The 72,089-nt window shown below is 41.6% G+C and overlaps 2 protein-coding genes and 1 pseudogene across 3 annotated transcripts; 1 reads left to right on the plus strand and 2 right to left on the minus strand.

The window, feature by feature from the left end:
* Positions 1 to 13,577: 13,577 nt before the first annotated feature.
* On the minus strand, positions 13,578 to 15,457 carry ARMCX1 (armadillo repeat containing X-linked 1). The gene has a single exon (XM_056124175.1). The coding sequence runs from the start codon at positions 15,342 to 15,344 to the stop codon at positions 13,974 to 13,976; it is 1,371 nt and encodes a 456-aa protein (XP_055980150.1). The 5' UTR covers positions 15,345 to 15,457; the 3' UTR covers positions 13,578 to 13,973.
* Positions 15,458 to 26,258: 10,801 nt separating this feature from the next.
* On the plus strand, positions 26,259 to 26,388 carry LOC130032703 (uncharacterized; annotated as a pseudogene).
* A 12,329-nt stretch (positions 26,389 to 38,717) lies between these two features.
* ARMCX4 (armadillo repeat containing X-linked 4) lies at positions 38,718 to 47,010 on the minus strand. 2 transcript variants are annotated; one of them, XM_056124174.1, is made up of 2 exons: positions 42,551 to 46,932; positions 38,718 to 42,226 (listed from the first exon to the last, which is right to left on the minus strand). In XM_056124174.1, exons 1-2 carry the CDS (start codon positions 46,907 to 46,909, stop codon positions 39,062 to 39,064), a joined length of 7,524 nt encoding a protein of 2,507 aa, XP_055980149.1. In that variant the 5' UTR covers positions 46,910 to 46,932; the 3' UTR covers positions 38,718 to 39,061. The 2 variants fall into 2 exon arrangements, with proteins under 2 accessions (XP_055980149.1, XP_055980148.1); XM_056124173.1 differs by having other exon boundaries at positions 38,718 to 47,010.
* Positions 47,011 to 72,089: the final 25,079 nt, after the last annotated feature.

Genomic DNA, 72,089 nt, shown 5'->3' on the forward strand with positions numbered 1-72,089 from the left:
CTGCAAGCAATTTCCAGCGATACTACAGTTAGGGCTGTGCAAGCACTACAACTAACTAGTGAGATCCCTGACAAATACTACCACTGAAAAAGATGTATGAGCCCCATGGACAGGTAGTGGACCTCTGGTGAGCACATGTGTAAGCACCACAAAAACCCCTGGTGAGCATTGTAACAATTTGTAACTTTGGTGAATGTGTGTAAAGCAATCCGACCTGACCTTCAGTCAGCATCACAGCTAAATGTGCGAGCACCATAGCTAGGCATGTGTGTAGACACTAGTCATTACAACAGCAGCATCAAGGACAAAGAATGCAGGAGGGAAGGAAATGTTTAAAATAGTATGCATTTTCTTTTTGCTGTTGTATTACAAAAGAGACAATACTAGATTCCCTAAAGTCCTGACAACCTCCTTTCTCTTCCCATACTGTTCCCATCAGGGTCCTACAATTTTGTTATCAGTCCTCACTGCTTTATTTTTGTTTAGTCTGTTCTCCCGTTGTTCATCGATTTGTTCAAGCGGGCCCAGTAACATCTCCATCGTGAGACTCGTTGTTACTGTGTTTGGCATACACAATACATCACGGGTAGCTTGCCAGGCTTTGCATGCGGGCGAGATACTCTCGGTAGCTTGTCGGGCTCTCCAAGAGGGACAGAGGAATCGAACTCAGGTTGACCGCGTGGGCCGCGTGCAAGGCAAACACCCTACGCACTGTGCTATCACTCCAGCCCCAAAGTAATATACACAGTTTTAAAAGATAGTTTCAGCAAAACTTTATTTAGTCTATTCATCAATATTATTTTCTTATATTGCACGAATAAGTGAATTAATTAAATATTTATCTTTCACTGTATGATTTATTTTGACTCAAATAATCCCCTTCAATTTCTTCGATTTTTAGTGAAAATGACAAAATTCCATCTATTTTTGCGATTTTGGAATTATACCTGGCTCTGCTCAGGGATTACTCCTGGCTCTCTACTCAGGAATTACTCCTAGAGATGCTCAGGGAACCTTATGGGGTACTGCGGGTGCAACCTTGGTCAGCCTCATGCAAGGCAAGCATACTATCTGTTATACTATCACTCCAACCCCCAACTTCCATCTTTTTATATCTGAATACTATTCCGTTGTATGTGTATACCACATATTTATCCACTAATCTGTTATTGGACACTTTGGTTGTTTCCATAATTTAGGTATTGTAAATAATGATGCAGTAAACATTGGAATAAATATAAATTTTCAAGTTGATGTTTTCAGTGTCTTTGGACAGTTAGCCAAAAGTAGGATTTTTGCATCCTACAGTAGTTCTGTTTTTATTTTTGCGGAGCCATATCTGAAAGTGCTTGGGGACATGTGTTGATGGGGATCAAACTCAGGGCCTCACACATGTAAGGTCTTCCACTGAGTCACATTCTTGGCCAGGTAGTTCTGTTTTTAGCTTCTTGAGGAAATGCGTTACTGTGTTCCAAAATAGTTGCATAATTTTTTTCTTTCTCACAACAATGTGCAAGAGTTACTTTTACTCCTCACCAGTACTTCTTATTATTGTTCATTTTTACAAAGTCCTCTCACACGTGTGAGGTAATATATTGTGGTTTTGATTTGTGTTATCCTAAAAGCAAGCAATTGTGAGCATATTTTCATGTGTCTGTGGGCTATCTATATGTCTTCTTTGGGAAATTTTATCTATTCAGATTTTCTTTTATTTCCTTTTTATTTTGCAAAATAGTTTTATTGAAATTCATAGATTTTTTTGAGGATAGAAAGAAAGAAAAACCCTCTATTTATATTTTCTGCTTATTTTTTTCAGCTTGGCTGTTTGTTTTTCTGGTTGTTGAGGTTCATAACATTTTTAATACACCTTGAATATTAAGCCCTTATCTTATGTATGATGAATGAATATCTTTTCTTAGCTAGCTCTCTTTTTGTTCTATTTATACTTTGTTTTGCTTAATAATAACCTTTTAATATTGTGTATTCCATACCTTTATTTTCATTTTCCTTGACATTGGAAGAGTCCTCAAAGATATTACTAACACCAATGACATGAAACATTTCCCCAAAGTAATATCCTATATATTTTATAATTTCAGATCTTACATTGAGATATTTAATCTATTTTTAATTGGGCCACACTTAGTTGTGCTCAGATGTACTCCTGGATTTGTGCTCAGATTTCATTCCTGTCAGTACCCAGGGAACGAAATGAGGTACTAGAGGTAAAACTGAGGTTAGATGTATGAACTCAAGTGCCTTAACTCCTGTACTACCTCTCTGGCCCTATTTCAAATTTATTTCTATGTATAAAGAATAATTCAGTTTCATTATCTTTTTCTTCATTTTTATTGAGTCATTGTGAGATACAAATTACAAAGTTGTTCATGAATGGGTTTTAGTCATACAATGTTCCAACACCCAGCCTTTTATCAGTGTACACTTCCTTCCATTAAAGTCCGCAGTTTCCCTCCCACCCCCTAGTTACATTCTTTTACGTGTGCCTATCCAGTAACATGATGTATTTCTTTTTATTATTTCTCACAATTAATTTAGTTACTCATGGTATCAGTCCTCACTGCTTGGGGCTGGAGCTATAGCACAGTGGTAGGGCGTTTGCCTTGCACGCAGCCAACATGGCCAACCCGAGTTCGATTCCTCCACCCCTCTCGGAGAGCCCGGCAAGCTCCCAAGAGTATCTCGCCCACACAGCAGAGCCTGGCAAGCTACCCATGATGTATTCGATATGCCAAACAGTAACAACAAAAAAAGTTTTCAATGGAGATGTTACTGGGCCCGCTGGAGCAAATCAATGAACAACGGGAGGACAGTGACAGTGACTCATTGTATCTTATGATTTCATATAAACTTTAGTAATTTTTGTTCTATTTCCATTTTATACTGGAGTGATAGCACAGTGGGTAGGGCATTTGCCTTTCACACGGCTGACCCAGGTTCGATTCCTCTGTCCCTCTCAGAGAGCACGGCAAGTTACCGAGAGTATCCCACCCATACGGCAGAGCTGGCAAGCTACCATGGTGTATTCAATATGCCAAAAACAGTAACAACAAGTCTCACAATGGAGATGTTGCTGGAGCCCGCTCGAGCAAATCAATGAACAACAGAAGGACATTGCTACAGTATTCCTTTTTAAAGTACCATTGGTACTTTTATTATGGTTGCCTTAAATCTACAAATTGGTTCATGGCTCTTCATGGTCTCCTGAACAGTTCCAGGAGCAAGCCCTAGGTGTGGCCCAAACCAAAAATAAATCTATAAATTGTGCTTTATAAACAGAAGTTTTTAACAATACCCCTTCATGAAAAGGAAATATCTTTTCATATCTTGTTCTAAACCTTTAACAGTACCTTTGTTGGATGGGTCTTTCACTTAAATTTATAACTAGGTATTTTATTCTTTTAAATGCAATTTCAAATAAGTTTCTTTTATATATTTATTTTTCATTGTATATTAAAATGGATATATTTTCTCTATGATTTTAAATAAATTTTATTGGATCACTTTGAGATACAGTTACAAACTTTCATGATTATGATTCAGTCATAAAATACTCAAACACCCATCCCTCCACCAGTGCACATTTTTCCACCACCATTTTTCCCAGTTTCTCTCCCACCATCCCCAACCATCCCACTCCTTTCCCCTTTGATAGGTACAATCATTCTTACTCTCTCTCTAATTTTGTGCTTTATGATTTGCAATACAGATACAGATACTAAGAGGCCATCATGTTCTGTCCTTGGTCTATTTTAAGCACATATCTCCCATCATTCTATATGATATTATGCCCTATCACTTTATGGGATGGACACGTAGTGCGATTTGAAGATGACGACTGGACTGAGCTATTACCGACTGGGTTCCACATGACGTCTAAAGAACACATGGCCACCCACCTACAAGACGATCAGACTACTTTGTCAAGACCCTGAACAAATGGTTTGAGGCTCTTCATGCTCCTGTAGCAAGCAGACACCATTAGGCTACACTAGCACGCGACAGGGACAAATGGAGACATTACTGGGGCCCACTCAAGCAAACTGATGAGTAAGGGGATATAAAGTGATCAAGTGATCACTTTATTCATGTGTGTCTCTAATACCGATTTTAGTGGAGATATTGGATTTTTCTATGTATGTTGTTTATTCTTCAAAAAAAACTGATAGTTTTACTTCTAATCCGGCCTCCTTTCATTAATTTTCTTGCTAAGACCCCTAATATTAATGTTAATACAATTTTAAAGAATAAACTGCACAATGGCACTGTAGCACTGTCCTCACATTGTTTATTGATTTGCTCTAGCTGGCACCAGTAACGTCTCACAACAAATTGTGAAACTTGTTGTTACTGGTTTTGGCATACTGAATACCTCACGGGTAGCTTTCCAGGCTTTGCCATGTGGGTGAGATACTCTGGGTAGCTTGCCGGGCTCTCCAAGAGGGGCAGAGGAATCGAACGCGGGTCAGCCATGTTGGCCGCGTGCAAGGCAAACGCCTTACCTGCTGTGATATTGCTCCAGTCCTTAACTTATTCTTGATTCTAAAGAAAGAAAATCCTTCAGGGGCCAGAGAGATAATGAGTTAGAGTGTATCCTTCACATACGGGAAGCTTGGGTTCAATCCTTGGCACCACGTGTTCTCCCAAGCCCCACCAAGAACAACCCCTGACAACCAGAGAGTAGCCTCTGATCACCTCTCGTTGTGACCCAATATTTTTTTAATTTTCAGTTTCCATTCCAGCATTGATTATGATATTGGTTGATGCATGTTACTTCTATTCCCATTTTGTTAAGAAATTTTTATCATAAGTAGGCATTGATTTTCATAAAATGCTTTCTCTGCATGTATTGATGTGATACTATTTTTGCACTCCCTTTTACTGATTTCGTGTATTATAGTACTTGATAAGATCCATCATAAATCCAAAGAAACTAAATTGTGGGGTGAGTGGAACTTTAATCTTATGATCAATTAATACTGTAGTGCTATTTAAAGTTTGACAATACTTAACATAAACACAAAAGTTTGCAGGGGACATTTGAATATACAAAAAACAATTTTTAATTAATTTTTATTAGTGAAACACCATGAGGTACAGTTGTAGACTTACAAATTTTTGTGCTTGGGTTTCGATTATACAATGATCAAATAACCATTCCCTCCACCAGTGCCCATTTCCCACCACCATGGATCCCAGTATCCCTCCCATCCCTATCCCCCCATCCCACCCTACCTCTGTGGCAGGGCATTCCCTTTTGTTCTCTCTCTCCTTTTGGGTGTTGTGGTCTGCAAAAGAGGAATTGAGTGGCAATCCTGTTCGGTCCATAGTCTACTTTCAACATGCATCTCCCATCCTGGGAGGATCCTCCCAACACCCTTTATTTGGTGCTCCCTTCTCTATCTGAGCTGCCCTTTCCCCTAGAATGCCCGGCTGGCCTCTAAGCCATGGAGTAATCCTCCTGGTACTGACTCGGCTATTCTTGGGTATTAATCTCCTATACAAAACACAATTCTAATGAATTCTTTTAATTAAAATAGAACACATAGAGCCAGTGATATAATACAGTAGATAAGGGAGGCTAGAGCAATAGTACAGCAGGTAGAGTGTTTGCCTTGCACACAGTTAATCCAGATTCTATTGCCAACACTCCATATTGTCCCCTAAGCACTGCCAGGAATGACCTTTGTGTGCAAAGGCAGGAGTAAGCCCTGCAAACCAATTATTATTATTATTATTATTATTATTATTATTATTATTATTATTATTGTTAGTCAGTAGGTAAGAAGCTTGCCTTGCAAGTCACTTATCTGGCTTCAACCCTGGCACCACATATACTCAATCCCTGGAGTCCTACCAGGAATGATTTTGAGGCACAAATCCAGCTGGGTATGGATCCAAAATAACAAATAGAACAGAAATATTTAAAAATAAATTGTAAAACTCTGAAATACATACTATCTATCATCCCCAGTATTTTATAGCAAAGCTATGGTAACATCATCCAGACATCAAAAACGATGTAGTTGATGGCCTCTCAGTATCTGTTTTGTAAACTGTAATGCCCCAAAGTAGAGAGAAAGAAGGAAATTGCCTGCCATAGAGGCAAGGGGTGGGATGGAAAGGGGGTGACAGGAGGGTTTCTGGGGACACTGGTGGGGGGAAAGCTACACTGGTGGAAGGATGGGTGTTCGATCATTGGATCATTTTATGACTGAAACTCAGTCATGAAAGCTTTGTAGCTTTTCAACTATATCTTAAGGTGATTCAATTTTTAAAAAGAAAATAGAAGTTAAGACAAAGGGATAAAAGGAGATAGAAGAAAATGATATACAAATAGAGATTGCATAGAAGAAGCATTTCAGTTTTTAGAAGGGAGTGAAGATGCTATTCCTTGGAGGAATGAATTTAACCATATATTAAATGTCACTAAACCAATACATGCACTAGAAAGTGCTGAGTATCAATAATTATCAGGGAAGTTCAAAACAAAGCCACAATAAGATGTTACCTCCACCTGTTCAGATAGCTTTCATCAAAGACAGACAATGACAAGTGTCTCTGAAGACACTGAGAAAAAGGAACTCATGTTTTATGCAAACTGTCTAACCACTATGAAAAATATGAATATTAAAAAAGTGAAAATAGAGCTACTATTACTAAATTTATTAGCACAGCGGGTAGGGCGTTTGCCTTGCACGCAGCCAACATGGCCAACCCGAGTTCGATTCCTCTGCCCCTCTCGGAGAGCCTGGCAAGCTACCGAGAGTATCTCGCCTGCACGGCAGAGCCTGGCAAGCTCCCCGTGACGTATTCGATATGCCAGACACAGTAACAACAAAGTCTCCAAAGGAGACGTTACTGGGCCCGCTCGAGCAAATCGACGAACAATGGGAGGGCGTTTTACCTTTTACCTTACTAAGTATACAGTATATACTTCTGGGTATATATTCAAAGGAAATGAAAATGGTATTCTTTTTTGCTTTTTATGTTTGGGATCAGGGCTTACTCCTAGCACTGCACTCAGAGATCACTCTTTGCAGGCTTAGGAGACCATATGTGGTGCAGGATCAAACCAGGGTCGGCAGCTTGCAATATAAGTGCCCTGCCCACCGTACTATCTCTATGGCCCTGAAAATGGTATTCTTAAGACGATCTACACTCCCATGTTTATCGCTGAATTATTTATAATAGTCAAGACATGGAGAAATGAATAAAGATTTTATACACACATACACCCACACACACAAAATATTTAGACCTAACAAGGAAATCCTGCTGTTTGCAACAACATGAATGAAAGTTGAAGCATTGTGCTAAGTGAAAAATGTCAGCAAAATACAAATTCTGTTTAATGGTCACTCTCGTGGTGAAATTGTTGGAACATTGAAAGCCCATAACAACTGTATTCAATGTACAACTTGGTAAACCACAGTGTTTAAATTTTAAATATTTAAACATTTTGAAAAGTCACAGATATGTGGTTACCAGAAGTTAAGTGTATGGAAAATGGAGAGATATTTGTCAAAGTATATAAACTTCCAGTTATAAAATTAACAAGTTCTGTAATTCTAATATACAGCATTATAATTATAGTAATTAAAAACTGTGTTGTGGGGATGGAGTGATAGCACAGTGGGTAGGATGATTTCCTTGCACGCGGCCAACCTGGGTTCTATTCCCAGCATCCCATATGGTCCCCCAAGCACCGCCAGGAGTAATTCCTGAGTGCAGAGCCAGGTATAACCCCTGAACATCACAGGGTGTGACCAAAAAGCAAAAAAAAACCTGTTGTGTACTTGAAAGCTGCTAAAAGAGTAAATCTCAAATATTCTCATCACCAAAAAAGCAATTATTTATGTGACCATGTGAAGGCATTCGTTGATGCTATGATGGTTATCATTTTTCAAATTAGAAATATCATAATCATTTGGTAAATTATAACTGCATAAAATCAACATTTCTTCACCTTAAACTTGCCCAAAATTAGACATCAAATAAATCTCAAAAAATATGGAAAATATAAAAAAAGTTCTTCATCACTAGTCATCAGGGAGATGCAGATCAAAACAACAATGAGATATCATCTCACACCACAGAGACTGACCCACATCCAAAAGGAAAAAAGCAACCAGTGTTGGCGTGGATGTGAGGAGAAAGGGACTCTCCTTCACTGCTGGTGGGAATGCTGACTGGTTCAGCCCTTTTGGAAAACAGTATGGATGTTACTCAAAAAATTAGAAATTGAGCTCCCATTTGACTCAGCAATATCACTTCTGGTAATATATCCTGGAGATGCAAAAAGCATAGTAGAAATGACATCTGCACTTGTATGTTCATTGCAGCACTGTTTACAACAGCCAAGATCTGGAAAAAACCCTAGTGCCCGAGAACAGATGACTGGTTAAAGAAACTTTGGTACATCTACACAGTGGAATACTATGCAACTGTTAGAAAAAATGAAGTCATGAAATTTGCATATAAGTGGATCAACATGGAGAGTATCATGCTAATTGAAATGAGTCAGAAAGAGAGACAGACATAGAAGGATTGCACTCATTTGTGCAATATAAAGTAACAGAATGGGAGACTAATACCCAAGGATAGTAGAGATAAGCACCAGGAGGATTGCTCCATGGCTTGGAAGCCAGCCTCACATGCTGGGGAAAAAGGTAACTCAGATAGAGAAGGGAACACCAAGTAAAGGGTGCTTGGAGGGCCTGCTCAGGATGGGAAATGCGTGCTGAATGTAGACTATAGACGGAACGTGATGGCCACTTAATACCTACATTGCAAACCACAACACCCTAAAGGAGAGAGAGAGTAAAAGGGAATGTGCCTGCCACAGAGGCGGGATTGGGGGTGGGAGAAGGGTGGTGGATGGGATACTGGGAACATTGGTGGTGGAGAATGGGTACTGGTGGTGGGATGGATATTCTATCATTGTATGACTTACAGAAAGTTTGTAAGTCTGTAACTGTGTCTCATGAGGATTCATTAAAAATAAATAAATAGTAAACAAAATTATCTCACATATTTTTAGAATAAAATTTTTTATAATAAAAAATAAAGATGAAAAATACCATCGGTGTACAGCAGAATGACACCTGAAAAAATAGTGAAAACAAATATAATTCAGGCTCATAAATAATCAGCAGTATTTTCAACGAAAGTTTTTTTTGTTTGGGGGCCACACCCAATGATGCTCAGAGCTTACTCCTGGCTCTGCACTCAGGAATCACTCCTAACAATGCTTCAGGAACCATATGAAGTGCCAGGGATTGAATCTGGGGCAGCTATGTGCAAGGCAAATACTCTACCCTCTGAATTATCACTTTGGCCCCTACTAAATGCAACGTTTGATTAATTGCTGTTCCAGAGCCATTTTAGCACTTTACATTCATTACCTCATTTAGTCACATTTCATCAAGACCATATCCTCACAACTTATTTATCATGAACACATCTTGTTCCAAATATTTTCCCAGGGTTAGATCTATAATAGTATTGCAGGTAGGGCATTTTCCTTGCATGTGGTTCTGCCAAGGCTCAATCCCCAGCACCCTATATGGTTCCCTGAGCCCTGTGAGAGTGAACCCTGAGCTCAGAGCCAGCAGTAAGCCCTGAGTACCACTAAGTGTGACCCAAAAACACAAATATTTTTCCCACTCAGCGTGTATTCCCAACTTAGCCTATCAACCCCAACCATTCTCCCATTTCATCTTTCATTGCCAACTTACTCTGTATCAAAAACTTTTTTTTATTTTTAATGTTTATTAGTGAAACACCATGAGATACAGTTGTAGACTTACAAATTTTTGTGCTTGGGTTTCAGTTATACAATGATCAAGTACCCATCCCTCCACCAGTGCCCATTTTCTACCACCACGGGTCCCAGTATCCCTCCCACCCCAAACTTTTTTTCTAATTATTAAACAAAAAATTAGTAAAAATATGGATGAGATAGCACGTTAGAATATTAATTTGTGCATTATCCTATTACTCATAACCAATCTCTTTTTGTTACATAATTTTCAGATGTTTAGATCCATATAAAATTTTCTACTTATCAAAAATGGGATTATATTATACCACAATATAACTGGCTTTTTCACTTAAGATTATGTGCTGGAACTGGAGACATAGCTCAGCGGACTGAGAACAAACTTAGCATGCAGGAAGTCTAGGTTAAATATTCAGCACTGAATGTTGGCCCAGTACAGAACTGAGGGTAGTGTCAAGCGCTGTTGAGTATTACACAAAAACCACATACAAAAATTTGCATGTTGAGGGTTCCAGATAGTACAACAGGTAGGGCACTTGTCTTGCATGCAGCTAAGCTTGTTTGAACCCTAGTATCACATATGGTCCCCTGAACACTGCCAGAAGTGATTCCTGAGGCAGAGGCAGGAGTAACTCATGAGAATTGCTAGATGTGACCCCAAAACAAAATACTTCTTACAAGTTTCTAAAATATGTGTCCAAGTGACTTCACACTATTATAATCTCCCACTACAATCATTTAAGAGTGTTTCCCCTCTTCAGCCACAACCATACTATGGGAAAGAGGTGGATCTTCTACATTAAGGATGTCAACAATATTCAGTATGTGTCCACCAAGGCCCTAAGTTAACCAAACTTACAATGTTTTTATATTTTCTCATTATTTTAAGAGTACCTAGCATATTGATTTACATGGACACCAGAGCTGGTCAAAAAAAGGTTTTTTCCTAAGACCCTAAAACAAAGTTGTCCCTCTGTTTATACCCAAGACAGCACTTCCCCAAAAGGATTTCTCACGTCCTTCCTCCCATTATGCCTCCTATGTAGCCACCAGTGAAATGTCACCCCTATATTACGTGCTGCCTAGACTGTGGATAATTTCCTAATTGATTTTCCCATCTCCAGAGATCTCTCTTATCTCCACCCCAACTCCAACTTGTCCTGTACAGAGACCACCATTTCCTCTTTATCCTGTTGTTCCTCAACAGACTTTGGTGCCTTCTGTGGATAGATGGAACAATATTTGGACACTACAGTTTAGCAATTGAGGTTTTTCCACAAATAGGATTCGTGCCCAATGCCAGACTATATATCCCATTACTCTTTTCCAGAGTTTGCATTCCAGTCAGGCCAACTTCCACTCTTTTTTTTTCTTTTTTTTTAATGTAGGAGTACTGCTATTTATTCAACCACTGATTAGCTGATTGAATTGAGCATGAACTCCACCTTACTTTTTTCAGTTTTATATATTTTTATTCTTATATTTATTTATTGGATCACTGTGGGAAAAGTTACTAAGCTTTCAGGTTTCAGTTTCGGTCATATAATGATCAAACACCTTTCCCTTCACCAGTACTCATTTTTCACCACCGAGAACCCCAATATACCTCCCTCCCACCCCTCCCAATGCCTGTGAGGCAGATGATTTCTACTTAAATCTTCTCTACATTGATTACACTCATTATTTCGGCAGGAGCGATAGCACAGCGGTAGGGTGCTGTGCTTGCCTTACAAGTGGCCAACATGGCCGACCCAAGTTCGATTCCTCTGCCCCTCTTGGAGAGCCTGGCAAGCTACCGAGAGTATCTCGCCCCCACGGCAGAGCCTGGCAAGCTATCCGTGACGTATTTGATATGCCAAACACAGTAACAACAAGTCTCATGATGGAGACGTTACTGGGCCCTCTCGAGCAAATCGATGAACAACGGGAGGACCGTGACCGTGACATACATTATTTTGGCAAAAGATGCACCATTATTGTTTAGAATTTCCGCCCCCCAAAAATCAGAATTGCTGAAAAGGCATTGTGAAATACTTTGTCTTCTATAGCTGGTTATGAGAATCATAAGTCACGTGGCTGCTATTGCGGCCGCGTGGATTTTGGATTTCTGCAAAGAGCGAAATAATTACGAGACTGGTTTCTGTGCATCTGGTGTTATGGCTGTGCCGGATAGCCACATGTGGTGGGCAACTCGTGACCTCGGTAGGGTGTGAAGGATGAGCCAGTACCGCTCCCCTTCCCATGAGACTGCCATTGCTCCGTCACCGCTAGCTCATACCTGGCTTTCCTATAAGCTCTGAGGCAGCGGCCACCTTGCTGACGGAGGGGAAAAAGGCGGAACGGAGCAACACCCTTTCCCTCCTGGGGAGGCATGACGCCATAGTTTAACGCATGGTCCATTCACTTTTCTGCCACAAGCTGCCGGGCTCTGTACTAAGTCCTTTTGCCTCTGGAGCCATGGCTGTGCCAGAGAGCTGCTAGTGGGAGGCAACTCATTATCTCAGTAGGGCGTGAAGGACGAGCCGATACCGTCCCCCTTCCCACGAGACTGCAGTTGCCCTGTCACCGCTGGCTTCTACCTGGCTTTCCAACAAGCTCTGAGGTGGCGGCCACCTTGCTGCCGGGGTGGGAAAAGGTGGAAGGGAGCAAAACCCTTTTCCTCCCGAGGAGGCATGGCACCGTAGTTTAACGCATGGTCCATTCACTTTTCTGCCACAAGCTGCCGGACTCTGGACTAAGTCCTTTTGCCTCTGGAGCCATGGCCGTGCCGGAGAGTCACTCGTGGGGGGCAACTCTTTACGTCGGTAGGGCGTGAGGACGAGCCAGTACCGCCCCCCTTCCCATGAGACTGCAGTTGCCCCATCACAGCGGGCTCATATCTGGCTTTCCAATAAGTTCTGAGGCGGTGGCCACCTTGTATGCAGTCCAGATGCATTTCTACCAAAAGTCACTAGGTTTCGAGGTTTGTTTCTGAGTCTCTGGGATCATGGCTGTTAATCAGCTTGATCAGGAGCCAGAGAGGCCATTTGTAGGTGGCGACTTGGGGTCTCGCTGGGATGGGGAGGAAAGGGCTGGTTCCACCCCCATCTAGTGAGGCCCAACGTGTCTTGTCACTGCAGGCCCGAACCTGACTGTCCAGTGGCCTCTGGAGGATTGTGGTCACCGGACCTTCAAGGGGAACAGGCCAAGGCAAAAAACCTATTCCCACCTGGAGTGACCCAGCTCAAGTAACCTACTGTAGGAACAGGACACATTTCTACCAAAAGCCTTTGGGTTCCAAGATTTGTTTCTGAGTCTCTGGGATCATAGGCCAACTTCCACTCTTAAGCAAGATATCAACATCCATGCCCTCCTCCCACCACTCCTCCTCTTCCAATGCCCTCCCACCCCATTTTTTATCTACCCTTCATGCCCAATTCAGCTCTTTGCCCACCTCTTCCATGAAAACCTTTTCTTATTTTTGTTTTTTCATTACACCCAGCGGTGCTCAGGGATTATTTCTGGCTCTGTGTTCAGGAATCTATGCTGGCCATGCGCAGGGGACTTTCCAGGGTGTCAGGGATTGAACTCAGGTCTGCCATTCACAAGGCAAGCATCTTGCCCGCTGTACTATCTCTCTGGCATGCACTGTGAAACCTTTTCTGAGCACTGTACCAACAGCAGTTTCTGCAGTGATGTGAAGTGGCCATGATCAGAGGCTCCTCATTTCTGTTGGCATTTTCTTTGTTTACATAGATCCTGACTTTCCAAATAGATCATAAACTTAAGGACATGATAAAATTTCCTTTTCTGTGTTAAAACACAAATTTATTGGTGAAACACAAGTCTTAGTTTAACATATGTAAAACATTACAGAAGTACAGCATATTCACAATTAGCTCTATCAATTTAGGTAGAGGAAAGAGCAGGAACATCTCAATCTAGATTAATATGACAACATTAATAAATGCTTTCGTGTATAAACTAATATTTATTTGGCATCTTTAAAACAGTCTACTTTAAAGCAAGCATAACAACTAGCATCACTGTTGATCTGATATCTATTATTCAAAAATAGCAGCTAAAATTATCTCTGCCATATAAGCACAGTGAGTAACAAAAAATTATCAAATGCATTGTTCCCAGGTGTAAACTAAAAAATGTCTTAATATTGTTTAGAAAAGATCCCTATTTAGAGTTTGGTCAATACTTTGAGGACTTTTACTTTTACCACCAGATCACTGTGATTTGCTAATGCCTTGATTTTCTTAACACACACTCCAGATTCTTTAAATAAGAAAAAAAGGGAACTTCTGCTGAACTCCTTTCGGGATGTTGCAAGTCCTTCACTTTTTATGTTGTCATTTATATTCTCAAATAGGGTGAGAATATTAAGAAGAATCTCCCTGTCCCATTCTTTATTAAAGAGGGAAACCAGATCTGATGGCACTTTACAGGCAACCAGCTCTCTTGTCATGGCTGGATTTTCTGTAAAGTTTATAATTAGTTTCATAGTCTGAATCTTGGTAAAGTAATTTCCCAGAAATAACAAAGCAAAAAAGTCTGGAAAAGAATAAGACAGCAAATGTTGGTAATGATTGGTCACAGTCATGTTGGTTAACAGTCTTAGTCCAGCCATCTGCACAGGTGAGTCCACACGACAGATCATAGTATCATCACACACTTGGCTGATGTATGCCTTAATCTTACCCTGGTTTTCAGCATTCACACTCAAGTTATTTAGGGCATTGTAAGCCTTTTCCCTAATAATAGGGTCTCTTGTTTTTATCATTTTTGCAATGATTGGGAGACCACCCAGTTCACGAATGGCATTTTGGTTAAATGAATATGCTGCATTGTTACCCAAAGTGACCAAAGATACTTCTTGAATAAAGGGATCATTTGTTCTTTCCAGGATGTTAAGAACTTTTTGAAGGTCAGTAGCACCCAGTATATCATCAATTTTATAGGGAAAGTTGAATTTACCTCTGCGAACAGGCCAGGATGTAGGTAAAGTCTTTGTGCTTTTACTTTTGGACTTTCCCTTAGGTTTTCCACTTGACCTGCTCCCTGACTTGGTCCCATTCTTGGTGGGGTGGCAGCTTCCACCTCTGCCTGCTGGGAAGGGTAAACTTGGTGCAAGGGTCCTAGTCCCAGAGATGTTACCCAGCCTGGTCCCTCTGCCAGCCTTTGCACTTGCCTGTTCTTTTAGAGTGTTGAAAAGGGCCTTGGCCTTGGCCTCTAGGCCACCTCCACTCTGGACCTTCAAATTGGCTTCCACTTTTACATCCGGACTGGATTCAGATTGCACACCCACCTCCCTGCCCTTTGAGACACTCTGAAGTCTAGCTCCAGCCCCCACCCCTGCATTAGTTGCTCTCCCAGTTTCAACCCCAGGCTCTGAAATATCACTAGACTCTTCCTCATCTTCTTCATCTTCATCATCATCCCAGATTTTCTCATTCTCATCTCTTCCCCAGGTCAGTTTGTACACGCAGTAGCAGGCACCAGCCCCTATCACCACACCAGCAGCCACACAGCCAGCTTCCCTTGTACGGCCCATGCTGGGGACAAATGCTGAACCCCAGGCAGAAGAGTTTGTTCTGACCAGAAGTAGTGTGGTCCTCAGCTACAACTGGTAGATTCCGCTGCTGCTGCTGCTGCTGCTGATATAGCACGACCTGGTAATGGAGGAAAAGTAAGAGATCTCAGTCTCCTCTCTTTCTACTGTTGCGTGCAGACAGACCTCTGAGTGGGAAGGTATATAGAAAACTAATAGTCTTATCTCTGAGTGTTAATTTTGAAAATTGTTCCCACCTTCAGATTCTGCAACCTTGAGTTCAATCACCCCACCCCTGTATGTTAAATGTAAGACATCTAATAGTTGCATCTCTCACCTGACCTTTTAGAGGTCCTGGGTGCAGGAGCACCTCGAGGGCACCTTCAGTGGTCAAGCAGTTTCTTCCTTTTCTTTCTAGTCCTGTAGGGTACTTCTGTCCTGCAAGTCTGTGGTACAAAAGAGTGGGAAGGGTATGCTGAACACTCATGGGTTAGAAAGCAATGAATCTCCCAACTCCTCTTGAATCCCAGGCCCTCATCCCGTAGAATCCCAAATATCCCACCGAGATTATGCAGCTCCCTTCACAGAACTATAGATTTAAAATACATTTCGTCCTCCTGGCCTTTTTTGGCTCCCCTACAACCCTCCACCCCACCCCCGCCCTCCTTAAACTCTTCCTCTCAAAGTGACACCATACCCCCTGAACGGACAGAGAGATCTAGAAGCCAGACCTAGAAGCCAGATAGGTAAAATTACTAAGTCCCCAACCCACTCTAGGTTCCACTACCCCCATCGTCTCAGAGGTACCAGGAAGCTTCTCGCTCCCACCCAGGCTATTATACCAACTTCCACAGTTCCGGAGTAGTTTCCTTCCTCCCCCGTATCAGTTTCTGCGTCCAATAAATCTAAGGAGTGACAGCTGTGCTTTGTGGCCAGAACCCGAAGGACATTGTACACTAAAGAATAAACTGGGCCAAGGTATTCCCCACTTCCACCCCACGATTCTTGTCATACCCTCCCCCTCCCCAGCCAAGGTACTAGTCCTTGGCTAGTACCTACAAAAGCACTTGGGGGCGAGGGTTCAAAACGGTGTTGAGGGGAGGAGGTGATTAGAACGAGGTCCTTGCGCTAATCTGAGTTTGCAGTTTCCAACCTTCTCCACCCTCATGGACCCCCAAGCCGTACCACTTCCCTCACTCTGACCTACTTGTTTCTGGGCAAGTTCCCGCTTCTTCCTATATCTGGAGAGTCTCCACAGATGCAGACGGGGACCACCACGAAGATGACGAAGCGGAGGAGTACTTCGGAGAATCCCAGCACCAGCTCTTCCGAATTCAGGGTGCTGGTCGTCAAAAGGATTTCACCTTTTGATTGCTCACTCCACCCTCCTTTTCTCGGGACTCCGCTGACGTCAGCCGTCTTCCTGCAGAGCGTCCTCCCAGCCGGGCCCCCTAGCTACCCCCGCGCTCCGCCATTTTCCCAGCAAAAACCACACCCCTCCAGACCCACTAGCGAAGGGAGAGGCGGGGCGAGGAAGTAGAGAAAACCTGAAAAGCGCCAAGATCTAAGATCGAGCGATCTCGTCCATCCCCCTCCCCAAAGCATCTCCGCCGCAATGCCGAGCTGCTTCTCCCTGCCCCCACCCCATCCCTCCACGTGCCGTCCTAAAACTGCAGGGAGGTAGCAGCAAGCAGGAAGGGACTGCAGCCACCCGGGCCCTCCGAGCACCACGAAGGGCAACCTCACCTTTACCCCGAGCTGTGGGAAGGCTGGGCCAGAGTCTTTATTTCTTTATTCCTTTGCTCAATGTACCGCGGCGCCTACGGAAAGGCGGGAGAGAATGTCAAACGCACAGCCCAGATACTCTGGTTTGGCAGATAGCGGCACACCCGGCACAAAACCTCAGAATGCCCGTCCTCCCGGCTTTCAGGCTCCGAACGCCAAACGTTCCCCGCCCCCACCCCCCTCCCTCCGTCCCCGTCTGCTCCGGAGCGTCCCGGGAATCGGCCGTCGCCTCCCATCCCCCTGCCACCGAAGTCCACCATTTTTGTTCTTGGAAGGGCCGGAGAAAGTGCAAGGCGGTCGGAAGGCCAGCCGGGTCCCTTTCGGGCTCCCTCCGTCTGCTCCCCGCAGCGCGGGGAATCCCCCGCCAGCACCCATTCCCGCACTGACCTGCCAGAGTCGGGTCGGCTGCTCGGCCGCCCTCGAGGCACCGCGGAGAGGCAGCCGGATTGGAACAGCAGGATTAAAAAGAAGTCTGCACACGTCTGCTCCTGCTCACGTGAGGGCCACGTCACCCGTGAGCTCAGGACCCCAATTACCACTCCTACTACCAGAGAGCCAGCGGCTGGTCCTCCCGTTTTCTCCGCGCTACATCAGGTCCTGTCACTCATTTTCCTCTCTGCCTATCCTGGAGACCGAAAGTAGCCTCTCCTTTTAACTGGAATTTGCGTTTCTTTCCTTGGCTGGGAGAGACTGCATCTGCTCCCAAGTCACGTTGGTCTTTTTTTTAATTCCTTCTTTTCCTTAGAGAATTTTTTCCAGTTCTTTACTCCCTATAACCTCCTACCCCACTCCCACTCCCAAGCGGAAGTCGCAACATCCACTCCTTGCTCTACAAAATGGAATGCAGGGACTCAGAAAAGGAGTGGGAGTGCCATACTTTTACAAACTTTTCTGTTGGTTTTTAAATCATCAGTGCATTATTCTGATATTGATGAAATATCTTCATTTGGATAGAGAATTTAAGTGGAAAGGAAAACCCCCCAAAGTCTCATTAATTTCACTATTATTTATTTATAACAATAAAATTGTTATAGACTACCGCTGCAGTCAAAGAGCTTTCAGAGAATATTCAACTTTTTTATATTGAAAACTGGATTTTTAAAACATGATCTCTATGAATTCGTTCACAAAGAAATGACTATTCATGTAACAATGGTTATTCATGTAATAATAGATGCAAATGATTTTTTTCTATTTCTGGACCAACTTGCAATTTGATGAAAGAAAAACAACACTCATCTGTCTTGTTTGGTTAAAGAAAGGCATATATTCAATATCCAAAAGTTTTGATTGACTGTTCTGTGTGCCTCATATTATTTGGTGAATTTTAGAAACACCTGTCCTTGGATTACATTCCAGTCTTCTGAGACTGAAGCAGCTGAGTGTGTTGGGGATGCGTAAACAGTCTGTTCCATCCGGCTTTATCAAGAAGTAAGGGTGGAAAAAGCTGCTGCCTTCCCTCTGTGCCGACATACCAGAGCTTCTCACCCGCTGCGTTCAGACACCTGACTCTGTTGCTCACTGCAAATTAAATTGTGAACAAGTGTCCAAGGTTGTAAATGCTGTTACTCAGGTGGTGAATCTAAGTTAAGAGCCTTTGGCTTCTTCTTTTCTTCCCCAAATTTTCAAGAGGCAACTGAGGGATGCAAAGAAGGAATTACTATTCCCACACCATCCCCTGTTTCTTTCATGAAAACAGTCTTCCCCAGACACCTAGAGAAGTAACTGTTAAAGGCTTTGTTTTCTCTCCGCCTGCATTCACAATTCCTGAATGTACCTTTTTTCCTAATACTAACGATGCCTGCTATCACTTGGCCAGACATGCAACGTCTGGTTCTCTCAACTCTGGACTCCTAAGACAGAGTACCAACTATGCTATCTCTCTTGCCCCACTTCACACTACTGTGAGTGTGAATTTGTCATCGCTTTCACTACCAAACTTCTACTGCCATCCCACCACCAGAAGGACATCTCTCCTCATTTCTACACTTGATTTTAGCCAAAAAGGCCGAGAAGCATTCTCTCCTCATTTCCTGCACCTCTGACTTTCTCTTTTGTAACCACTATAGCTGTCACTAACATACTTTTTAATAAAAAGTTAAAAACATGCAAGTGGGAGCCAGACTGTTTATGCATCCCCAACACACTCAGCTGCTTCAGTCTCAGAAGACTGGAATGTAATCCAAGGACAGGTGTTTCTAAAATTCACCAAATCATATGAGGCACATAGAACAGTCAATCAAAACTTTTGGATATTGAATATATGCCTTTCAGAAGAGACCTTGGGACAATGATGAAAGGGTTTTGACATTGTTGGGGTGGGACATGTGGCAACACTACAAGTATAAAGCAATTGTAAAGGCATGTTTAAAGTCATGTTCCAAACTGAACGATATGAACAGAATAAAACAGCTGGCTGGTAGTGGTATTAATTGTAATAAATCTTCATTTTGAGAACTAATACAGTTATAAATTGAATCTCTCTCTGCATTTCAACTCATGATATTTAAGAAATTTTGAATTTGGAGAAAAAATCATATTTCTTGCTCATTAATATTATTCCCATTTTGTTGCTTGTGCTTTGTGAATGACTTATGCTTTATGATTATATTTTAATCATGTTGTTGCCAAAGAAAAAGTAATTATGTTATATTATTTTAGCAATCTTTCTTAATATTTATTTATAATAGTTTTGCAGTTAATACATTTTCTGCTGTGAAAATACCATCTTTATCTCTGTATCCAATTTTTATGCTTTGAAATTATACTGGATTAATATTTTATGCTTTTTTATACAATATGAATTGTACTGTTGACGTACACTTAAAGAATATTTGAAGACATTTTGTTTTGGTTTGCTTTTGGTTTTCCTTTGGACCACATTTGGCTGTGTCCAGTACTTAGGGCACCATATGTGGTGTTGACCTAGCCAAACCTAGGTCACATACAAGACAAGCATCTTACCCAATGTACTCTCTCTGGACACATTTGGTATTTTAAAAATGTCATGCAGGAGAATTTGGTTCATTACACTATCTGATTCAACTGTCAATGGAAATTACAAAGTCATAATAATGCAATTAATTTAATCAAAATATGAGTACAACAGCTAGAGGTTGTGGTCTAGAAACTGTAGGGTCCAAACCAGAGACATAGTGTAGGAGTTAAGGTGCTTGCATTTCATGTGGCTTACTAAAGGTTCAATCCCTCCATATATGGTGCCCTGAGCACTGGGAGAAATTTCCCCTGAGCATAGAACCAGGAGTAAGCTCTAAGCATCGTCAGGTGTGGCCCAAAATAACAACAAGAAACAATGGTGGTACATGATCAGAGTAGGTAGGAGTAGTTATAAAGAAAGCTCTCCCGTGTCCCAATGAATGAAGTTAGTATCTTAAATTCAAAACTTGAGAAATAACTATATAATTGTGTTATTTAGAGATAGATAATTAATGCCAAATTGAATTCATTATAAAAGTTGAAAGTGCACCAGAGAGATAGTATAGGAGGTAAGGCGCATGCCTTCAATGCAGCTGACCCTGATTAAGTTCCCGACACCACATACAATTGCCTGAGTACTACCAGGAGTGATACTTGAGTGTAGAGCCAGGAGTAAGCTCGGAGGACAGCCAGATGTGGCCCAACCCCCACTCCAAGTTAACAGTAACTGCTACTAGAGAGAGTGATAGAAGTAAGATACAGGGATGCTGTTGTTTTTCCATAGGAATCTATTTGTTAGTGACTTAATTATGTGCCCACAAAATTCATATGTTGAAGAAAAGGACATTTTACTGAATGTCGGAAAATGTTCACACACCATACATCAGACAAAGGCTGATATCCAAGTATATAAATAACTCATAAAATTCAACAATGAAAAACAAATCGCCCCATCAAAAATGTGGAGAACTGGCTCTGCCACAGAGGCAGAGTGGGATGGGGGGGACAGGGGGTGGGAGAGATACTGGAATCCGTGGTGGTGGGAAATGGGCACTGGTGGAGGGATGGGTATTTGATCATTGTATAATTGAAACCCAAGCACAAAAATTTGTAAGTTTACAAGTGTACCTCATGGTGTCTCACTAATAAAAATTAAAACATTTTTTAAAAATGTGGAGAACTGAATAGACAAGTCACCAAAGAAGACTTATACATAGCCAATAAGTAAATGAAAAAATACTTATTATCATTTATCACTGAAATTCAAATAAAATTACAATGAGATACCATTTCACACCACTGAGACTGGCTTATATCAAAAAGATCAGAAACAATCAGTGCTGGTGGGGCGAAAATCAGCCCTCATTTACTGTTGGTTTGAGTGTAAACTAGTTTAGCTAAAGCTGAATGGGTAATCAGTTTGAAAATTGAAGACAGAAATACCATGTGATCCAGGAAAGCTACTCTTATGTATCATTCAAAATAATAAAATCACTAAAAAGATATTCACACCTATGTTCATTGCAGTACTATTCATACTAGCCAAGATCTGGAAACACCCCAAGTACCCCATGAAAGATGAGTATATAAAAACAATGTGGCATAGGAGATGGAAAGATAGCTCAAAAGACTGGAGCACATGCCTTGGCATCAGGAGGCCAAGAGCTTGATCTCTGATCACCTCTGGTCTTCAGGACCATACCACTGATGGAGTATTGCCAAAAGTGGCCCCAGAGTCTATCTCCTTAACTGTCAGAGAAGGAAAAAAGAGAAATGTGGGGCCAGAGCAATAATGCAGTTGGAAGGGAGCTTGCCTTGCACACAGCCAACCTGGGTTCCATCCGTGGTATCCCATATGATTCCAGAGCATTGCAAGGAGTAATTCCTGAGGGCAGAGTCAGGAATAACCCCTGAGCATTGTCTGATGTATCCCAAAAACAAAACAAGGAGAAATATGAAATATACATATATGTACGTATGTATGTGTGTATATATATATTCATACATGCACATATAAAAAATTAAATAGTACCCAGCTGTAAGAAGAGCTGAAGTCCTGAAGTTTGTTAGCAGATGGACAGGATGGGAGGAAGTCATATTAAACAAAATAAGGCAGAAGGATAAAGACAAATACTGAATAATCTCATATGTAGGATATAAAGAAATAAAGCAAGGGAAGGTACAATATCTAAGGAAAACCAACCATTATGTTCTGACCACATAATTGAGATTACCAAGAGGAAGGGGAGTGGGCTAAGAGGGGTTCCATGGACAGTGGTGAAGGTATGTTGTCACTTTAATTGTGGAAATTGTTTAGTAAAATTATGTCCCAATATTTACTCCTTTGTAAACCAGTGTTACCTCAATAAAAAATAAATTACAAAAATTTACATCTTTTTGAAGTTCTAACTCCAAATGTGACTGCTTTTGTAGATAAGGCTTTTGGGGAGATAATTAAGATTAAATTGGATCATTAGAGTAGATAACTAATCTGGTGGATCTGAAGTCCTTACAAGAGAAAGAAAGAACAGATCATTTATCTTCTCTCTATGTTTCTTTCTATGTCTGTCTCTCTCTCTCTCTTTCTTTGTTAGTGCACAAAGAAGAGAAGTCATGTGTAGACAGTACAAAAAGATAACCATTTACAATCAAAGAGAGACCTCACCATAACCTAACTTTCATGGATTAGTGTCAGATTGCTAAACTTCAAGAATGGTGGTAAAATAAATTTTTGTTTTTCATTACAGGCTGTAGGATTTTGTTACAGCAGTCTGAGCAGACTAATATACAAGACTTGTATAAATTATTTACTTTTAAAACTATGTAAATATGATTTTTATTTTAAAAGTAAAAAATTGGGGGTTAGTATTTGGGTCATATGTCCCCCAAGCTGTACTCTGGGTTTACTCCTGGCTCTGCACTCTGGGATCACTCCTGGTGGACTCGAGGAACTATATGGGGTGCTGGGGATCGAGGTTGGGGCAGCTGCATGCAAGACAAGGACCGTACCTGCAGTACTATTTCTCTGATCCTGAGTTTAGAAAATAATTTAATTCTGACTGAACCCATACTTCAATAATTATCAATCACGTGTTAAGGACAGAAAATATGTATTTTCAGATATGCATGATCTCAAAGTAACTCATCCGGTTTATCCTTTCTCAGAAACTAAGATGTAATCCATGAAAATAAAATTGCAAACCAAGATAGAGGGAGGCAAGGGAATCAGTAAAAATAAGATCCAAGACAAAAGACAGATATTTCACTATGATAACAAGAAAATCCTTAAGCTAATATCCATACATTAAGCCTGGATAAAATCTCATGGGATGAATTAGGATACAGAAACTGATAGATTTCTACTGTGTTTGACTACTGGAAGAAAGTGTTTGCTTCCTAGGGCTGGAGCAATAGAACAGCGCATAGGGAGTTTGCTTTGCATGCAGCTGACCCAGGTTCGGTTCCCAGCATCCCATATGGTCCCCCGAGCACCGCCAGGAGTAACTCCTGAGCACCGCTGGGTGTGATCCAAAAATAAAAAAAGGAAAGTATATGCTTCCATTAGTATGTTTATTATTGGTTTATTTATGAATGCAAAAAAGCTAAGCAAATTAAAAATAAGTCAATAATGAATTCCAGATATATATGTTAGATAGTATGTGTATTAAATTCTACTGATTACTTGTAGGATAACAACTGTTACTCTTTTATTCCTATAAAATAAGTATTATTATAATTACTCATATGGAATATGGGTATGTGAGGCAGAAAGATGAAGAGATTTGCCCCAAATCATACAGTTAGTAAATGACAAAACCAATATTTGAAATCAAGTCTTCTATTTGCAGTGCTAATGCTATACCTTCTCATGACTTAATTGTGAATAATATTTACATAAACATAATATATGCACCGAGCATTGATTTAATGAAATACGGTGAACAGCAACAATTATTGCAAGATTATAAGTAACAATTTGGGGATAATTATGATTGCTTTCAGAGTGGGAGATAAATGACAGCAGAATTCTTTATTATAAAAAGACATAACTGATATGTAGCCATTAAGAATCAAAAAATAAAAATATATGCTAACACTGGTAGAGGGAATTTGATACTAGTGGTGAGTGAGATAAGTGTTGAAATATTATATACCTAAATCTTAACTATCAATAACTTTGCAAATCAAGGTTCTTTACTAAAATTTTTAAAGAAATAAAGGTATAAACAGAAAAATAAATGTCATATGAGAAGAAATAGTTTAAAAGTGATTGCCTCTACCACTCCTGGGAATATATCCCAGAGAGGCAAAAAAGTATAGTCGAAGTGACATCTGCACTTGTTTGTTCATTGCAGCACTGTTTACAGTAGCTAGAATCTGGAAAAAACCTGAATGCCCAAGAACAGATGACTGGTTAAAGAAACTTTGGTACATCTACACAATGGAGTACTGTGTAGCTGTTAGAAAAGATGAAGTCATGAAATTTACATAGAAGTGGTAATACATGGAAAGTATCATGCTAAGTGAAAAGAGTCAGAAAGAGAGGGGCAGACATAGAAAGATTGCATTCATCTGGGGAACATAAGGTAAGAAAATAGGAGGCTAATACCCAAGAATAGTAGCCGAGATAAGTACCAGGAGGTTTACTCCATGGCTTGGAGGCCAGCCGCACACACTAGGGGAAAAGGCAGCTCAGATAGAGAAGGGAAGCCCAAATAAAGGGTGTTGGGAGGATCCTTCCAGGATGGGAGATGCGTGCTGAGAGTAGACTATAGACCAAACGTGATTGCCACTCAATGCCTCTTTTGCAAACCACAGCACCCAAAAGGAGAGACAGAGAACAAAGGGGAATGCCCTGCCATAGAGGCAAGGTGGGATGGGGGGGACGGGGATGGGAGGGATATTGGGATCAGTGGTGGTGGAGAATGGGCACTGGTGGAGGGATGGGTATTCGATCATTGTATAACTGTAACTGAAACTGGAGCACAAAAATTTGTAAATCTACAACTGTACCTCATGGTGCTCACTACTAAAAATCTAAAAAAAAAATAAAAGTGATCGCCTCTACAGAGAAGTTCTGAGGTGGGTAAGGATGAAGCAAAGCTCGGATATATATATATATATATATATATATATATATATATATATATCAGATATAGAATACAAAATTATATATTTTATTGCATACATTCATATAAAGTTTTATATAGCACTGTAGCACTGTCCTCTCGTGATTCATTGATTTTCTCGAGTGGACACCAGTCAGGTCTCCATTGTGAGACTTGTTGTTACTGTTTTTGTCATATAGAATATGTCACGGGTAGCTTGCCAGGCTTTGCCCTGTGGGCGGAATACTCTCGGAAACCTACCAGGTTCTCCGAGAGGGGCGGAAAAATTGAACCCAAGTCGGCCGCATGCAAGGCAAACACCCTATCTGCTATGCTATCGCTCCAGCCCAAAGTTTTACATAGTTTATATATATATATAAGTTCTGATATATATCACTATATATGTATCTATGTATACCTATAGGTAAATGTATACCTATATATCTGTATCTATATCTATATCTATATACTCTCGGAAAGCTACCAAAAGTATGCCACCCACACAGGCAGAGCCTGGCAAGCTCCCCGTGGCATATTCAATAGGCCAAAAACAGTAACGATTACAGGTCTCATTCCTCTGACCCTGAAAGAGCTTCCAATCCTTGGTAAAGATGAGTAAGGAGAGGCTGCTAAAATCTCAGGGCTGGAGGTGTAGAGACATTACTGGCGCCCGTTGGAGTAAATCAACAAACAACGGGATTACAGTGATACATTGACATATATAGAGAGAGCCCGGCAAGGTACCGAGAGTATCTCGCCCACACAGCAGAGCCTGGCAAGTTACCCGTGATGTATTCAATATGCCAAACACAGTAACAACAAAGTCTCCAATGGAGACATTACTGGGCCCGCTCGAGCAAATTGATATATTTTTTTTTCCATAGCCAATGCAGTGGTGTTCAGGGGACACTTCTGGCTCTGCACTCAGGAATCACTCCTTGTTTGGGGAAACATATGGGATGCTGGGGATTGAACCTGGGCTAGGTGAGTGCAAAGCAAGTGTCTTACCCACAGTTCTATCTCTTCAGCACCTCTGCTATATTGCTATTGATGATATAAGCCTTATGGAACTTTATAGCTGTGAAAACTACATTTTTACAACTGGATTTTACCTCGTGGGGCCCAATGTGCAATTGCTACAGATAGCAAGCAGCCTCCTCAGTAGTGTTCACAGCCTGTCGCTTGTAGGAGTGTTCTCATAAACCTTGAAGACAGTCCTTTGTGGTAGACATTCCTATCTTCTTTCATGCTGGTTCCAGCTTCAGGCTCCAAACAACTATGTTGGGGGATTTAGAAAGTCCCAGATCAAAGTGACCAGGGTTCACATTGATCAATTCATAATGTTCATTCACCCAAATCTGCAGAACAAAAGGAACATGTGATTGAGGTTCTGCACTGGGCCAAGTTTAAGTTCCCCAGCTGCCAGATCTATATCTCCAAGAGGCGGGACTTCACCAAGTTTAATGCAGATGAGTTTGAAGACATGGCGGCTGAAAAGCAGCTCATCCCACATGGCTCTGGAGTCAAATACATCCTGAATTGTGTTCCTCTAGACAAGTGGAGACATCGCACTTCTGAGAGCCTTGGAGCTGCACCCTGCCCTCGAGTCCCCACACCCCATCCAGTCCTCATCACCCCATACCACCCATCTCAATAAACTCTACTTCTAAACTAAAATAAATAAAACAAATTTTATAATTGACCATATAATGGGACTCCAAATCTGTTGAAAAATGCACAGAAAACTTGAAAACTGATATGGATGAATATGTCAATCCTCCCTTAACCACAATTCTTTTTTTAATAAAAATTTAAAAAATTAAACAACTATGATTTACAAAATTATTGATAGTTGAGTTTTTGACATATAAAATTCTAGCATCAATTCCACCATGAGGGTGAACTTCCCTCCACCAGTTTTGTCAAGTTCCCTTCCACCGACACCCACTCCGCCCCCGCCCCCAACCTGCCACCTTGATAGGCATATTTTAAACTTTGTGGTAGTAGTTTGGATCTCCAATTTTTTTCTTTTTCTTTTTTACTGAATCACTGTGAGACAGACTCTTACAAAGCTGTTCAAGACTAGGTTTCAGTCATACACTGCCCCAACACCTATCCCTCCACCAGTGTACATTTCCTCCACCAGTGTCCCCAGTTTCCCTCCCATCACTCCTCACTCACTCACTCACTCACTCACTCACTCACTCACTCACTCATGCTCTCTCACTCCTTTTGGGCATTGTGGTTTGCAATACTGGTATTGAAAGGTTGTCAGGAATATCCCTTTACCTACTTTTAATACTCAGTTCTTGTCCAGACTGATCATTTCCAACTATAATTTTCATATTTGTCCCTTCTCTATCTTATCTACTTCTGCCCCCCCACACACTTGTGGTTAGTTCCAACCATTGACCAGTCCTCATAGCCCTTGTTTTCCTTGGTCTTGAATTATATTGGTCTTCTAATATATATTTTATATACCACAAATGAACTGCAGTCATTCTATATATCTTCCTCTCCTTTTGCCTCATTTCACTCAGCATAATACTCCCCATGTCCATCCATTTATAAGCAAAATTTATGACTTCATTTTTCCTAACTACTGCTAGTATTCTGTTGCATAGATGCACCATAGTTTCCTTATCCAGTTGTCTGTTCTCAAGTACTCAGATTGTTTCCAGAGTCTGGCTATCGTGAATACTGCTGTAATGAATATAGAAGTGCAGATGGTGTTTCTGCTGTATGTATGTTTTTTGGCCCCCAGAGTTTATTATCAAAGGTGGTATTTCTGGGTCAAATAGGAGCTCAATTTCTAGTTTAACTAACTCAATACTTATAATGAAGTCCTAGCTTCTAGTATTGTTCTGTTCACATATGGGATCTTTAAAGAAGTAATAAGGTTAGTTGAGGTCATATAGATGGATCCCTAACCCAATAACAACAGTGTCCTCTTAATAACAGACATTAGAGAGCTCAATCACTCTCGAGACACAACAGAAAAAAACGTCACATGTGGACACAGATATAAGCAGGGCTATCTGCAAGAGAATAAGAGAACTCTCACAGAAACCAAAACTTCCAGTATCTAACCTTGGACTTTCTAGCCATATCTGTGATAAAACATATTTTTATTGCTTAACCCACCCAGTCTATAGTATTTTTTCTATCAGCCTAACCTGACTTATTACAAAGACATTAATGTAAGTGAAATGAGCCAGTCACAAGAGGACAAATACTCCATTATTCCACTTATATGAGTAGTCAAATTTACAGAGACAGAAAATAGATGGAGTTTCCCGGGACTGAAGAGAGGAGGAAATGAGGAGTCAGTTTGATGAGTACATGATTTCACTTGGTAAAGATTAAAGGATTTCTAGAGATTGATAGTTGTAATAGCTACAAAGTAATCTGAATATACTTAAAATCAACAAACATTGCCCTTAAGATGAAAAAGAAGGTAAATGTTTTGTGAATTTTCCCACAATATTAAGAGGGAAAATATACAGAGATAATGTGTTGTAGTACTTTGGAGAGGCTGGATCCGTGTCATTTCTACAACCTTCCCTGGCTTCCTTGAGGCTCTGTTTTGAGTTACTCTATCTCACTTGGACCAATCTGTACACCCTAGGTCGTTTACAACACTAGAATAAGAATCTGGGGATTGGAGTCACAGTCAGATCCAGAACTGTTTCTGAAAAATCAATGAATTAATGAATTCTCTCTAACATCAAAATCTCTTCAACAAATGGTTCTGGGAAAACTGGATAGGCACATGTTTAAACAATGAAATTGGAATCATACCTCATACCATTGACAAAAGTAAACTCAAAGTGGATTTCAAGTCTTGAAATTAGACCAGATTCCATGAAATATTTTGAAGAAAACATTTGCAGAATTCTCCAAACTGACTGCAGAGGTGTTTTAAATTATATGACCACAGTGGCAAAGACAAAAGAAAAAATTAAGAAATGGTACTACATCAAATTAAAACAAAAACCTTCTGCAAAAGGGACAGAGTGATAGTATGGTAGGTAGGCATGAGCTAACCCGGGTTAAATTCACAGCACCACATTTGGTCATCTGAGCACTGGCAGGAGTGAGTTCTGAGCGCAGAGTCTGAGTAAGCCCTGAATATTGCTAGGTGTGGTCCAAAACCAAAAAGTAAATGAACAAGCTAACACAATAAAGAGAAAATCTTCTGCATAACAAAAAATCAAGTTATAATAAAAAGACATTATACCCTACTGAATGAGAGAAAATATTTGCACACAATGCATCAGGTAAAGGGTTGATATCCAAGATCTATAAATCACTCATAAAAGTCAACAACAAATATCAAACTATTCCATCCACAAATGGGGAAGGAGATGAATAGACACTTCCCCAAGGAAGACATATCGATGGCCAATAGGCATATAAAAAAAGTGCTCATCCTCATTCATTAGTAAAATACAAACTAAAACAAAATTGATATATCATCTTACATCATTGAGAATAGCACATATTATAAAGTTTAGAAACAGCATTGGACAGGTTGTGGTGAGACGAGAACCCTCATCTACTGTTGGTGGGAATTTCATTGGTACAGCCTCTATAGAAAGCAATATGGTGATCTCTCAAAATAACTCCCATATGATACCACTTTTTTGGCACCTAACTCCAAAACACAAAAACATTAATTTGAAAGGACAGTTGCACACCTATGTTCATCATCACATTTATTTCAATAGCCAAGGTATGGGAACAACCCAAATGTCCAAGAATGGATAAATGGATCAAGGAGTTATGGTATATATGCACAATGGAATCGTTCTAATAAAGAACAAAGTCATTCAATTTGCATCGAAATGGATGGAACTAGAATATATCATGCTGAGTGAAGTCAGTCAGAAGAAAAGGGATAGATAAGGAATGATCTTTCTCATATGTGGCACTTAAAGATACATAGCAAGGTAGCAGCAACAAATGGCCAAATGCAACAGAAAGGGAGAACTGTGCCACACAACGGATTTTATGATGGGGATGGTGTTGAAAGGTAGGGACATTGGGTCCTTGGGAGAGGGAGGTGGGTACAGTGATTGTGGGTATGGTGTTGGAATTATGTGCATGAGAAATCATTATTAACAGTATTGTAAATCACAGAATCTCAATCAATGAAAAAGTCTCTCCCTAACATCTAAAAATGTTCACTATTTCCATTAGAAATGACCACAAGGTCCCTCCACCAACTCTACAGTTTGAAGAATCCTACAACTCTTGCTCTTTGATCATATGTATTATCTTTCTTGCACTTGCACTTGCATGCACACACTTATTAAAGAACAAAAGGTGCCAAACTCACATGGAATCACATCATAATTCTTTGCACAGTGCAACTAGTAATTCTGAAGATCTGCACTTTCACTAAAGTTTTCAAGCTTTTCAGACTCCAGGAAAACACTCCTCCACTAGTTTCCCTGTCTCTCTAAACAAAAGGCCTTAAATAAATAAATATTACCTTAAATAAGAGATGGATATTATTTCAGGTTCGAGGGAAAATTTGAGAAGTGAATGTACTTATGGAAAAAAGCAAGCTAACTTGTCAAAGTTTTCTTTTCAGTTACATGAACACAATAGACCTAAGTTATCCTTTCTCAGTAATATCCATTCTCTTGTTCTATTTTTCAGATTGCGGTCAAGGCAGCAATAAAATTATTGTAGCATTTGCAACAAATGTGTATAAATACTTAAAAAATTGAAAAATAACAACTAATTAGTTCTGATATTAGGGTGGCTCTTGAATACACAGTTGATACACATACATAGAGATGTACCATGTATAAAGAGTTATCACAGATCGGATACCCTGGGAAGCAGATTCTAAGACAATTATTTAAGTATTGGAGGTTTTTAGGGAGTTCTCCTAGAATCATCAATACTTATGTAGGGGAAGGGAAGAAAGAAACAGGAATTAAAGAGGAAAAAATTAAATTTTAATTCATTAGCAATGGAATGCCTCACCATAGTCTATAGGGAATTCTGGAAATAGGATGAAACTTTTAAGCTATCTCCAATTGGGTCTAAAGAGTGATGCCTATTTATGTAGCATCAATAAGTTTAATATAAACTGCCTCAAAATGAACCAAGACATGATGAATAAGACACTTGTCTTCAGTGGATAGAATCCCCACTGGGGTTGACAACTAAGGGCTCTTGGAATGCAATATTGGTAAACACTGAATTAATTGCTAAAAGGAGCATAGGGAGGATAAGGCAGTGCCCACCATGGCCCGTCCCTTGTGTCTCTCAGAACTTCCTAAAAGTTCAGGGATCAGCTTTTTTCCAGGACTTTGGTGGACCTCTCTTCTTGTGGGGATATCTGGGATAAACTATAGCCCCCAACACTATAATTGTTAATTTACTTCTTCAAGTATCAATTATAGAGCACTATCACACTTAGAGTCTTAGTAGTTACCCAGTGCTATAGTACGTGCCCTCATTTCTGCTTACCATGGCTTTCTCAGACTGGAGTTGTTTCTCATTGTGATACTCACATACTTGGCCCGCCAATTTATGAGTAATGCTTGTGTTTTCTTTTCAGTTAGCATGTCAAAATATATCTGTTATGGGGCCAGGACTGTTACTTAAGTAGTAGGGTTCATACATGTGCAAGGTCCTGAGTTTGACACCCAGCATAACCCCCTGAGCACTTCCTGGTTACCCTGAGAGTCAATGGAAGTGCCCTATTCAGAAAAGGAGATTACCCCAATAAGGGCACAAGTGTATTATGAGGACAAGATACTGTGAAACAGTAGTGAAGGTCATGGATGATGTGTTACGACTATATAGGTACCTGTGCCCTTTAGTCTGGCTTGTGCTTGATCTTATGTAAAAAAAACTTCCATATTGTTTCTGGGCGTTTCCACTATATCTTCCTGTATCTGAAACAATATAGCTCATCATGGGTCAGTCTGGTTGCATAATCACTTTATGTCCTATGGTCAAGAATGTCACCTCTATCAAAATTATGTTTTTAAGTGCTATATAATTCTCTGTTGCATGTGGTATGCTTTCAACAACACAAATACTTCTAATAGCAAGTAGTTGGTTTATTATTTTTGTTCTGTTTTGTGTTTTTTTGAGGACCACATCTATCTCAAGAGTACTTCTGGCTCCACAGTGCCAGGGACCAAACTTAAGCCTTCCACGAGCAAAGCCTAATGAGCAATCGCTCCAGCCCATAAGCATCTTTCAATTCTGTAGGTCAGTGGCATGAGTGCTTGGAACTACACAGGGTCTGATATAGGGCTTACCTTATTTAAGCCTCTCTCAAAACTCAGATTTTGTGTCACGCAGTATATGGGTTGAAACTGATTTTATGTGTGAAATGTGTTGCTTGTACAACCCAAAGAAGTCTTCCAGGCATTGAGCTTACCTCCTCTTAGGGACTGTAAAATGTGCAACAATTTGTTCTTTATTTTGAAGGTGATTTCCTGGCATTACCTAATCTTTTCAACACCTAGCAGTTATACTTAATGCATCCAGAACAAAGATCTTTGTATGGCTAATCCCCTATCCTCTGTCTTGCACTTATTCAGTATAGTCCAATTAGAATGATATAATCACATGTTGGACTAATATTACATTCAGATTATCTAGATCTCTTCAGAATGTATTATTACAGCATACAAAGATGATAGTACAATCTCTAGAAAAACCTATAGATGTGTACTGTTAACCAATACATATATATATATGAATACAAACTTGTTCTAATGTTTCATTCTGTGGGGATGGAAAAACTCCACTGTCTAAACAAATCCAGTAAACTGGATACCTAACGCCATGTCATTCTGCTTTGGTAAAGATGTCGTATCTATGAAAGCAGCTTTACAGTGTTGCTCCTTGGTTGAGATCTCAATAATCTACTTTCACATGCCAGGCTCTATCCATGTTTTCAGGGATTTAAACTGATGAGTTAAATGGAGATCTGATGGGAACTATACCTTGACATTCTTGAGGTTTTCAAAGGTGGTACTAACTTCTGCCATGCCCCTTGGTTAGAATAGGTTTTTATTTGTTATCCTAACTGAGGAAGGGAAGGATATGTACAGAAGCTTCCAGCTGGCCCTCTTATTTTTAAATAGCTTTGATTCCACATAGGGACCAACATATAGCTTGTGCCAACTATCAAAATTTTCCAATCATGCATTCAGGGACCAAGACAGTAACCACTAGATGGGTTTGTTGACCCATTAGAGTCTCTGTGAACCTAATCTTAGTTGAGATCCGATCTATCTATCTATCTATCTATCTATCTATCTATCTATCTATCTATTGGTTTTGGGTTATTCTTGGCTCTGGTTATACCCCTCGATGCTCAGGGGTTATTCTTGGCTTTGTGCTCAGGAATTACTCCTGGCAGTGCTAGGGTACCATATGGATTTCCAGTGATTGAGTCTAGGTCACCTGTGTGTAACATAAACACCCTACCAGCTGTACTCCAGCACCTCCAGATACCATTTAATACTGAGTTCCTATCTGCCCATATTTTCACAAGGAACCGTGGTGACACTTAGGTCTCTGGATATTAAAATCAACTCAGAACCAAAGTCCATCAATCCTCATGATATGTTCATTTATCTTTCTCCAGTTCTCTGAGAAAAAGAAAGAACCAAAGGAATCACCATTATGCCTGTGTTCCTTGGACACTCATTCTCTACTTCCACCAGTATATACCAAAAACTGACCTTAAACAAGAAGATAGAGAAAAATGTGACTTTTTGTTGTGTTTGGACCACACTGATTGGTGCTCAGAGCTTACTGCTTGTTCTCTATTTAAGAATCATTCCTGGCAGTAGTTAGGGAACAAAATGGGAGGCAGGTAACAAAATCCAGATTGGCTGTGTGCAAGGCAAGTGCCCTACCTGCTGTACCTGCTCTGGCCCCACAAGTTGTTAGTTTTTATTGAGGTAAGTTCCTTTGAACTCCCAATCATCTTTGATTACTTTTGGTTAATCAAATTGAATACAGATTATTGGCTACTTATTTTTCCCGGAGCACTGTGTTATTGACCACCCATATTCCAGTAATTCCTTTTTAACTATATATTCACCAGGGACTCAGTGTTCTATGTAACATCTACATAGCTATCTGAAGGGCAGGTCTTCCTACTGCCACTTTAATCCACTCATGTTGATATTTACATCCACCTGATTTCTGACAGTTAAATGCTATCATACCACTTTGTTACTTCAGAACCATCATCACTTTTATCAGTGATTCTTATTCTGTAATATCCTCTACTGCTGTGATCCCTGATTAATAGTAATAAGTTTCCACAAAACTTCTTAGTGATGCCAGTACCCTTCTCATTTATGCATACCATATAGCTTTGGCAAATGATATTTCCTTTTGCCTTTCTTCATTTAGTCCACATGAGGGTTTTCTGTCCTTACATAATATATTTATCCCAACACTATAACTTCCCTGAGATTTTAGTCACTTCTTCCACCATTTGTCACAACTCTGGCATTTCATACATCATTTAATATGGACCATTGTCTTTTCCTATACTCTGAGGATCCATAACGTTTGCAAGTTTGCCTGATCAACTAGGGTCTTTGCCAAGATAAAGATTAATTCTGTATCAGTTAATTCTCCTATATTCAATTTTAAATTCCAGCTCCCATGATCAAATCCATGAGAGTTGAGTCTCAAACTTACTTCCTCAACACTACTTATTACTCACTAAGTCCTCCCACAACTTTCTGAGCAATTTCCTTTCCTTCATAGTATTCCCAGCACATCCCCTAGAAGTTTATGGTGTGACGTAACCCAACGTATAGGTCCAGTGATCAGGACTGGAAGTGAGGGCATATTTGGAGAAAAACACATATTAATTTTACAAGGGTGAAGGGTAAAGGTTCTGCATATTAAAGTAAGATGAAGTTCCAGCCATTAATAGGGAAAAGTGGGACGCTTATAAGTACCCAAGTGTTCTGGGAAATTAAGGATGTAACAAGATTTGGTGGGGGGCTCTCAACTAATGCTCAGAGTACTCAGAGACCACTTCCGATGATATTTAACCAACTGGGCCTACAGTTCATCATTAAGGCCCTAGGATGCAGTGCTGCTCAGGCACTGCAGTGCTACGGACTATCAGGGCCATCCCAGTGGTGCTCGGGGGTCTCCTGGTCTACACCTACTGATGCTTAGGGGGAAGTGTGCTAACAGGAATCAAACCCAGATCAGTTGTCTTCATGGTATACTCTACTATCTCCCTGGAACCAGAAGATGGAACAAGATTTATAGGGGTCACCATTCCTTGCTCCAGGTCCCATTCCTTCCTAACCAGGAACATTATCTTTGTAAGCAGGTTTATCGTCATTTAACTTTAACTTTCTTTGATTTTTGCTTCCAGGAAATCCTGAGTCTTCCTATCCTCTATCTGAGAAAAACAAGGAACATTTTATATGCTCTGATTGAAGCCCTGTGATTTTCACATGATGAGTTTAACTGTTGATTAATTTAACTCACTTTTTGGTTTTTTTTAACTTTTTATTTGGGGATAGAGTTTCAACCATACCCAGAAGTGCTGTAGCATGACAAGTGCCTTACACACTTCTATAGTTCCTGGGGAACCTCAGTTATTTTTGTTGTTGTTTTGGGGCCACATCCAACAGTTCTCAGGGGTAACTCTTGGCTCTGCACTCAAGAATTACTGCTGGCAGTGCTCAGGGGACCATATGGGATAACAAGGATCAAACCATGGTCAGCCACATGCAAGGCAAGTACCCTACCCACTTTACTATATTGACCAGACCCCTCTATTCATTCTTTTTTAAACTGAAGTTGATCAAGCTTAGCAATCGCCACAAATGTTCTGATCTTCCTCATTTTTAATATGTCCCACATATTTCTTGTGGGTTTACTACATGTCACAAGTTAATGCATTGCCTTCCACAAGTAAGCCATCCTAGTAAGACCTAACCATTCATTTTCCACCTGTTCCAGGGGCCTATCTACACTACCTACCACAGATGATGGGGTCTTCACTGCCAACTTGGCAGCAGGTAAAGTCCCAAACCACTTCTTATACCAACAGCTGAGCTTGGCTTCCTGTAGAGCAGACTCAGACAGAGTTCATCATGAAGAGCTTTTATTAAGGGATGATCTTGGGGTAAAAACCTGTGGAAGAGAAAAGAGGGAAGCAGAATTGGACAGAGGGAGAAATTAAGCTTATTTAATGTGGGACAAGAAGACTATGTTGATCAGTTGTTGTACATGAAGTACCCTTAGAAGACTATTGTATGACCTTGAGAGACGTGGCTCTCTCTTTAGCTGAAGCAGTTCCTGAGGAGGGCTGACAGCTGAGAGCTTTCTGCTGGCAGTTGGCAACACTCCTAGCAACTGAAATAGTAAGCTACTTATTCATGAAGGGGGATCAGGGCAGTAGATTGCAAATATACCACATGTATGACATCATTTTTTCCATAGAACGGAAGAGTTTTCTTTTTAATGTGATTTAATAAAGGTTTAAAATGTGAAAGTTACATATTCAAATTCATGTAAATAATATTTTAAAATATAATTTTTCTTCAAAGTATTTAGATATTAGTATGTAAGCCTTCACTTATAATTTTGCTCTACCCCCTTGAAAAATACTACTGGTAATTAGCCGGATATCACCAGTATGAAACTGATGAGAAATTATGTAAACAATCTTGGTTTGCTATGTACAACTTAGAAAATACATTTGTTTAAAAATTATTAAATCACCTACTAATCAATAGCTATTACGCCCATAGAGAATGATTTACATTCTCATATTTTGCACTGAATATACATATGTGTAGTGAGATAATGTATATACTTTTTTATTACTAAAAGCATTGCATGGGAGCCAGAGAGATAGTACCATGGCTAAGATACTTGTCTTGCATGAGGCCAACCTGGGTTCAATTCCTGGCACTCCACATGGTTCTCTAAGCACCATCACAAAATAATCCCTTAGCACAAAGCCAGGAGTAAGCCTGAGCACCACCAGATGTGGCCCAAAACAACAGCAAAAACAAAAAGCATCTCATGTGCATTTGAAGACTATTTTTTCCTGACTGTGTCACTTCTGACAGTACTCAGGGTACCAGGTAAGATACCTAGGATCAAATACAGATGTCTCACATTGCAAAGGATATGCTGAGTCCACTGAGCTATCTCTCTAGCCCTTGCCAGCTAGTCAGTACTCAGGGTTCTATAAGTTGCCGAGAATCAAACACAGATTTCACACATTGCAAAGCATATGCTGAGTCCATTGAGTTATCTCTGAGTTACCTCTCTAGCTCTTGTCAGCTATTTATTTTGTTATTTGCTTGGGGCCCCACTGGCAGTGTTCAGGGATTAACCATAGCCCTGTACTCAGGAGTCACTTCTGTATTGCAACCCAGATGATCACATATGTGATATGTGATGCTGGAGATCAAACCACTGTCAGTGACATGCAAGGAAAGCAGCTTAATTCCTATAGTATCCCTTCAGTCCCATTAAGAATAAATTTTTACAAGTATAATTACTAGATCAAAGATAATTCAATCTTTGAAGGCTTCTAAAACATATGTTCAAATGTACTTCACATTATTATAATCTCCCACCAAGACCTTATGAGAGTGTTCCCCCTTCTCACCCTCACCATACTCTAGGTACGTTCTTCTCCACTATGGATGCCAGTATTACGCTCCAGGTGGGTCCCTCGAGTCCCTATCTTAAGAAGTCTTATAACTCTGATAGATGTACTAAAATTACTGTTTCTTCTATTTTCTCATTATTTCTAAAGAATACCTAGCATACTGGTTTATGTGGACACGACTGTTGGTCAAGATGAAGGACATTTTCCTGTAAAATGCCCCCAGGATCCTAAAACAAAACTTTCTATTTATTCCCAGTACAGGTTCCAGCATTTTTTTCAAAGGATCTTTCAAATCCTCCCTGCCATTATGCCTCCACTATAGTCGCCATAGTGAAATATCACCCCTTCATTGCGTACTTCCTGGACTCTGGGTAACTTCCTAATTGGGTTTCTAATCTTCACTGGCCACTCCTAACTTCAAGTAATCCTGCACACAAATCAGAAACATCATTTTTCTTCACCCTGTTGCTCTTCACCACGCTTTGGTGTCTTCTGGAGACGGATAGGGCAGAGTTCAGATATCCCAATTTAGCAACTGGATATACTCAAGGAATAACACTCATGCCACAATATATTTCCCATCACTCTTCTTCAGATTCTGCATTAAGGAAGGCCAGCTCCCACTCTTCAGCAGGAGGTCTACCTCCATGACTTTGCCCACTACTGCTCCCTCCTCCAAAGCTCTTCTGGCCCATTATATCTTCCCATCATCTTCAGTTTACTTAAGTGTTCACCTCCTCTGAGAACTGTGGCAGACAACAGTTTCTGCACTAATGTGAAGAGATAGCTATGATCAGAGGCTCCTTGCTTTGTCAGCATTTTTTTGTTTTCATACATCTTGCCTTTACAGAAATACTGTAAACTCAAGGACAAAGACAGGTCTTTTCCTGCTTAAAACACACAACTTTATTGATGACATAAAAATAAAGTCTCAAATGTATAAACATAAGTCCACACAAAGGACCAAAGATTACTTTACTTATGAAGAATCAGTTCAGTTTTTGCTCATGAAGCATACTAAAAATATCTCAATCCAGACACAGTAAAAATCAACACATGTATTTTCAGTACAAGTTTGAATTCATTTGGTGTTCAGAAAATGGTCCAGATATAGACCATCCATTGTAAGTAACATTAGATCCAAAGTTGTAATGCAATTTACAATGTGCATTATTTCCAGACTGAAAACCCATAGTGCTCAGATTTGTTTGGAAATATACAACTTTTCAGAGTTTACTTAATAATAACTCGACTCTTTCTTTCACTTCAGGATCATTATATTCTGCTGCTAAGACTCGAAGTTTCTTAGCACATGCTTTTGGCCGGTGGAATATGAAATAAAGGGAATTTTTACTGAACTTGTCCTGGGTAAACACCTTTGCTCTTTTTTTAAAATGGAAGTTTATATTTTCAAATAATAAAAGAGCATTAAGAATATTCTCTTTTGTTTCTTTTTTGCTAAAGATATTAATCAGTGTTGTTGGTGCATTGGCAATCAGCAAGTCTTTTGTCATAGATGGATTTTTAGAGAAATTCAAAAGCATTCCTAAAACATGATCCTTAATTTCTCCACTCCCCACAGTTAGCAAACGAAGAAATTCTGAAATATAATTTGTAACCATATGCTGATATTCACCAATAATAGTCAGGTGTTTTATCAATCTTAGTCCAGCCAGCTGCACATTTGAATTCAAAGGATAAGTTACAGTGTCCTCACATACTTGATTTAAGTATGTCTTCACCTGTCTATGATTTTCTTCAGCCACTGAGATATTATTCAGTGCATTTAAAGCCTTCTGCCTAACACTGGGGTAGGGATTGTTGAGTAAGCTTTCAATAATTGAGATTCTACCTGCATTATGAATCATCTCGTGGGAAAGTGGGCAATCAGGACTGTTATACAGAGCATTATTGGCTATTTCATGAATAGAAGGATCTTCAGTCATCTCAATCATGCAAATGAGTTTTTCAAGGTCTTTTGGATCCATATTAGCTTCACGTTTACAACGGCAAGGCACAGACTGAGCTTTCTCGTCAGATCTGCCCTGCTTTCTGGACCCCTCTTCAGGTGGGTAGCAGGACTGATTCTGGTTTGATGCTTTCATTTCCGACCAGAACACAGCTCCTGACCATGAGTCCATTCCTGCCCCAGGAACCATCAAGGGATATGTGCCTTTTGACTTAGTCTTAGGTGCAGACTTGTCATCACCTCTGTCTTCACCATCCCAGAACCAAGATCTTAGATCAACTCCACCAGCAGCCTCCAGTTTATCATTGGTGCTGGACTTATCCCTAGCCTCACATCCAGGATCAACATCATTGTCACTGTTAGACCTCAGTTCATCACTGTTCTTAGCATTAGTCCCGAACAAGGACCTTAAATTCACATCTTCAATATCAGGGCTGGACACTCGACTTAGTTCATCATCATCATCTATCTCTTCAGACAAAGCCCAGGACTCCATATTACCCTCTAACTCAGGACCAAATCTAGACCCAGAAGTGGCTGCATCTCTATCCCAGAGCCAAGACTCCTTCCTGACTTCATCCCCAGTCCTAGCCTCAGCTCCCACACAGGAATCCATACAGACCACTTCTTCAGATGTCTTCCAGGACCCAATACTGGCCTTCCCCTCAGCCCCAAATCTGGAGCTAACAATAGTCTCTTTCCCAGCTCCTGATATGGATTCAATACTGACTTCCTTTTTACCAACCACCCTGGGCATAATACCAGCCTCTTCTCCTTTCCAGAACCAGGATTCTGTACTAACCTCGCTCCCAGCTCCAAACCAGGATGGTTTTTGAGCCTCAGTCTCAGTCCTTCCACTGGCCTGGTCCCCAGTCAAAGACCAGGACCCTCCATTTGCTGGCTCTTTGGACTCAGACTTTCCACCAGTTGAATCCCCTGGGCCAGTCCAGGAGACTCCTCCACTGGCCTGCTCTTCATATTTAGGTTTAGGACAGCTACCAGTGAGATTCCCAGCCCCAATCCAGGACTCTTCACTGGTTTTACTCCCAGTACCATATCCTGAACTACTACTGGACCGGTCTACAGGTTCTGAACCAGATGCTCCAACATCCTGGACACCAGTGTCACCCTTGGACTTTCCTCCACTGGAATTGTCCTCTGGCCCAAGCCTGGACACTCCACCAGTCTGGTCTTCAGCACCAGGCCACAAACCTCTGCTAGCCTGATTCTCAAATTCAGGTTTGGGACAGGTACCAGTGAGATCGCCAGCTCCAACCCAGGACCCTCCACTGACCTGATTTCCAGTGTCAGCCCAAGGTCTACCAGTGGATTGATTAAAAGGCTCTACCTTAGACCCTCCAATAGTCTGAATAATCTGGCTACCAACACTACTCCAGGATTCTCCTGCAATGGCCTGATGCCCAGTACAAGCACTCAACCATCCACTGGACTGATCCTCAGACCCTAGCCTGGGTCCTCCACTAGCATGGTCCCCAGTGCCAGCCCAGGAAGCTCCAATAGACTGGTCTCTTGGTCCAAGACCAGTCTCTCCACCAGCTTTTCTCTCATTGTCACTCCATGACCCTCTTCCACTGGCTTGATCCTCAAATCCAAGCTTTTCATCACCACTGGCTTGATCTCCAGGTACAGTCCAAGACTCTTTATTAGTCTCATCCACAGTTCCAACTAAGTACCCTCCACTGACTTGGTCTGCAGAGCCAGCCCAGGACTTGGCACTGGATTGGTCTTCAGGCCTCAACCTGGACTCTTCATCAGCATGGCCATCAGCTCCAACCAAAGACTCTTCTTCAGCGATCTGATCCTTAGGTCCAGACTTAGACTCAGTACCAGACTGATCACCAGTCCCAGTCTGGGACTCTCCACTGGCCTGGTTCATAGCCCCAACCAAGTATACTCCACTGGTCTGGTTCACAGTACCAGCCCAGGAATCAGTACTGGACTGGTCCACAAACTCTGGCTGAGACCCTCCATCAGTCTGTTCTCCAGTCCTAGCCCAGGACCCACTATTTGACTGGCCTGCTGGCCCCAACCTTGACTCTCCACTGGCTTGGTCCGTAGTGCCAGTCCAGGAGCCCCCACTGGTCTGGTTCTCAAGTGCCAGCCTAGATCCTCCACTGGCCTGATCACCAGCTCCACACCAAGATATATTATTACTGGCATAATCTTCAAATCTAGGCTTGGAACCATCCATCCTGACCCAGGATGCTCCACTGGTCTGGTTCACAGCTGCTGTCCAGTATCCAATACTACTCACATTCCTAGTCTTGGTCTCAGTCCAGAACTCTCTGTTAGACTCAACCCCAGACTCATCCTGAGATCTTTCGCTGGCCTGTTCCTCAGGCCCAGCCCAGGAACCTCCACTGGCCTGATTTGAAGCCACAGTCCAGGACCCTCCACTGGCCTGGTCACCAGCCACCGTCCAGGACCCTCCACTGGCCTGGTTTGCAGCCACTGTCCAGGACCCTCCACTTGCCTGGTTCGCAGCCACCGTCCAGGACCCTCCACTGGTCTGGTTCCCAGCCATTGTCCAGGACCCCCCACTGGTCTGGTTCCCAGCCACCGTCCAGGACCCTCCACTGGTCTGGTCCGCAGCCACCGTCCAGGACCCTCCACTGGTCTGGTCCGCAGCCACCGTCCAGGACCCTCCACTGGCCTGGTCCGTAGCCACCACCCAGGAGCCTCCACTGGCTTGGTCACTAGTCACAGTCCATGATCCTCCACTGGCCTGGTCTGCAGCTATGGCCCAAGACCCTCCACTGGCCTGGTCACCAGCCACCGTCCAGGGCCCTCCACTGACCTGGACTCCAACCCAGGACACTCCACTGGCCTGGGCACCAGTCCAGGATGCCTCACTGGCCTGATTCCTAGCCCAGAGCCCTCCACCGGCCTGGCTTCCAGCCCAGGACTCTCCAATAGCCTGGTTTCCAGTGCTAACCCAGGATCCCCCACTGGCCTGGTTCTCGGTCCCAGTCCAGAACCCTCCAATGGCCTTGTTCCCAGCCTCTGCCCAAGAACTCCCACTGGCCTTTTCTCCAGAGCACAAATCACTGGCTTGACTCCCAGTCCAAAGACCTCCACTAGCCTGGTCCCCAGCTCCAGCCCAGGAACCAACACTAACCTCATTCTCAGTCTGTGACCCAGGCCAGGACCTAATGCTAGCCTCACCACAAACTCCATTCCAGGATGCGATACTGACTTCATTCTCATCATCAGCCCAAGACATGCTATTCTCCCAGTATCCATCCCTGGCCTGAAATCTAAATTTGATCCATCGCTCAGAAGCTATCCAATCTTCAACACCAATCTCACTCCAGTAATAGTCATGGGCCTTAGACTGAGTCTTTCTGGAGGCCTGTGTGCCTGTTCCATCCTCACTTTCAGGAGCAGCAGCAGGATTATCCTCAGGCTTTGCATAGCTCTCACCTCCTGCAACTTCTGTCTCAGACTTGGTCACTGTCTTGTCCTTTGTCACAGGCAAGTTCATACTCTGGGAATAGGTCCCAGGTGGAACATGGCCAGAGACCATTGTACCTGCCTTTGACTCAACATTAGGATTGCTTCTAATCTTACTCCTGGCACCAAGCAAAGCTTCATCTCGAGTACAGACCATAGTCTGGGGTGAGGCAAAGCCTGTCGTATCTGGTTCAGCCCCTGTTTTAACCATAGCATTGGGATTGCCTCTGACTTTACTCCTGGCACCAGAAAAGGATTCACCTTGGGGATTAGACACATTTTGGGGCTGGGAAGAGCCCCTTGCATCTGCTCCAGCCTCTACTTTAGACACAACATTAGGAATGTCCTTGACTTTATTCTTGGCACCAGGTGAGACCTTACCTTGGGAATTATTGATAGCCTGGGGTTGTACAGACTCCATTGCATCAGCTTTGGCATCTGCCTTAGGCACAGTATTCTGGTTCCCCCTGGCCTTATTCCTAGCACCAGGCAAGATGTCACCTTGAGAGTTAATCACAGCCTGGGGCTGAACAGAACCTGTTGCATCTGTTTTGGGCTGAGCAGAACAAAACACATCTGATCCAGTACCTGCTTTAGATGCAGCACTAGAATTGCCCTTGCCCTTATTTTTGGTACCAGGCAAGGATCCACCCTGTGAATTGGCCACAGCCTGGGCCTGGGCAGAACCTGTCGTATCTGCTTTAGCCCCGGCTTTAGACATAGCGTTGGGATTTCCACCGGCCTTATTCCTGGAACCAGGTAAGGCTTCACCTTCATTTTGAGACACAGACACAGCTTGGGTCTGGTCAGAGCACATTGTACCTGCCCTGGCCTCTACCTTAGATACATTAGAATTGGCCTTGACTTTATTCCTCGTCCTAGGCAAGGTCTCATCCTGGGAATTATTGGCTGCAGCCTGCGGCTGAGCAGAGCCTGCTGTATCTGTTTGAGGCTGAGCAGATGCAGCATTAGGATTGCCTCTGCCCTTATTCTTGGTACCAGGCAAGGATACACCCTGTGAACTGACCACAGCCTGCGGCTGGGCAGAACCTGTTGTATCTGCTTTAGCCCCAGATTTAGACACAGCATTGGGATTTCCACCGGCCTTATTCCTGGAACCAGGTAAAGTTTCACCTTCATTTTGAGATTTAGACACAGCTTGGGGTTTTTCAGAGCTCACTGTACCTTCCCTGGACTCAACCTTAGATATATTGGAATTGCCCTTCACTTTAGTCTTAGCACCAAGCAAGGCCTCATCCTTGGACTTGTCTACAGCCTGGGGCTGAGCAGAGGCTGTAGTATTTGTTTGGGATTGGGAAGAACACAGTGTATCTGGTCCTGTTCCTGCTTTAGATGCAGCATTGGACTTGCCTCTGGCTTTATTCTTTGAGCTAGGCAAGGATCCACCTTGTGAACTGGCCATAGTCTGAGGCTGACCAGAACATGCTGTATCTGACCCAGTCCCTGCTTTAGACACAGCATTGGGATTTCCCTTAACCTTTTTCTTGGTACCAGGCAAGGCTTCACTTTGAGAATTTGCCAAAGTCTGGGATTGACCAGAACATGTTATATCTGACCCAGTCTCTGCTTTAGATACTGCATTGGGCTTTCCTCTGGTTTTATTCTTGGTACCAGGCAAGACCTCAGTCTGGGAAACGGCCACAGCCTGGGCCTGGATAGAGTCCATTGTATCAGCAGTTTCCCCTGCCTTACACAGGTCACTGGAATTTCCCCTGGCCTTAGTCCTGATACCAAGCAAGGTTTCACTCTGGTAACTGGCCACAGTTTGAGGCTGAGAAGAGCATGTTGTATCTGCCATAGCCTCTGTCTTAGACACAGCATTAGGATCACCCCTGACAGTATTCTTGGCACCAGGAAAGTTCTCTCCTTGGGAACTGGCCACAGCCTGAGGTTTCTGTTCTGCCTTAGTCTCTTGCCTAGAAATGGCATTAGTATCACCTTTGCCATCAACTCTGGAATCAGGCACATTATCAGACTGTGTCTTAGCCACAACCTGAGGCTCTGCACAAGTTTTCATGTCTGTCCCCATCCCTGCTTTACACTTGGCTTTTGCTTTCCCTCTAGATTTGCCTCTTTTACTAGGTAAGGCCTCAACCTGATTATTGGCAGAAGGCTGAGACTGTGGCTTAGGCACAGCATTGGCATTGCTCTTATCCATAACCTTATCATCAAGCAAGGCATCGGCCTGGGCAATGACCATAGGCTGAGACTGTGTATAGGACATGTCTGTCTCAGCCCCTTCAAGAGACATAACTCTGGCATCAGGCAAATCACCTGTCTGGGAATTGGCTCTCAAGTTTGCCTTGCCCCCTGTTTTAGTCGCAGCACCAGGGTTGCCTCTACCCTTAACCTTAGTATCAGTCATGGCCTCGGACTGAACAATAGGGAGGGGCTGAGGCTGAGCAGTAGCTCTCGTGTCAGTTCCAGTCATTGCTCTAGATGTGACATTGGTATTTCCCATGTTATCAGCCTTGGCAGCAGATGTTGTCTCAGTCTGCTGCTTGGCCACAGTCTGAGATTCTACAGAAGCTATCATATCTGCCATTGCCCCTGTCTCACACTTGGCATTGGCATTTCCACGAGCATCACCCCTTGCCCCAGAAATGACCTCAGTTTGGGCCTTGGCTATATTCTGGGGCTGGGCAGAAGCCCTTGTGCCTGCCCCAGATCCTGTTCTAGACACAGTTTTGCAATTCCGCTTGACCTCAGATCCAGGACCAGGCATATTGTCAACCTTTGTCATGGCCACAGCCTGAGACTGTGCAAAGGACCTCGTATCTACTCCAGTTTCTGCCCTGGGTATGGTATCAGCATTGCCTTTAACATCAACTGTGGTAACAGGCCTGGCCTCAGATGGAATCTTGGCCACACTCACAGTCTCTTCCAGAGCTCTTGCCTTGGTCTCAGCAATAATTCCAGTCTTGTTTACAGCACCCATTTTGGCCTCTTCCTTGGTCACTGCCAAGGTCTCACTCTGTGTCATCATTACTCTGTTAATTTCTGTCTCTTTTTCAGCCAACATACGAACTTCTGCTTTGGTCTGGGTCATTGCTTCTTTCTTGGTCTCTTCCCTGGCCACCGGTGCCCAAGCTTTAGCTGCTTTCATCTGGGTCACTGCTTCTTTCTTGACTAATCTCCCAGCACCAGAGTCAGTTTGGGTCACTGCCTCTTTCAGGCCCATTTCCCTAGCCTTGGCCTCAGTCATAGTTAATGCCTCTGTAATGGCCACTGTTCCAGCCACTATTTTACCTTCTGACAGGGTTTCTGCCTCTGCTCCAGACATTGCCTTGGTCTGAGAGTTTGCTTTATGTCTGGATCTTGCAGTTACCTTAGTTTCTATTTCAGCCCCAGCCCCACCTCCCACTCCAATTACTGATCCAGTCTCTGCCTTAGCTCTAGTCTCAATCTCTATCCCAGCCATGGCTTCACTCTCGACCAAGGTCTGGTTCTGCACCCCAACCACAGTCTCCGTCTTGACTTCGGACCCATTTCTGGCCAGTCTCCTCACACTCTGGGCTCTTCCTTTTGTTAATCTGTAAATGTAGTAGCAAGTACCAGCAGAGATCACCAGTCCTGCAGTCACCCAGCCCACTTCCTGAACGCGACCCATGTAATCACCCCTTGCTGAAGGCACGAACAAGATACGGGGGTTCAGTCAGGCTGGGGAAAGAGGGTGGTAGGTCTGGGTGAAGTCCAGTGAAGGCGCTGTTCTTCAGCCACTCAAAGGCCACTACAGCTGCCACTGGAGGTGGACCTAGAAGTGGAGGAAGAAAATGGACTAAAATAGATAGATACACAGGACAGGAAATATAGAAACGATGTACTTAGTAGAAGAAAGGATGAATTGCAAACTCTCTCCATCTCTTTTAGTTTATCTTCTCCCCATCTTTCCTAATGCCCAATGATTTTCCCAAGCTACTTCAATACACATTTTCTTACTCTAAATGAATGGAAGCTTGAAGAAATGAATATGAACTGGGAAGAGTAACAAGCCCCAAAACTTTTATTTTTACTAGACCTAATTGAGTCACCACTCCCACAAGTCCCTACCCTCATACCAACCTGAAGTGATGCAAGGAAGTTCTCTCCTCTTTCCTTCTCTTGATTGGTGATACACCCTAAAGTGCATTTATAAATTCATGGATCTAGAGACAGACAGACAAATGGAGGGACAGTTGCAAACAGACATTTTGTTCTTGATGAAACATGCATGTTATTAGCAAGCTACCTCTTCTCTATCCCCCACATCTCACCCTATGCTCCGCGCCAGTGAGAGGTATCTTGGGAAAGGTAATTGGAAAGGGAGAATCTAAGGATACACCAGGCTGGACACTGGTTTTTACAGAAGCATGTTGGTCTCATAAACCCACCCTAGAGAAGTACTCAGGCAGTTCACATCTTCTTACCAGTCTAAACTGATCAGGAGCAATTTCCTCCTTGTCTCTTTGTTTTCAGTGATCTCAAACCCTGCAGCAGGTTCTATGGCAAAGTAAACAAACAGAAAGCAATAAACACTAAGGCCTTTATAAAGTAGACAAGCATCCTTATACTTGACCCCATTACCAGCCTTGCTAGAACCTGGGTCTAGTTGCTAATAGATTCCTTCTAATGGTTCCCCATATGAAGTCTTTTCCTCTTAGCCACACTCCAACCCAAAACTTTACCCCACATAACTAAATAAGCTGGAGTTGGGTCAACATTGCAGAAATATGACAGAGTATAGGAAAGGCAGAATTACCTTCTACTGAGACTTTATCAAGTCTCAGCAACTTCCTATGCCTGATCACTCTTATCTTTGGACACTGACCACTTTCACACCAACCTCCATGGTTCCAGACCAGTCTTCTCTCCCTTGATTCCAGTAATAAACAGCCCTAGTGTAGGCCCATGAGAAGACCTGGAAAAGAAACAGAGAAAGGGAGAAGGTAAATGCCAAATTCTTGGAAAATCCCAGCATCTGATACAGAGAGCACAATATAGACCTCTCTGCATTTAGGCTCATTCCCTGGCCAGCAAAGCCTGGGGTTTCCCTTGTACCAAATAAGGCAGTATAGAAAAGGGAGGCAGGAAATAAAGGGGGAGAAATGGAGATAATTTTTTATAACCACCTGCAAGATTCAAGGATTTCTCCATCACTTCCTTCACCAAGATGGTAAGACAAGCGAAATATCTGGAAAAGGAGAGGATGACAATAGAGATTGGAGACCCCAAATCCCAAATCCCAAAGTCAAAGCCTATCAATATATATCTCCCTTTAAACCCACCTCTAGAAGTTTCCACAACTAGGGAGACAAGGTTTACTTCTGAAAAATCATTATCCACCCAGCAAAGAATATAAGCTCCCCCCCCCCACACACACAAGGTAATGCTTTTTGATACAACAATTGCTATTTTCTCAATATGACCTGAAGTTCAAGAAAAATCAATCAGTAAGATTTGTGTTCTTGATTGCCTCAGCTTTCAATTTAAGCAGAAAATTCCAAGATTTGATAAGTAAAAGCAGTTTAGGAAAAAGTCTCCCGCCTAGCTGGCCCCACCCCAATATCCCAACTACTCTGTGTCTAAGTTCCTGTTGTAGAGAATTCTTACAGAATCTCAAGGGTTTACAACCAGTGCCTCTGCTCACACTAATCTCTACAAATGCTGTGCAGTCTTTGCCTCTCCTTTGTCCCTCCACAAACAGTGCCACACTGACAGGAGGGTGTAAAGACACCCAACTAACTGGACTGGCATCCAGGCCACAGTTTCCAATGCTCGGTTTTGGGGATTCAGAGAATCCACCAATCAAATGTTTCTCCCCCACCACCCCTCACAACCCCTCGTCCACTCACTAAGGCCCACCATTTTCTCTGCGAACGCCACCACGGTGTCCCTTCCACTGAAACAAGCAGGAAGCTGGGCGGGCATGTAAAATCAGCGATTGAGAGTCATGACAGCATGGGGGATCTCAATTCTGCATTTCCCCCTCGAGACCCTTCTCCCATCTTCCCCGTGTCAAAGCCCAAGACTCCCCAGCGTAGATTTAGGAAGGGGGAGGGGGAGTTCTGGAGACTAAGAGACAAGGCTCCCCGAACTTGAACCCGCTTTGTCCCCCACCCAATGACCCGCTACTGAGGTCTGCGGGCCACGGCCGCCCATGCCGTGGCGCGCGGGCCCCAGAAACCTTACCTGGTCGGCTTTCCCCCGGGCCTGATGCCAGCCCGCCCGGCAGGGCAGCGGGCAGCTGGTATCCAGACGCGAGTGACGACTGCACTGAAGGCTGCGTCTGCTCTGCAGCTCGCGATCACGTGAAGGCCCCGCGTCACCGCCTTGCTACCCCTCCTCCTCACCCGACACCCACAGGCCAGTAAGACAGGACCCTCCCTCCCCCAACCCGTACACGCTAACTCCCCTCTTCTGAGTGCGAGGTGCCGGGGAGCACCCCGCTGTCACCAAGCGCGGTTCTTTCCAAGCTGCCAGCCCACAGCTTTCACCACTTTGAGGCTGGGGGGCTCCCTTCTCTGGTTATCAGGAAGGGTGGGCATCGCCCACCTATCCCACGGCCTTGGTTCCCATCCTCTCTGCTGCTGCTCTAAGGAATCTTCCTCTTCTTTCTCTTAGGTTATAAAACCAAGATTTCCCGGAGATTTCCTCCACAACTCCATTTCTCCTAGTATGTTCTGGCCCCCTACCCCCACAATGAGCTAGGAGAGTGTGTCAAGAAGAAAGGTAGTGGAAGGGGAAGCTTAACTTTCTTTTTAAAAAATTCCCATTTTCCTTTTTAACAACCATCACTGCCTTTGTAAGCAGGAAACACAATCCGTTTCATTTGACTTTTAAAAATCAGGACGTAAAAAAAAAATCGGTGAATCCATTCATTAACATTATTTTGTGCCATAATAATAAATGTTTTGTAGGGCTCAGGAGATAATTTAAAGGACTGGATTCCGTGCCTGCAGCCCAGAGTTCCATCTCCAGCACCACATGGTTCTCTCCCCCAGATCCACCAGGAGCAACACCAAGCCCCAAATCAGGAGCAGACCCCAGCACAGCTGGGTGTTGTCAAAAAAAGTTCCAGGGGTGCCGCGGAGGGTGTGGTTCAGCAGCAGAGTGCCTGCCTTGCAGGCATAAGGCAACATTCAAACCCTTCCCTGGCACAGATCCACATAATGAGTACAATTTTACTGGCACTACTTAGGATCTCTGGTGCCACAAGAAAAACGTGCTATCTGTGGCTACCACAACCAAGTGTGTTCCAACATACAACTAAAGTGTGAGAGCCCTGGTCATCATAAACAAAAAAAAGAAAAAAGAAAAAGGAGGAGGCATACGTTAATATGTACATGCACAAATACATTTCTAAATGTTTTCTGGTTTCTATAAACTATTGCCCAACTTTCACAGCAGACTGGAAATTACTGACATTTTTTTTGTTTGCTTGTTTTGAGGGGCGACACCCAATTATGCTCAGGGCTTACTACTGGCTAGGAGCACAGGGATCACTCTTGGAAAGACTCAAAGGACTATATGCCTTACTAGGGACCTAATCCTGGTCAGCTGCATGCCAGGCCAGAGCCTTTCCTGCTAAGTTATCTCTTGGACCCCCATTATTAACATTTTAAATGCAAAAAATTCCTAAGCAAAACCACTGTATTTTCAATGTGATCTATAAATTAGGCTTTAATTTTTATTAAATTTACACTCAATATTCTAATCTGGGAAATTTTACACAAGTAATTTTTCATCCTTTGAAGTTCTGACTAAATTTAAGATTTGCTGTCAGGTGTCTGAGAACTTGTTCATTGATGGTTCTGGGATGAAAAAAAGATTCAACTCCCTTAAATTCAGTGCATGAAAAGTAGTGACTTCCCAGATTATTCTGTTCTCCATCTGAGGGGTTTATCTGAATTTTACAAAGTACATGTGTGATCAAGTTAATTTTATCACATCCATATAAGGATCTTTTGCTCTCCCATAGATGGAAATGAGAATATAGCATTTTCATTCCATGATGATACTGGTGATATGTTTCCCTGTAGCTGCCATTCATGTCTCCACACATTGTCTCCATAGCAGAGGCTAGTGGTCAGCATCTTTCAGTGGAGGCAAGGGAAGTGGGGGGCTGTGGGTGATCAAATCACTGCAACACCCCTGAGCTCCTTGTCACTTTACCCTCACAAAATGGACAGTTTACAGGACCTCAAGCAGTTAGCAGGGTGAGAGAGGACTTTTTATTCCCTCTTTCTGTTAACATTTTACTGTAACATCCCTACAAACCCTCTGAATAACTCCAGAATTCAGGGACAAAGTATGCTGAAGTTAGTCCCCAGACATTCAGCTGTCTCAGCTAGGGAGTCAGACCCTAAATATAGACCCTAAGGCAGCCTCTTTCTTAGAACATTGAAATATGATACCCTAGCAGGAAGCTCCCTAGTGAGAGGCCCCTAAGAGGGGGAGGCCCTTTCTGGAGGTGAGCCTGGAGTCCAGAGTGCCATAAAAACCTTACTAATGGCTTTTCAGAATTCAATTGCCCGTGACCAATGTATGCTTTTGGCCAAGGGGGAAGATTTCATAAACTGATTACGCAAAAATAACTTAATTTTAATAATAAAAAAGAAAACCCACGAACACAGTACATCAAATGACTAATATTGTAATAATCTAAAAGTTCATACAAATCATTAATAAGATGATTAACAATCCAGTAGAAAAATGTACCAAAGACAGAATAGACTTTTTCAGAATAAAGAAATACAGAAATGAGAGCCAGAAAGATAATGTAAGTGGTAGAATACTTGGGTAGAACTTACAAGTCCCTAGATTCAATCTTAACACCAAATCTACCCCAAACACCGCCCACAGCACCACTGGGTGTATAGTCTTGGTATCCCCAGACCACTGTTAGATGAAGCAGGACACCTCCATACTGAGCAATCAACTACCTGGCTGAGCATCATAAGAAGTGGCCCCTATTTAAAAAAGAAATTGACAAGCTGAATGATAGTATAGTGAATAGGGTGTTTGCCTTGCCCAAGACCAACCCAGGTTTGATCCCCAACATTTCATAAGGTCCCCTTAGACTTTCCGGTAATAATCCCTGGGCTCAGAACCAGGAATAAGCCCTGAGTACTTCCAGGTGTGCGCCCCCCCCCCCGCGCAAAAAAAGAAAGAAAGAAATAGAAAAGACCTATAAACATATGAAAAGATGTTCAGTTTGTAAAGATTTAAATTATGCATTACTTTTTTCAGCTAGGAATTTGTCAAAATTTAGATTTTTCATTATATTGATATTGGTTGTAGGGAAATAAACACTCACATACCCTACTAAAACCTTTTTTTTATGAAGGATAATCTAAAAAACTATTAAATGATAAATATAATAACCCACAAATTCTTTGACCAAAATATTTTTGTTTGCTTTAGGGTCACACCCAGCAGTGCTCAGGGATTATTCCTGGATCCATGCTCAGGGATCACTCCTGGTGGAGCTCAGGGAACCATATGTGGTGACATAAATTGAAGCCAGGTCAGCCTCTTGAAAGGTCAGCCTTATTTACCACACTACCTCTCCAGCCATAACCCAGAAATTCCATTCCTCTTCATTTAACCAACCTATATTATCACACCAATTCACAAAATTATATAGATTGGTATATATACCAATATATATGTATACATATAGTATTTATTGCAGTGCTTGTAAAGGTTAATACCTAATGTCTGACCAGAGAAATAGGTAGTACAGGGCTTAAGGCACTTATCTTGCATCTCCCTGATCTGGGAGTGACCCTTGAGCACCACCTGGTGTGGCACATCCTCCAAATAACTGAAGTCACATAAAATATCCAGCAAATTGTATAAAGAAGTTGTGGTATATATACACAATGAGATACTATGCAACACAAGAAAAGATGAATCTTGCAGTTCACTGTAATTTAAATGGAGCCAGATGGCATCATGTTAAGCAAAATTAGAGGGAGAAAGGTAAGTACTGGATAATTTCACTTGTATGTGGAATATAGAAAAAGAAAAGAAGGGAGTAGTATCAAGCTATAACAACCCCTTGAACTTGGGTTACAAAACTGAGATTGCTAAGGAATGATGGAGGAGGGGAAAGGTGGAAGAGGTAGAATAGAAGTAACATAAAGACATTTAGTGGTTGTTGGTTCAGTAAATGTGCAAACAATATATGATAACACTATTACAACCATGTGACCTAAAGTATAATAATAATTAAAAAAAAAGTAAAGGCCCTCCCATTGATCATCGATTTGCTCGAGCGGGCCCAGTAACGTCTCCATTGGAGACTTTGTTGTTACTGTGTTTGGCATATCGAATACGTCGTGGGTAGCTTGCCAGGCTCTGCCGAGCGGGCGAGATACTCTCGATAGCTTGCCGGGCTCTCTGAGAGGGGCGGAGGAATGGAACTCAGGTTGGCCATGTTGGCTGCGTGCAAGGCAAACGCCCTACCGCTGTGCTATCGCTCCAGCCCAGCTCCAGCTCCAGCGTTGGTGGTATAGTGGTGAGCATAGCTGCCTTCCAATAATAATAATAATAATGTTAATATGAGGTAAACTAAATAAATAATGTAAAATTTGTATAACTTTGGTCACTGCCACCGTCACTGTCCTCCCATTGTTCATCGATTTGCTCAAGCGGGCCCAGTAACGTCCCCATTGTGACACTTGTTACTGTGTTTAGCATATCGAATACATCATGGGGAGCTTGACAGGCTATGCTGCGTGGGTAAGATACTCTCAGTAGCTTGCCGGGCTCTCCGAGAGGGGCGGAGGAATCGATAATTTTTGTACTTAGGGTATTTCATTATTTGTTGTTTATTTTCTGTATGGCACATATATTCTGACAAAATATATTCTAGTATAAGATTCAAACCTAGATGAAGTCATGAAATTTGCATACAAGTGGTTCTACATGGAAAGTATCATACTAAGTGAGATGAGTCAGAAAGAGAGGGACAAACATAGAAAGATTGCACTTATCTGGGGAATATGAGGTAACAGAATGGAAGATGAACACCCAAGAATAGCTGAGATAAGTACCAGAAGGTCGGCTCCACGACTTGGAAGCTGGCACCACATGCTGGGAGAAAAGGCAGCTCAGATAGAGAAGGGAACATCAAATAAAGGGTGTTTGGAGGATTCGCTCGGGATAGGAGATGCGTGCTGAGAGTAGACTATGGATCCAAAAGATGGCCACTCAATACTTCTATTGCGAATCACAACACCCTAAAGGAAAGAGAGAGCAAAAGGGAATGCCCTACCACTGAGGTGGGGCAGGGTGCAGGGGCATGAGGTAGGGGATGGGAGGGTTACTGGGATCATTGGTGGTGGACAGTGGGCACTGGTGGAGTGATGGGTACTCGATCATTGTATAACTGAAACCCAAGCATGAACGTTTGAAAGTGTACAACTGTACCTCATGGTGTTTCACTAATAAAAAAATTTTTTAAAAATACTAGAAAAAGTATTAGCATTGCACTGTCCTTCCATTGTTCATCAATTTGGTCAAGCAGGCACCAGTAACATCTCCATTGTGAGACTTGTTGTTACTGTTTTTGGCATATTGAATACATCAGGGATAGCTTGCCTGGTTTTGCCGTGCAGGCCAGATACTCTAGGTAGCTTGCGGGGCTCTCCAAGAGAGACAGAGGAATTGAACCCGGGTCATCAGCGTCCAACGCAAATGCCCTACCCGCTGTGCTATGGCTCCAGTACAGAAAAAGTATTAAAACACTTTTATTCTACTATCATTCAAAACACAGTTATTTCTTCTTTGTTATAAATATGATGTACTAAAGGCTTTCCAATACATTAAATTCACATGTTTGTCTTATTAAAATACATAATTAGGAGTCAGGGTCATAGTTATTGATAGAGCACTTGCCTTACATGGCAAGGCTCTATGTTTAATCCCCACCACTGGCAAAAGAAACAATGAATAGATTTTTCAAAAAGTCTCAAAGATTGGGAGAAAATATTTGCTCACCACTAATCCAACTAAAGATATACAAAGTACCAGCAAAATTTAGCAATAAAATACTCCATCAAAAACGGACAGAGATGAACAGATCCCTCCTCAAAGAAAGTGTACAGATGGCCAATAGGTATATAAAAATGCTCTTCATCATTTGTCATCATGAGAATGCAAATCCAAATGATGGTAAGACACCTTATACCAGAAAGACTAACATACATTAAGAGGAGTAGAAACAGGCAATGTTGTCAGGGATAGAGGAGCAAGGAATCCTCATCCATTGTTGGTAGATTGTTGGCTGATTCAGCCTCTATAGAAAACAATAGGGAGACATTTCTAAAAATTTAGAATTGAGTTTCCATATGCCTAGCAACTCCATTTTTTGCCATCTACACCTAAAGACCCAAAAGCATCATTTCAAAAAGACATCTGCACAACTGTGTTCATTGAAGGTGATTCACAATAGCCAACCACAGCCCAAGTGCCCAAGAATAGATGACTAGATAAATAAACTTTGGTATATATACACAATTAAATACTACTCACATATAAGAAAAGATGAGATTGTGCAATTTTATGAAAGTTAGATAGAACTAGAAGGTATTGTGCTGAGTTGAGTCACTCAGGAGAGACAAATACAGAAAGATATTTTTCATGTTAAATATAAAGAAACACAGGTAATAAGAAATGGTCAATGAAATCAGATCTTGATAGCTAACTTATTTATAGACCTGAATTGTCAAAGAGATTTGGGTGGGGTGTGAGTGGGAAAGGTCCTTGAGACATTGGTGAACAGACTCTGACACTGGTTTTGGTGTTGGTACATTTCCTAAAATTTTATCATTAATGGTATTGTAAATCATGGTGCCTAAGTAAAAAAAATGAAAGCAACAAACGCATACAAACTTAATAAATAAAAAAAGGAATGTTTTAAAAACCACAAACCCCAGCACTGGAAAAACTCCTGTGGCCATAGTTAATATACAGTTTGTGACTTATTTATTCCTGATTTAAATTTTTATTTCAGGGGGTATGGTGCTGCCAACAGGTCAATCTGTACCTGTGAGGCAAGTGCATTAGCAGCCTCATAGCGCCTTCAGGCTTGCAGATACCCCAAAATTGCTGCTGTGTCTTTGGCCAGACCCCAAAAACTTGGGGCAAAGTTTACCAAGAAAGTAAGTGGCCAAAAGTTAAGTATGTGGAAGACACACCCACAAACCACCTCCGGTTCAGCTATATAATTGGAGGCATGGCCTCTCTGGTTCCTGATTGAACTGCTTAACGGCCATGATCCCAGAGACTCAGAAACAAATCTTGAAACCAAATGGCTTTTGGCAGAAACGCATCCGGTTCCTACAGTAGGTTACCTGCGCCAGGCCACCCAAGGTGGGAATAGGTTTTGTGCCTTGGCTTATTCCCCCTAGTGGCCCAGTGGCCGTCATCCTCCAGAGGCCACTGGACAGTCAGGTTTGGGCCCACAGTGACTAGACACATGGGGCCTCACGGGATGGGGGTGGAGCCAGGCCTGTCCTCCCCACGCCAACGAGACCCCAAGTCATCACCCACGAAAGGCCTTTCTGGCTCCTGACCAAGCTACTTAGCAGCCATGATCCCAGAGATTCAGAAACAAATCTCGAAATCCAGCGACTTTTGGCAGAAATGTGTCTGGACTGTGCAGTAGGTTACTGTCGTCGGGACACCCCAGGGGGGAAAGGGTGCTGTCCCTCCGCCTGCTCAACCTAGGCAGCTTGGTGGCCGCCATCTTCCAGAGGCCACTGGACAGTCAAGTTTGGGCCCGCAGTAATGAGACACGTGGGGCCTCACGGGATGGGAGTGGAGCCAGCCCTTTCCTCCTCACCCCAACGAGACCCCAAGTGGCCTCCCAAAAAAGCCTCTCTGGGTCCTGATCCAGCTGCTTAATGGCCATGATCCCATGACTCAGAAACAAATATCGAAATCCAGCAGCTTATGGCAGAAATGCGTCCGGACCCATCAGTAGGTTACTGTCACTGGGCCACCCCAGGGGGAGAAAGGGTGCTGTCCCTACGCCTGCTCCCCCTTGGTGGCTCGGTGGTCTCCGTCCACCAGAGGCGACAGTCAGGTTTTGGCAAGAAATCCCTCCAGATTTAATTGTTAAAATTTCAGAATTTCAAAATTGTAGCCACTACTGCAGCCACGTGACATCATATGTTATTAATAACCAGCAATAGAAAACAAATTGTCTACTGTTGCCTTTTCAGCAGATTTGAGTGTTGGGGTAAAATCCCAGATAATAATGGTGGGTCTGGTGTCAAAATATTCAATGTAATCAAAGTAGAGAGAGAGAGAGAGTAATTTGGAAATCATCTGCTCCACAGGTAGAGGGAGGGTGTGAGATGGGATTATACTGGGGTTTTGGGTGGTGGAGAATGGGTAATGATGAACGTACGAGTGTTTCATTGTATGACCGAGACTTAAACCTGAAAGCTTTGCAACTGCTCTCACGGTGATTCAATAAATAAAATTTTTTAAAAATAGAAAAAAGTAAGGTGGAGTTCATGCACAGTTCAATCAGCTAATCAGTGGCTGAATAAATAGCAGTACTCCTACATTTAAAAAAATAATAAAATTGTATTTCAGGTCTGGAGAAATAGTACAGAGTTAAGACAGTTGCCTTGCATGCTGCCAACAAGTTTGATCTCCAATATTGCATAATGTCCCCCAGCACTGCCAGGAGTAATACAGGAAAAATCCCTGAGCACTACCAGATGTGACACCAAATCAAAAATTAGTAGGATAAAATTATATTTCAGGAAGGCTGGTGAGAGAGTATAGGTATAGGGGATAAGGCAATTGCCTTGCATGCAACCAATCCTGAATCAATCTCTTGCACCTAAAATGGTTCCCAAGAATTACTAGGTGGTCATTACTAAACACAGAGCAGAAAGAAACCTAAAAGTTGGGTTGTCCATTTGATACGTCAAAGAGTTCTACATAGCAGCACATTTAAAGCTGTTTTTTCCTTTTTAGTTGTTGTATACTTTTCCATATATATTGGTCAAGCTATCATTTATTTAATTCACATCCCCCCTCCACTCTTCCCAGTTTGGGAATAAAATATTTTTTAGAGTCTGGAGCTAATAAAAATGCAGCTACCATGCACAACTTGATACATACAGCATTGCTGATAGGTGAAAGGATTCCTTTATGATCACTTGATAACTTGACATCCCGTTACTCATCGATTTGCTTGCATGGGTGCCAGTAACGTCTACATTCATCCCTGTTACATGCTAGCGTAGCTCAATGGCATCTGCTCATTCTAGGAACACGAAAAGCCTCAAACCGATCATTCAGGGTCTTGACGAAGAAGTCTGACCATCTCGTAGGTGGGCAGCCACGCTATCTTTTGATGTCCCATAGAATCCAGTTGGTAATGGCTCTAATCCAGCGGTCATCTCCAAATCTCATTACGTGTCCAGCCCATCTGATTTTCGATGCCTTGGCAAACGAGACAGCGTCCCTGATTCTTGAGCGTTGATGGAGGTCAGAACTCCAGATTCTTTCTCTCATTTGAGTGAAGCGTGATACTCCAAGAATAGCTCTTTCAATTCCTCTTTGAGAGACCCAAATAGCGTTCTCATCCTGTTTTCGTAGGGCCCAGGTCTCCGAGGCGTATGTTAATGCAGGACTAACAGTGGAATCAAAGAGATGTGCCCGGAGCTGAAGGTTCTTCACCTCTTAGTTATTTCTTCGACGCTCTTGAAGGCATTCCAAGCCACTCTTTTCCTCCTGCACAACTCAGGTGCCAGGTTATTCATCATCTTGACTTCTCGACCTAAGTACACATAACTATTGCATTCGGAGGTGGTTGTTCCATTGAGAGTGAATGGAACGTCAGGAACAAGACTGTTTCTCATGAACATTGTCTTTGTGAGATTCAGCTGTAATCCAATATTTCCACATTCATGGTCGAAGTTGGTCAGCATTTGTGCCACTTGGCTAATGTTTGGTGTTATTAGAACAATGTCATCAGCAAAGCGGAGGTGGTGTAGGTGCCGACCATCTATCTTCACTCCCATTCCTTCCCATTCCAGTCTTCGCATGACGTTCTCGAGGGTGGCACTGAAGAGTTTCAGTGAAATAGTAGCACCCTGCCAAACCCCTCTCTTGACATCGATGATCACTTCTTTGTAGAATGGTGATATCCTGGTAGTGAATCCATAATACAGTTCACAGAGGATCCTGATGTATTGAGTTTGAATGCCCTGGTTGGCTAGGGCTTTGATGACCACTTCAGTCTCAACAGAATCAAAGGCCTTCTTTCAATCAATGAACATTAGACAGAGCGGCATCTTGAACTCCCGAGAAATCTCAATGAGCTTGGTTATTGTGTGGATATGGTCGATTGTCCTGAATCCTTTTTGGAACCCAGCTTGCTCACATGGTTATCCTTCATCTAGTGTTCTGCCAATCCTATTCAGGATGACTTGAGTGAACAGCTTGTAGATGACAGACAATAGGCAGGTTGGGTGATAGTTGCCAATGTCGTGGATGTCTCCATTCTTGTATAGTAGTACCGTCCTGCTGGTTTTCCATTGGGATGGAACCTTGCATTCAGACAGGTAGCGTGTGAAGAGCCGAGCCAGTGTATTGATGAGTACTGACAGCAGGTTCTTCAGGTGTTCAGGTCTGACCTTGTCTGGGCCAGGTGCTCTTTGTTTCTTTACTGACGAGATGGCGTGTAGGATTTCGGAAGGGAGAACGTTGGGAATGACATATCCATACTGTGGAATTTGGTATGTGGGCAAGTGGACGTGGCTATCAAAGAGATCTGAGTAGAAGTCATGAATAATCTCCTCCATTGCCCTTCTGGAAGATGTGATAGATCCATCAGGACATTGGAGGACAGTCATCTTGGTCTTGTAGTTGGTGAAGGACAGGCGGGCGTTATGAATGCTTTTCCCAGCTTCTGCCACATCTACAAGCACTGCTACTCTTCTCTCTTTGAGGTCTTCCTTGATCGCTTCTCTGCAATGCTTTGTGAGCTCAGATGTTCGCTTGCAGTTGCCTGAGGCATGCGCCAAGCTAAGCTGGTGAATAAGCTAAAGAGTTTTCAAAGACAGGCATTTTTTGTGGATATCTCTCTCATGGCATTCCTCACACAATCATGGAGGTGCTGAACCAGTCAATCGTATTTCTTGTCAATGTTGTCAACGATGGCATCTTCCCATGTTGCAGCAATAGTGCCAAAGAGCTCCCAGTTGGTGGTGGTTCTGGGAGTTCTCTTCTTAAACTTTGCATTCCTTTCTCCCCGCTCTGTAAAGTAGAATTTTGCACTAAAGAGACAGTGGTCTGATCCCATTTGGAATTTTGGGATAACAGCGACATCAGTCAGGCAAAACCGTCGATTGAATATGATGTGGTCAATTTCGTTGTAGAACCGTCCACCGGGAGACTCCCATGTCCAACGTTTAGATTCGGCCTTCTGGAACTGTGAGTTACCATGGATGGTCTTGGTCGACATGATGAACTCAGACAATCTGTCACCCTGTTCGTTCCATTCTAGGCCATGGGTCCTGATGTGGAGTTCTTTGGCTGATCTTCTCGGTCCTATCTTGGCATTAAAATCACTGACAATGATCTTGTAGAAGGTGTGGTATTCTTTATAGAACTTCTCCAGCTCCAGTAGAACTTCTCAATTTCTCCTTCACCATAATTGGATGTTGGTGCGTAGACAATAAAGATAGAAACTTCTGGCAGTGAGCCACATCTGTTCAAGTGTAATCGTACTTTATGATATTCCACTATAAATAGAAATGCTCCAATAAGGCAATTTTGTACATTTCAAACTGACAAAAAGGGGACATGATATTTTATGCATTTATTCTCTATGTTGCCAATTGCCCTACAAAAGGGATGAGGCCTTTATATTCCCATGGAAGGATCACTTCCAACATTCTTTCATGCACACTGTATGTTAGTAGTTAGTCAATATAAGCCCAAGAAAATGTATCAAATTGTCCTTTCAAGTAATCCAGGGGCAGAACTGGAGCCCTAGTACAGCGGGTAGGGCGTTTGCCTTGCACGCGGCCAACCCAAGTTCGATTCCCAGCATCCCATATGGTCCTCCTGAGCACCGCCAGGAATAATTTCTGAGTGCAGAGCCAATTCCTGAGTGCAGAGCCAGGAGTAACCCCTGAGCATTGCCAGGTGTGACTCAAAAAAAGGGGAAAAAAAGAAATCCATGGGCATAGAGATAGATATCACTCCTGGCGGGGCTTGGGGGACCATTTAGAGTGCCGGGAATCCAACCCTGGTCATCAGCGTGCAAGGCAATCATCCGACTCGCTGTACTATCGCTCCAGCCTGTATGTTTCCATTTTTATGTAGCAAAATTCATGAACATTTTCCTGTGTGTTTCTGGATTTTGAGTGTGGTTTCCAGGAAAATATACAAGTTATCCATGTATTTACACATAGATATATAGGATGTGAATATACATATATATATGTTCAAATCCTGCTATCATTCATGTAACAGTCCATTATTCTCCAATTATTTTCAAAAGCTGACATGCAGGGTCTGAGAGACAACTTTAAATGGTGGAGCACATGCTTTGCATGCATGAGGTTCAGATTTGATCTCCAACACCACATTGTCCCCTGAGCACCCTGGAAATGATCCCTGAGTACAGAACCAGGAGTAGCTCCCTAAACATGTCTATGTGTGACCCCACAATTAAAACAAATCAAAAAGCTGACTTACATATGCTAAATTCTCTTTTACCCTCAGATTCTCATGGATAGATTTTGTAGCAAGTTGTGGTATGTGGGCTTGCATATCCTTTATGTTCAAGCTATTTTATTTAGTTATTTAGTTTGTATCACCGTTCACTTCCCTTAGTTCTTGTTGTGATTATAGGGTGGATGAGGGGTATACACAGATATGGCTATGATGCTCATATATTGTATTTGTGTGCTTGCCTGGGCTGGAGCAATAGCACAGCGGGTAGGGGGTTTGCCTTGCACGCAGCCAACATGGCCGACTGGAGTTCGATTCCTCGGCCCCTCTCGGAGAGCCTGGCAAGCTACCAAGAGTATCTCGCCCACACGGCAAAGCCTAGCAAGCTACCCAATGACATATTCGATATGCCAAACACAGTAACATGTCTCACAATGTTACTGGGCCCGCTTGAGCAAATGGATGAACAACGGGAGGACTGTGACTGTGTGACTGTGTGCTTGCCAGAGGTTGTACATCAGATTGCAGTACTCACACACTACTCAGCCAGTGTGCTTGCCAAAGTTTGCACTCTCTTAGTTGTGGGGCTTGCACATGTGCTCACTGGAAGTTGCACTCATTAGTTATAGTTCTTGCCAGAGCTGTACTGCCTGGCTGTAGAGGTTGCGTCTTTTAGTGGGGAGACACTCACTTCTAATTGTGGTACTCACACATATTGCTGGTAGCTCCCGGGATCAAATAGCAGTCAGTTTCCAGGCACAAGCAGTAGAGCTTCCAGGACCACAGCACTGGGAATTAAATTTGAGACCTTAGGCATTCTAAGCACAGAGCTTAAACTATTTTTAGAGGTTCTTGGACTTTTCAAATAAAGTTCAGGTTTCATCTTGTAAGAATCCTATTGGAGTTTTTATTAAAATTGTGATAAATTAATAGATTAATTTGAGGACTAATTATATGTAGTAACAAATTATTCTTTTAAGCCAATGTCATGTCATATTTTCAAAGGCATACATATCATTTTTGTGTGTCTTTCGGTAAAATGTCAGTTTTCTTCATATATATTCATGCATACTTCCTTTTGGAGGTATACCCAGATATGTTATAGTTTTGTTAGCACTGTGATTGAGGTGTTGGAGAGATAGTACAGCAGGTAGGGTGCTTGCCTTGCACGTAGTTGACCCGGGTTTGATACCCAATATACCATATAGTACTATGAGCCCCATCAGGACTAATTCCAGAACACAGAGGGTGTGGCCCAAAAGAAAAAATACTGTGAATGAGGATGACTTTTAGTAAGTAATATTGTTTTTCTTTTTTTGGGGGGGTGCATACCCAGCAGTGCTCAGGGCTTTTCAGGGTTTACTACTGACTCTGTGCTCAGGGATCTCTCTTGGCAATGTTTGCAGGTCCATACATGGTGCCAGGGATCAAACTGGAGTTGGCTACATGCAATAAAAGTGCTTTATTCCCTGCAGAGTCTCTGTCTAACTCTCTTTTTATATTTTCTAGAAAAAATAAGTCATGCATGCTCATTACAACAAAGCAGTTCAATGTAGTAAAATAGAAAAAGAAAGACAGACTATCACTCAGTTTCCAGCAACATGAAATAGCTGTACAGCTTTCAAAGAACAATCAAGCTTCCTGGAACATGAAGTGGTATTTAGATCTAAATGTTTCATTCTTGCTTAAGTGACACACACATACACACACATACATATACTTAATGTATATGCATGTTAATAAAATATTTTCTTATTCTCTTTCGTGTCTCTTGTCTGTCTCAACTACAATCAATGTGATTACCTCAAACTTTTCCTCTCTGTAATTCAACTTTCATATATATTTTTTCTATTTCAGCTGGTGACAATTTATTACTTTATAATAATGTTACAGTGCTTTGGGCCTAGTTGACTACTAAGTTTGCAATGTTCTTTTTTGCTAATTCTTTTGTTTATTATTTGAGTTCTTGTTCTTCTAAATCTATTTTCCAATTCGTCTGTTCTGTGGCTTAAAGTATATAATGGAAATTTCCTTCAGTGATTTTTCTCATTTTAGGTTCTTTGTCTTTCACATCCTGTATGTGTTGTGGCCTCCATGGAATGACGACAGGGTGAAGAACCCACCAGACCAGTAAATTAGCTCTGAAATCTCCTGTTTCTGTATGTAGTTGTGATTATTTTTAAATTTAACTGTATGTGCCCCTTTGTTGTTTAGCTGCTGTTAATGATGCTCACCACATTGCTGCGAGGGTGCATTTTGTGAGCTATTGGGAGAAATCCTGTGAGTTGATGTCTTTCCTCTCTTCTAACACAGAAGCTTCCCCTACCAATTAATCAGCTTAATCAATAGCTGAATAAATAGCAGTACTCCTACATTATAAACAAAATTATATGCTTCACCACAACACCCTAAAGGAAAGAGAGAGCAAAAGGGAATGCCCTGCCACAAAGGTGGGGGATGGGGGAGAGGAGGGTTACTAGGATCATTGGTGGTGGAGAATGGGCACTGGTAGAGGGATGGGTACTCGATCATTGTATAACTGAAATGCAAGCACTAAAGTTTGTAAATTTACAACTGTACATCATGGTGTTTTACGAAAGAAAGAAAGAAACAAAGAAAGAAAGAAAGAAATCTCCCGGAAGAGATCTCAGCAAAAAAAAAAAATTATATGCTTCAGAAAACACCATCAGGAAAATAAAGACAACTCAGAATCGAAAAAAAAATGTAGAAAAAATTACCATTACTGGACTTGTATCTAACAAGAATAAAGAATGATTAAGATTTAAAAAAAAAATAGACGCCTCCCCTAATTCATTTTCTAGTGGCAGCTGCTGTGAGGTAAAGATACAATTTTTGTATGTTATTATTATTATCAAACTACTTAATAGTGTATTTTTTATTTTTTGCCCACACCTGGAGGTGCTTGGGCTGGAGCAATAGCATAGTGGGTAGGGCATTTGCCTTGCACGAAGCCGACCCGGGTTCGATTACTCCGCCCCTCTAGGAGAGCCCGGCAAACTACCAAGAATATTCTGCCCTCACCGCAAAGCCTGGCAAGCTCCCCATGGCATATCCAATATGCCAAAAACAGTAACAATAAGTCTCACAATGGAGATGTTACTGGTGCCCACTCAAGCAAATCGATGAGGACAGTGCTACAGTGCTAACTGGAGGTGCTTAGGATTTACTCTTGACCTGAACTCAGAAATCACTCCTGGCGGGTTGGAAGACCATATGGGGAGCCAGGAGTCAAACCTGGACTAGCTGTATGCAGGTATTGCTGTACTATCAGTTTGGCCCCTATCATCTAATGATATTACAGTTCTAAATGTTTGCCAGTTGATTCCCTCTAATTTTCTAGAGAAATATATGGTTCACAAATGAAAGTTTATAATTTTTATTTCTGAAATTTTACATTGTTGATTTATTCTTTTTTATTATATGCTTGCTTGGAACAAGAACTGCAGAGTAAACTTATTGCATAGCAAAGGAGATAATAGACATAGTAATGGAGTAATGGAGATCTTTATATTCGGAGCCTAGTTCCTGAATATAATGAGAATAATTGGTGCTTTATTGTAACTACAATGTTTCTGTACGTCTCTGGTACAAACTCTTTGACAAGTTAAAGAAACTGCTTTTATTGCTAGAATATTGATTGTTATCAGTAATGGACATTCAATCCCAACAAATGATCTGTGGTACATATTAGGATCATCATATTTTTATTTTATTACTTTTTAAAATTCTCTTAGCCTTCCTGTTATTATTATTAGTAGTAGGAGTAGTAGTAATATTGGTGTCATTGTAGAACATGCTCAGCTGCAGTACTTGCCAGGGGTCACACGGTAGTTGTAGTGCTGCCACACAGTTGTAGGACACCAAAAATCATAGACTTTGTTGTGATGCCAAGGATCACAAATGACATTATTGCCAGGATTGAGTGATGTGAATGATGCTAGCGATCAAGTTAACAGTCTGACGTATAAAGCAATACTATAGTGGATAGGGTGTTTGCCTTGCATGCAGCCAACCTGGGTTAGATCCCCAGCATTCCCAGCACCCATAGGAGTCCCTGAGAACCGCCAAGAATAATTCCTGAGTACAGAGCCAGAAGTAAGCTCTAAGCATCGCTGAGTGTGACCCAAAGAGTCAATTTATTTTTTTACAGTTTCATGCCTGCAGTGCAGGCATTCTACCACTGAGCTATCCCTGGACCCTGTCACTGTCACTGTCATTGTCACTGTCACTGTCCTCCCGTCGTTCATCAATTTGCTTGAGCGGGCCCAGTAACTCTCCATTTTGAGACTTGTTGTTACTGTGTTTGGCATATTGAATACGTCACGGGTAACTTGCCAGGCTCTGCCGTGCAGGCGAGATACTCTCAGTAGCGTGCCGGGCTCTCTGAGAGGGGCGGAGGAATCGAACCCGGCTCAGCCAGGAGGGCTGTGCGCAAGGCAAACACCCTACCACTGTGCTATCACTCCAGTCCCTGGAATAACCAAATTTTAATTCTTTTAATTTAGTAGATTACACCAAAACTCTTCAAAAATAAAGCCATACTTGAATCTTGATAAACTTCACACAGAGTGACTTTTCAAATATGATAGATTTCAATTTGTTAGTATTTAATTTCCCACTTTTCCAGATTTTCTTTTATGAGATCACTTTGTGATTTTATTTTTTGTGTGCTCCATTTTTACAGTTTGGAGCATCAGAATTTTATTAGTCTTGTAAAATGAGTCAGGAAGTTTTCTATGTTCTAAAAATATTTTACATAACAAGAGAACTTTCTGCTCCTTGAAGATTGTAAGAATTTTATTAGAAAAAAGTCTAAAGATGATGATTGTCTTTTCCTGCTTTTGTTTACTTTATAAACAGAACTTTATCTTTTGAAATTCTTTATTGTTAAAATTATATATTGACATTCTTTACTATGTTTTTAGTCTATTCAAGTTTCTACTTCTTGATCTGATTTTAATTCTTTCAAATATACTCCATTTTATCCAAATTTTCAAATTTAGTGGTAAAATATGACTTGAACCTCCTATATTTTTCAGATATTTTCTATATTTGTAGTAATTCATAAGGCCATATGTTTTATCCTCTTTGCTTGACCTGATATGACATTTTTTCTCAAAGAGCAATATTAAATTTTATTTTGCAGGGGGCAGGAAACAGCAAGGCCACTCTGTGCTCTGGGGTCTCTCCCAACCATGCTTATGGCACCATGCAATGCTGGAGATTAAACCTATGTTTCCACACGAAAAGCACATGCTCCAGCCCTCTAAGTCATATCCCTAGCACCATAACTTTAGATTTTAACTATCTATTGTGCTGTAGGTTTTTATTGTTGCTATTGTTTTCAAATCTTGATTTCATTAAAATTTATTTTGGTTTTTATTTTTTCTTTTATTTTCTTTGGATTCAGCTTACTATACCTTTTCTATATTCTTGAGTTGAGTGCTTAGTTCATTTACCATATATATTTCTGTTGCCCTCTTTATTTGCTCTAACCACATGCCACACAGTTTTAGTTCATTTATCATAAATATTTCTTGTTTTAATATCTATATGAATCTCTACATTGCCCTCTGTATTTACTCTAACCACATGCCACAGATTTTATTCCTAGTGTTCTCGTTTTCATTATTATCTACACAATTTGAAGTGATGATTTCATTTCCTCTTCAACCCAAAAGTCATTAATAAAAGGTTTTTTTCATTTTGGATTTAGTGTTCTTTGTATTAATGGATAAATTTATCTCACCACATCATGTCACCTCCTCCTCAAGAGCATTTTTAATTTCGACTGTAAAATATTCTACCAGCTTCTATAATACCACCCAGTTTAACTTTTATCATAGTATTTATTTCTTTGTTTATGCATTAATTGATTTCTTTCTCCATAATGTAAGCTCATTGGACAGAAACATTGTATCTTATTCACCACCACATTTTAATATCTGAAAAATGCCTGGATAGTAGAAGATCCTCAATAAATATTTGCTGAAAAAATTATGATCAAGAAAAGTGAACTCTATAATTATTATCTCTACCTTTGTTTCCGAGCAAATCTATGAACAACGGAGGACAGTGCTACCTTTGTTTTAGAAATTAGTATAATTTAACTGCTGAATGAACATGTTGTAATACAAGAAAAAGTTTTGGAAAACAAATATTTTCTCAAATTTGAAAAGATTGTTGTTTTCTGTAATGTTCAACGTTGTTTATATGGGACAGCAATATTACAGTGGGTAGGGCGTTTGCCTTGATGTGGCCAACATGGGTTAAGTCCCTGGCATCCCATATAGTCCCCCATGTACTGTCAGGAGTAATTCCTGAGTGTAGAGCCAGGAGTAACCCCTGAGTATTGCTGAGTGTAACCCCCAAAAAGAAAAAAAAACAAAAATTGCTTATATTGGAGAGGTTAGCTAAAGCTCGTTGACTGTGTAATTCAAACCCTCTAGATGCTTGCTGATATGTGGATTATTTAAAAGGTTGTTAATACTTTTATTATGATTATGGATATAAAAATGCCTTCCATATGTTTTAGCATTTTATTATATATTTTGTGTGGGTTTTTTTCATTTGATTTTTTGTTGTTGGGCCACACCCCGTGCTGCTCAGCACCTACTCCTGATCTGTGCTCTGGGTCACTTTCAGCAGTGCTCCAAAGATATGTTGCACTGTAGAACTGTCCTCCCATTGTTCATTGATTTGCCCAAGCAGGCACCAGTAACATCTCCATTGTGAGACTTGTTACTGTTACTTGCCAGGCTCTGCCGTGTGGGAGATTTTCTTGGTAGCTTGCTGGGCTCTCCAAGAGGGACAGAGGAATCGAACCCAGGTCAGCCACATGCAAGACAAATGCCCTACCCGCTGTGCTATAGCTCCAGCCCACTCCAAAGATCATGTGGTAGTAAATATCAAACCCAGGCCTCTTGCATGCAAAGTCTGTGCTCAATCCATTGAACTATCGTTATGGTTTCTTTGCAAATTTTGAAACTATATTGTTAATTACAAAAAATTCATAACTTCTATGTTTCTAAAGTAATACAGTCATACTTATTGTCTGAAAATCTACTCTGCCTTCTTATCTTGAAAATACTTTTGATTTCTTTTTGCATATCTATGTCTATTTATTCAACCCAATATAGAAATACTATTCTTGTTCTTTAACATAATCTGAGAATCTGTCTTTTATGTGAATTTGACCAATTTACATGGTGAATATGATATGTTCAAAATAGATTATTGTCATCTGTTTCTATATTTTCTATTTACCATAGTTTTTAGTTCTCAGTTTTATGTTGAATCAATTTGGATAGGGAGAACAAGCAGTTTTTACTTGAGTTTAAAAACAATTTCCATGAATTTACGATATTATTATAGACCACTGATGCAAATAAACACAAACTGAAGCTAATTTACTATCTCAAGACTCAGTGTCATAGGTAAGAAGGCAGACTGATAAGTATTAAGAATGACTTGATTCAAGGCTCTCATTTGAAAATCCTGAAGATGGTTCATAGCCAGAGAGTGGCTAAAAACACTTTGAAAAAAGAAAAAGAAAAGAAAAACACTTTCGGGCTAGGAAATTTTGGACTGCTAGGTGGACACCATGCTGAATCTTGGTGCACAATTTTGTCATGTGTGCAGAACTCTGTGTCAGAAATAAGAGGGCGTGGGACTGGAGCAATAGCACAGCGGGTAGGGCTTTTGCCTTGCATGCAGCTGACCCGGACATCGGGTCCCAGCATCCCATACAGTCCCCTGAGCACCGCCAGGAGTAATTCCTGAGTGCATGAGCCAGAAGTAATCCCTGTGCATCGTCGGTGTGACCCAAAAAGCAAAGAGAGAGAGAGAGAGAAAATTGCTGAATAAGAAGAGCCTGTGTTTGCATCCTTCTGCCACCAATGCAAGATCTATACCAAAATGTCGATTTGTCACAAAATTGTAGCTTTAGGGCCCCAATGAACAAAGGATAGCAGGCGAGCTTCCAGACAAATTCAAGGACACCTTCACAAAGAAAGAACAACCCATCTTGAAGCACCAAGCTGAAATTGGAAAGAGAATCTAAGGTGCCAGACTTTGCCCTGGGGAATGGGGTGGTAATTGCACCAAGCACCTAGTTTCCAATCCAATAATCCTTTATTTAAAACACTAGAATTGGAGGCACGAAATTATAGGATATAAACGTGAGCAGATGCATTGTGCTGGTGACCTATCACAGCCTGATCGGCATACAATACATTGATCTCTCTTCTTACTAACAAATTTTGAGCAAATTCCTGAGGTGCAATCCATCCACGCTAAACTAATAGCTGAGCTAACTGGGGACCCAGAGTCACTTGCTTAAGCCTAGCAAACAAACCTGGCCCTGCCCAGTCTACATCTGATTGCTAGCAACTAATTAGCATAGTCAGAAAGAACACTGTGTTCCTCACAAAGAGTAGCACAGTAGCAAGGAAGCCCTCATTGCCTGTTCTGCTCCCATTAGCCCTTATTCATCAGAGAGACCGCACACACAAAAAAGAAAACTACAGCCCATTATGCCTGATAAGCAAGCTCTCAACAAAATATTGAAAATAATCAGACTTCATGACTAAGTGGGATTTATTCTGCTGATGCAAAGATGGCTAAACATACTCAAATTAATTAATGTAATATGTCACAGCAAAAGGAAAGATGAAAACTAATGATTGTACCAAGAGATACAGAAAATTTTTTGACAAAATTCAACAACTCTTTATGATTTTAAAAATGTATAACAAAATTGAGAAGAAGTTTTATTCTTTTGTACTATATCAATATTTTTCTTTACTATCTTAACATAGTAAAAGTCACATAAAACAAACCCACAAGTAACATAAGACTGGATGGTGAAAACATGAAAGCTTTAAATCTAAGATTAGGCCTAAGATAAAGATGTTCACTCCCACTACAATTACCCAATGTACTATTGGAAGTAAACAAGAAAAAGAAGCAAAAAATATCCAAATTAGAAAAGAAGATACAAAATCATCACTATTTGCAGATGACACAATAATACACATAGAAAACCCTAAAGATTATCTAAAAACTAAATGGTATATTCAGGGGGCTAGAGCAATAGTACAGGGGTAGGATGTTTGTCTTGCACGTGGCCAACCCAGGTTCGATTCCCAGCTTCCCATATGGTCCCCTGAGCACCGCCAGGGGTAATTTCTGAGTGCAGAGCCAGGAGTAACCCCTGTGCATCGCCGGGTGTGGCCAAAAAAAAAAAAACCTAAATGGTATATTCAGACATCAGTATTAAGTCTGTGTCTATAAAATACATAGAGGAAAAATATAGATAGAGTTCTCCAGTATGTTGACATCAGAGGAATCTTCAATGATACAAACCATGGAAAACAAAAGTAGAAATGAATCAAACAAACTACATCGGACATAAAAGTTTCTGCATTGTGAAAAAAACAAGGCCTAAAATAAAAAGATACCCTACTGTTTGGAAGAAAATATTTTCACATCATATGTCAAAGGGCTAATATACAAAATATAAAAACCACACTCATAGTTCAACAACAAAAACAATCCCATCAAAAATAGAAAAAGAAACTAAACAGACACTTCCTCAAGGAAGACCTATAAATGGTCAATGAGAATATGAAAAAGTATTTATCATTAATGATTATCAGGGAAATGTATATCCAAACAATGAGCTCTCACGTCATAGCAGTGAAAATGGCCTATATAAAAGAAAATTCAGAAACAGTATGTGCTGGAGGATATGTAGCAAAAAAAAAAACCTCTCATTCACTGATGATGGGTTGTTTCCTAGTTTAGCCTCTTTGGAAAACAGTTTGGAGATGTTTCAAAAATTTAAGAATAGAGGTTTGCTGTTCAAGCTCATATTCTCCCTTGAATACATATATCATTTGCTTGTCTCTATAGTTTTTTGCTTACTTATTTTCACTCTCAAGAAGCCTGTTTTTTTTCTTGAACACATATGTCTCTCATTCTCTCCTCTCAAATATTTCTAAGCAAGATTTATTCAATAATAACTAGAATAAAAAATAGAGCTTAACAAAAAATAGACCTTCCATATGACC

This window comes from Sorex fumeus, unplaced genomic scaffold (assembly GCF_029834395.1).
Source record: "Sorex fumeus unplaced genomic scaffold, SorFum_2.1 ptg000050l, whole genome shotgun sequence".
Classification (NCBI taxonomy): Eukaryota; Metazoa; Chordata; class Mammalia; order Eulipotyphla; family Soricidae; genus Sorex; species Sorex fumeus.

Coding starts and splice junctions, on each gene's coding strand:
- ARMCX1 (XM_056124175.1), bottom strand. CDS start 15,344: ATGGGCCGTACAAGGGAAGCTGGCTGTGTGGCTGCTGGTGTGGTGATA.
- ARMCX4 (XM_056124173.1), bottom strand. CDS start 46,909: ATGGGTCGCGTTCAGGAAGTGGGCTGGGTGACTGCAGGACTGGTGATC.